The sequence below is a fragment of the Entelurus aequoreus genome, linkage group LG26 (genome assembly GCF_033978785.1).
Source record: "Entelurus aequoreus isolate RoL-2023_Sb linkage group LG26, RoL_Eaeq_v1.1, whole genome shotgun sequence".
Classification (NCBI taxonomy): Eukaryota; Metazoa; Chordata; class Actinopteri; order Syngnathiformes; family Syngnathidae; genus Entelurus; species Entelurus aequoreus.
In genome coordinates, this window is record NC_084756.1 from 3,893,750 (window position 1) to 3,961,454 (window position 67,705).

The 67,705-nt window shown below is 39.0% G+C and overlaps 2 protein-coding genes across 4 annotated transcripts; one reads left to right on the plus strand and one right to left on the minus strand.

The window, feature by feature from the left end:
* Positions 1-10,236: 10,236 nt before the first annotated feature.
* Positions 10,237-20,647, minus strand: snrpc (small nuclear ribonucleoprotein polypeptide C). The gene is made up of 6 exons (XM_062037532.1): positions 20,531-20,647; positions 19,938-19,980; positions 19,717-19,825; positions 17,406-17,465; positions 10,656-10,760; positions 10,237-10,563 (listed from the first exon to the last, which is right to left on the minus strand). Exons 1-6 carry the CDS (start codon positions 20,536-20,538, stop codon positions 10,445-10,447), a joined length of 444 nt encoding a protein of 147 aa, XP_061893516.1. The 5' UTR covers positions 20,539-20,647; the 3' UTR covers positions 10,237-10,444.
* A 9,325-nt stretch (positions 20,648-29,972) lies between these two features.
* On the plus strand, positions 29,973-46,648 carry ilrun (inflammation and lipid regulator with UBA-like and NBR1-like domains). Of its 3 annotated transcripts, XR_009824709.1 has the most exons (6): positions 29,974-30,309; positions 31,926-32,080; positions 32,162-32,359; positions 45,065-45,369; positions 45,432-45,669; positions 45,790-46,648. XR_009824709.1 is itself a non-coding variant. In XM_062038227.1 (5 exons), exons 1-4 carry the CDS (start codon positions 30,152-30,154, stop codon positions 45,337-45,339), a joined length of 786 nt encoding a protein of 261 aa, XP_061894211.1. In that variant the 5' UTR covers positions 29,973-30,151; the 3' UTR covers positions 45,340-45,345; positions 45,432-46,648. The 3 variants fall into 3 exon arrangements, 2 of the variants coding, with proteins under 2 accessions (XP_061894211.1, XP_061894210.1); XM_062038227.1 differs by having other exon boundaries at positions 29,973-30,309; positions 45,065-45,345; positions 45,432-46,648; XM_062038226.1 differs by having other exon boundaries at positions 45,432-46,646.
* Positions 46,649-67,705: the final 21,057 nt, after the last annotated feature.

The window sequence follows — 67,705 nt, forward strand, 5'->3', positions numbered from 1 at the left end:
TTTTTGACTCATAAGAAATACCGACATTTTGACACTTAGAAAAAGTCCAGACGTTTTGACACTAAGAAAAAAATCCAGATGTTTTGACACTGAAAAAATCACGACTTTTTAACATAAAAATTCCAGACTTTTTGACACTTAGAAAAAATCCTGATTTTTTTACTCATTAAAAATCCCAACATTTTGACACTAAGAAAAAAATCCCGACGTTTTGACACTAAGAAAAAAATCCAGACGTTTTGACACTAAGAAAAAAATCCCGACGTTTTCACACTTTGAAAAAATCACGACTTTTTAACATAAAAATTCCAGACTTTTTGACACTTAGAAAAAATCCTGATTTTTTTACTCATTAAAAATCCCGACATTTTGACACTAAGAAAAAAATCCAGACGTTTTGACACTGAAAAAATCACGACTTTTTAACATAAAAATTCCAGACTTTTTGACACTTAGAAAAAAATCCAGATTTTTTTACTCATTAAAAATCCCAACATTTTGACACTAAGAAAAAAATCCCGACGTTTTGACACTAAGAAAAAAATCCCGACGTTTTGACACTAAGAAAAAAATCCCGACGTTTTGACACTAAGAAAAAAATCCCGACGTTTTCACACTTTGAAAAAATCCCGACGTTTTGACACTAGAAAAAAAAACGACGTTTTGACACTAAGAAAAAAATTCAGACGTTTTCACACTTTGAAAAAATCCGGGCGTTTTGACGAACTTTGACAAAGTTTTGACACTTAGAAAAAATTACGACTTTTTAACAAAAAAATGTCTGACTTTTTGACACTTAGAAAAAATCCCGAATTTTTGACTCATAAAAAATCCAGACGTTTTGACACTAACAAAAAAATCCAAGGCAAGGCAATTTCATTTGTATAGCACTTTTCATACACAAGGCAGACTCAAAGTGCTTCACAGACAACAAAGTGAAATGAAAGAAAATAAAAGCAAAATTAAAATGCAGACAATAAAAATAATAACAGTGCGGACGTTAAAAGTTAAAAGATTAAAAGATTTAGCTGAAAGCTAAGGTGAACATAAAAGTTTTCAGTCTAGTTTTAGAATTAGTCAGAGTTGGGGAAAGTCTGACATCTTCAGGAAGTTTATTCCAGCTATTTGTTGCATAGTGACTGAATGATGCTCTCCCTTGATTTGAGTTTACTCTTGGAACCGCTAACAGATTGGTCTCAGAAGATCTTAGTGATCTAGAGGGCTTATATAGTGGGAGCATATCAGTAATATACTTGGGCCCTAGACCATGTAGTGATTTATATGTGAGCAGGAGGATTTTGAAATCAATTCTCTGATGTACAGGGAGCCAATGTAAGGATTTAAGAATTGGTGTAATGTGCTCACATTTTTTGGTCTTTGTTAGAACTCTAGCAGCAGCGTTCTGAACAAGCTGTCGCTGCCTGGGCAGACGTTTTCACACTTTGAAAAAATCCGGACGTTTTCACACTTAGAATAAATTCAGACTTTTTGACTCTTACATAATCCCGACGTTTTGACACTAAGAAAAAAATCCGGACGTTTTCACACTAAGAAAAAAAACCGGACGTTTTCACACTAAGACAAAAATCCATACGTTTTCACACTTTGAAAAAATCCGGACATTTTGACACTTAGAAAAAATCACGACTTTTTAACAAAAAAATGTCCGACTTTTTGACACAGAAAAAATCCCGACTTTTTGACACATAAAAAATCCCGACGTTTTGACACTAAGAAAAAAATCCTGACGTTTTCACACTAAGAAAAAAATCCCAACGTTTTGACACTTTGAAAATATCCGGAGGTTTTGACACTTTGAAAAAAATCCAGATTTTTATACAAAAGAATTCCAGACTTTTTGACACTAAGAAAAAAATCCTGACGTTTTGACACTAAGAAAAAAATCCCGACGTTTTCACACTTTGAAAAAATAATTCTCATACTTGCCAACCCTCCCGGGAGACTCCCAAATTTCAGTGCCCCTCCCGAAAATCGTCACGTCCGCTTTTCATCCAGTCCAACAAGGGCTGGCCCAGTCACATATGTGCGGCTTCTGCACGCACACACAAGTGAATGCAACGCATACCTGATCAACAACGATACAGGTCACACTGACGGTGGTCGTATAAACAACTTTAACACTGTTACAAATATTTGCACACTGTGAACCCACACCAAACAAGAATGACAAACATGACAAACCAGGAATTCTGAAAAAAACCTGGAATTTTTTTGAACTTCGAAAAATGATAGTTTGAATTTCCAGAATGGTGGAATAGGTTGAAGGTGGAATGCTTTGAATAGGATGAAAAATGTGGAAATGGTGGAAGTTGGAAAAATGGCCAATTCATTTTGAATGGGAAAAAATAAAAAATAAAAATAAAAAAAAAGGAATTATGGGAAATACTGGAATTTTTTTTTATTGTTTCAAGGAGAGCACACAATTCCTGAACAGGCTGAATATTTTGAAGGTGGAACAGTTTGAATCAGATGAAAAATGTGGGAGTTGCAGAACTTTAAAGAATGTCACAAACTTTGTTTTTGGTCCTGATTAAGAGGAATGTTTTGACGGTGGAACGGTTGAAGTGGGTTGAAAAATGTGGAAGGAGTAGTCGCCAAAAAAAAGGGTGGAAATAGGGCTTTGGAAAACCAGGAATTCTGGAAAATCGTGGAATTTTTTAAAACTTGGGAACAATGGTAGTTTGAATTTCCAGAATGGTGGAATGTGTTGAAGGTGGAATGCTTTGAATAGATTGAAAAATGTGGAAATGGTGGAAGTTTGAAAAATGGCCAATTCATTTTGAATGGGAAAAATGTCCCGGAAAACCTGGAATTCTGGGAATTTTTGGAATTTGACAAGGGAAAGCCCGCGATTCCCGAATAGCCTGAACAGTTTGAAGTTGGAACGCTTTGAACGGGATGAAAAATGTGGAAAGTAGAGTGTGCCGAAATCTGGAGAAGAAGAAGAAGTTGAAGAAGTTGAACTAGATGAGGCAATTCCTGAGGGAATTGCGTGTGAATGCTCCAATGCTGAAGTTGAACTGAAATCCTGGATTTTTTTTTAGAATTGTTGAAGTAGAGCACACAATTCCTGAACAGGCTGAATATTTTGAAATTGGAACAGTTTGAATCAGATGAAAAATGTGGGAGTTTTGGAACTTTGAAGAATGTCACAATGATTTCAATCGAAATGTCCAAAAATTTGGGAATTTTGAGAAAATCAGGAATTTTTCAAAAATGCTAAAAGACTTGAATGTTCTGAATGAGTTGAAATAGTTGGTGTTGGAATTTTTCAAAATCAGTGGAGAAATGTTGAAGTAGTAACATTCTTAATTGAGAAATGGTATTACGGAATTCCGGGAAAACCGGGAATTTTTCCAGTTCAAAAAACAACTTAGTTTTTTGTCCTGATTAAGAGGAATGTTTTGACGGTGGAACAGTTGAAGTGGGTTGAATAATGTGGAAGGAGTAGTGGCCAGAAAAAAGGGTGAAAATAGGGCTTTGGAAAACCAGGAATTCTGGAAAATCCTGGAATTTATTTTGACTTGGGAAAAAAGGTAGTTTGAATGTTCAGAATGGTGGAATGTGTTGAAGGTGGAATGGTGAGAATAGATTGAAAAATGTGGAAATGGTGGAAGTTTGAAAAATGGCCAATTCATTTTGAATGGGAAAAATGTCCAGGAAAACCTGGAATTCTGGGAAATCTGGGAATTTGTCAAGGGAAAGCCCGCGATTCCTGAATAGGCTAAACAGTTTGAAGTTGGAACGCTTTGAATCGGGTGAAAAATGTGGAAGGTAGAGCACGCCAAAATTTGGAGAAGTTTATTAAATAGATGAATGTTGGAGTAAAAAAGCATAGAAATAAAATCTAGTGAAGACAAAAACTTAGCACTCAAGCTGCCATCTTGGATGAGGTCTTTAGTGCTTGTAGTTTGCATTGAGAGTCTGACTTTCTAACATTTAGTCCTGCAGGCGGTGAGAGGAAAATGGACATTGATCTCATGCGTGACTAAATGGATTAAAATGGGCTCGGAAGCAAAGTAAACAACACAGAGGAGGTACGTTAGTCTCACCACCATCGTTAATAAATTGTATTATCTGTAATTTGATCCTCAAAATTCTACACACAATAATACACATAATGACAATGTGAAAGTTTTAGATTGTTTTCAAATGTATTCAAAATAAAAATGTACATAAGTAGTTCTGTCATATATTCATCCAGTCTGTGGAACCATTGGCGAGCAAGCCTGTATGCTGGACATTGAATATTCTTTATTTATTTTCATTCTATTTTTCTGCTTGTATTTCTTTTATTTGATTTTTATCATTGTATGTTTTTCTTCTGTAATATAGATCCCCCTGGGTCTGAAATAAATGACTATAGTAATAATAATAATAATACTCACATCCTTTGCCATGAAGCCATGGGAGACTAGTCAGGGTAGTGGGAAAGATGAATGCAACAATGTACAGAGACATCCTGGATGAAAACCTGCTCCTGAGCGCTCTTGAACTCAGACCGGGGCGATGGTGCAACGACCTGACAACACAGCCGAGATATCAAAGGAATGTCTTCAGGACAACTCTGTAAATGTCCTGGAGTGGCCCAGTCAGAGCCCAGACCTGAATCCCATTGAACAAATTTGGAGAGTTCTGAAAACGGCTGCCCACCCAACACTTACCATCTAATTTGATGGAGCGTGAGAGGTGCTGCAAAGAGGAATGGTTGAAAGTGCCCAAAGCTTATGGCATCGTACTCAAAGAAACTTGATGTGTAATTGCTGCCTCAACTAAGTATTGAGCAAAGGGTCTGAATACTTACATACCTGTCATTTTTTAAATTAAATTAGCAAACATTTCTAAAAATCAAAACGTTTTCACATTGTCATTGTGGGGTTTTGTGTGTAGAATTTTGAGGCCACAATGAATGTATTCCATTTTAGAATAAGGCTGTAACATAAAATGCGCTGGGAATACTTTCCTGATGCACTGTAGTAGTTTATTTTAAAGGCCTACTGAAATGAATTTTTTTAATTTAAACGGGGATAGCAGATCCATTCTATGTGTCGTACTTGATCATTTAGCGATATTGCCATATTTTTGCTGAAAGGATTTAGTAGAGAACATCGACGATAAAGTTCGCAACTTTTGGTCACTGATAAAAAAAGCCTTGCCTGTACCGGAAGTAGCGTGACGTCAACAGAGGAAGGACTCCTCATATTTCCCCATTGTTTTCAATGCAGCGAGAGAGATTCGGACCGAGAAAGCGACGATTACCCCATTAATTTGAGCCAGGATGAAAGATTCGTGGATGAGGAACGTGAGAGTGAAGGACTAGAGTGCAGTGCAGGACGTATCTTTTTTCGCTCTGACCGTAACTTAGGTACAAGCTGGCTCATTGGATTCCACACTCTCTCCTTTTTCTATTGTGGATCACAGATTTTTATTTTAAACCACCTCGGATACTATATCCTCTTGAAAATGAGAGTCGAGAACGCGAAATGGACATTCACAGTGACTTTTATCTCCACGACAATACATCGGTGAAGCTCTTTAGCTACGGAGCTAACGTGATAGCACATCGGGCTTAAATGCAGATAGAAACAAAAGAAATAAACCCCTGACTGGAAGGATAGACATAAAATCAACAATACTATTAAACCATGGACATGTAACTACACGGTTAATGCTTTCCAGGCTGGCGAAGATTAACAGTGCTGTTGCTAACGACGCCATTGAAGCTAACTTAGCAAGGGGACCTCACAGAGCTATGCTAAAAACATTAGCTATCCACCTACGCCAGCCAGCCCTCATCTGCTCATCAACACCCGTGCTTACCTGCGTTCCAGCGATCGACGGTGCGACAAAGGACTTCACCCGATCACAGATGCGTCAGATAGCGCGTCTGCTATCCACCTCAAAGTCTGCCTGTTTGTGTTGCTACAGCCAGCCGCTACTACACAGATCCCACCTACAACTTAATTGTTCATTAAACAAATTGCAAAAGATTCACCAACACAGATGTCCAGAATACTGTGGAATTTTGAGATGAAAACAGAGCTTTTTTGTATTGGATTCAATGGTGTCCTAATACTTCCGTTTAACTATTGACGTCACGCGCATACGTCATCATACATAGATGTTTTCAACCGGAAGTTTAGCGGGAAATTTAAAATTGCACTTTATAAGTTAACCCGGCCGTATTGGCATGTGTTGCAATGTTAAGATTTCATCATTGATATATAAACTATCAGACTACGTGGTCGGTAGTAGTGGGTTTCAGTAGGCCTTTAAACATGCTTATAAAGTTACATCAATATGTATATAAATGCTATAGTTTTACTTTTATTTCAAATAATTTAGTGCTCATTTTTTAGATGTTTTTGGGAAAACTAATTCTATATTTGTTTTTTTAGTATTTTCTATATGATATCTGTCAGAAAAATTGTATGTAAATTATCAAAAAACTTTCCGTTCTCTGAGTTCCCATTGAACAGATGAAAGCTGTCTTTGTTGCATCAAGCCAAAGGCTTGGAAAATTCCGCTGTGTACGATGGGAGGAGACGGGAGGGGTTATCTATTGTGATCCAAGACTTGCCCAAGTTCGATCCAGGACCAGCCCAAGCCCGAGGCATCTTTCTTTTGTGTTAATGTGACCAAAAACAATGGCTGTTTACATACCCCCCATTCCTTTAGAAACAGCTGTTGTGTAAACCGGGAATATCCAAATAAAAGAGGAGACGTAAACCTTTTTTCGTCAGAGCATGCTGGAAACTGTACAAGAGTACAGACCAGACGTTTCTCCTCAAATTGAGCCAAATTGAATTCTGTCTCTGTTTATTTCCTTGCTTCTTGTCTTGTTTAATAGATGTCATCGATGTTTGAACCTGACAATATCCACTATAACATATTGTAACTGTATTTTTCAAAAGTATCACTTGTTTTAGTGATAATGTCTAAAATAATCCACCTCTAATCCCAGTAAATGTTCATGTGAACATCTTTGTTTCTTTATGTCCCCTCTTGAACCATTTAAAAAAATAATAAAAAATGGTTCAAGAGGGGATAGAAAGAAACAAAGACGTTCACATGAACATTTACTGGGATTAGAGGTTGATGGGCTAACCCATTTTACAGTAAAAACTTTACATTTACAACATTACTGTAGAATTGTGTTTTTTAATTTTTTTTTACAACATATCACGGTAAGTACAACTGTTTTGGTTTGTTTTTTTTACGGTAGAAAAGCTGGCAGCTTAGTTGTCAAACTTTTTGTGTTAAATTTATATAGTTTTTTTCAAACATTATATTGTTAATGGAAAAACAGTACAAGTTCTTTTTTTATTCTGGCAACTTAGCTGCCAGTTTTTCTACCGTAAAAAAAAAGTACTGTCTGTAGATTTTACAGTCAAAAACTGGCAGCTCAGTCAACAGAATTTTAACGCAAAAAACTGTAGTCGTTTTTTTTTTCAATTTACAGTAATATGCTGTAAAGAACAATGCAAACTTTGTCAATTTTATTCATTTGATGGGTAGTTTGCTGTAAAGTTATGTATTTTTATTTAGACAAAAACATGTTTGGAAAGTATGATAATATACTGTAATATCTTTTGCAACATTGGATACTATTAATGTCAGGTTCAAACACTGATGACATCTATTAAAGGAGACAAGAAGCAAGGAATTAAACAGAGCCATAATTAAATGTGGCTCAATTTGAGGAGAAACGTCTGGGCTGTAGTGTTGAACAGTCTCCAGCACGCTCTGGCGAAAGATTGTACGCCCCCTCTTTTATTTGGACTTTCCCTGTTTACATAACAGCTGTTTCTAAAGGAATGGGCGGTATGTAAACAGCCATTGTTTTCGGTAACATTAACACAAAAGAAAAAGATGCCTCGGGTTTGGACTGGTCCTGGATCGAGCTTTGGCAGGTCTCGGATGAAAATAGATAACCCCTCCCGTCTCCTCCCATCGTACACAGCGGAATTTTCCAAGCCTTTGGCTTGGTGCAACAAAGACAGCTTCTTGTCTGTTCACTGGGAACTCAGAGAACGGATAGTTTTTTGATAATTTACATACAATTTTTCTGACAATTAAAGTATAAAAGGCATGCAATTTCAAACAGTACATATATTTTTTCTGTCAAAGTGAACAAAATGTATTACATTTAGTGAGAAAATATAAAGTACTTTGACACATATCATTTCCAGGTGTTTGGGGGCCAGATCTGGACCCGGGGCCTTGAAATTGACACCTGTGATGTACAGTTTGTAGCCAAAATATTTACAAGTTCAAAATGTTTAAAATAATGATTTTTTTGTAATTATTTACAAGTGCATGTATTAGAATTTGTACCTATTTTAGGGGTGTAAAAATAGAAAATAAATTTTCGAATTAATCACGATTCTTAATCGATTTAAAACAATCAAAGATCTATTTGTTTTCAACTTTGTGTCCAGTAACTCAGACAAATCATATTGATTTATATTCCCATATTTACTGTACACATTTGCTTTAGAAAAGACTAATGTGGGATACTTCAGTTACCTTTTTTGTATATGACTATTAAATGTTTGGGTAGCATTTTATTCAACTCAACCAGTTTTCTTTTTAGTAATATTAAAAAAATAGAGCTGTTTATTAAAAAAATATACATTTTAAAACAAAAATCATTCTGAATGGAATCGCACGGTGCCCAAAGATTCACAACCCTATTGATTACTGTTAGTAAAACTATTATTACAAAATACATTTTACTTTTTGTATGTATATTTTATTTACTGGTTATAAATCCCTTTCATTATTAATAAAAGAGAACTACATTTTTATTGTAATTTAATATATTAATATTGTGTTTAATGTATTTCACTTCAACACAGCGTGTTTGCACCTTTTAAGCTCTTTCAGGAAAAAATAGCTTCCCATGGAATATTTATAAAGACTTTTTTTTTTCCAATCACATGGAATATTCATAAAGATATATTTTTTAAATGACAAGAGTGGAGCATCTGTCATGAGCTCTGCGTGGAACCTACATGTGAGGAGAGGAGCTCATTTGGAGACCGTTTACCCTGAAGTCATTTAACCTGGTATGTGACACTTAACTGTTAGCATGCCAACATTAAAGTGATAATTTTTTAAGCTATTTTTACACTTTCTCTAATTCCCCAGCCATACACCTTAAATCATAACTTGGTATGTGACACAAGCTAATGTTAGCTTGCTAACATGCTAACTTTTTGAGCTAGTTTTGCAACCGTTTACACAAGTCAGAACTTGGTATGCGACATTTGTTAACAGTTAGCTTGCCAGTGTGCTATCGTTTGCATGCTAACGGTTAACAGATGTCACATACCAAGTTATATGACAAAGGTGTATGGCTGGGGAATTAGAGGAAAAAAAGTGTAAAAATAGCTAAAAAAGTTATCATTTTAATGTTAGCGTGCTAACATTTAGCATGTGTGCAGTAGTTGGCATGATAACAGTTAGCGTGTTTCATATATCAAGTTATATGACTCATAGGTGTATGCCTGCAAAAATAAACGAGTGTAAAATTAGATGAAAAACTTAACATGCTTAAATTAGCTTGGCAGCGTGCTATCGTTTGCATGCTAACGGTTAACAAATGTCACAGGGACGGCGTGGCGAAGTTGGTAGAGTGGCCGTGCTAATGTTAGCTTGATAACATGCTAACTTTTTGAGCTAGTTTTGCAACCGTTTACACCAGTCATATAACTTGGTATGTGACATTTGTTAACTGTTAGCATGCAAACGATAGCACGCTGAGAAGTTAACTTAAGCATGCTAAGTTTTTCATCTAATTTTACACTTGTTTCTCTATTTTTGCAGCCATACACCTTTGAGTCATATAACTTGGTATATGCAACATGCTAACTGTTATCATGCTAATGTTTACACACACATGCTAAATGTTAACATTTTAATGTAAGCTAGCTGTGTAGCTCATTTTGTACAGTTACACCTAAAACTCTTGTATTCAGACACTCGGCACCATCTTCAAAGTACGCCGGCTTCAGACGACCACCGGTCAGAGGTCCAGGGCACAGATAGCAGGCCCGTCAAAATTTCCACGGGAATTTTCTTGTTATACCGTAATAGGCAGCACAAGCAGTATGTTGTGCGGTCGGTCAGACGTGATCACTGATCTCCAGGTATTGTGACTCTCTGGCTCCCGCTGGTGGTACTTCTTATAATACTACACAAAGACTTAGCTGTAAATGATTGCTTTATTTCTCAAAGCAATGTCATGTGAAAAAAATCTAAGAAGGGTAAAAACACGGTCAGAAAACAAAGTCAAATATGCTGTGATGGGCGTGTCTGCAGAATGAGAGCAACTACATAGGATATAAATCATAAGTTGGTCACACTTCATTCTGCCGCACCCTCTTGTGGCGACAACAACAACTACTACACGTCAGCCTTATCTGTCTGGTCTCATCATGCCCGGCCTGACTGGCATCATCATGGGCCGGGGGTGCCGCATCATGTGAGGCGGTCCTGGCATCATCTGCATGGGCCCTCCCATTGGCGGACGCATTCCTGTTGAACACCACAAGGGCGGAAAATGACGTCCACGCCTCTGCGCATCGTATTGAACGCAGCTTCTCTCGCGGGAGTAGAACTGAACTTACCGGGGCCGCCTGGCATCATTCCGTGAGGCGGTGGTCCCATCATGGGCATCATAGGAGGGCCGGCCATGGGCGGAGTTGGCAGCATGCCTGGACGTGGAGGACCACCTGTGTGGAGGACATTGGTGGCTACATTTACACCCACATTACCAATCTACACATGTTGCACATGTACCAGAGAGAAATAGACTAGAATAGACTTTATTGTCATTATATTTGCATATAACGAGATTAAGAACTCCAATTTAAGGTGCGGTAGTGGAAACAAATATGGAATAAAAATAAATCACATAAGTAATAAAGATAAAAACTTCTTCAAGTATTCTCTGCTATAATTCCAACAGACATGTTGTACACTTTAAAAAGGTCCTTTATAATGCACAGGCACCGGAAATCCCGGACTATAAGCCGCTACTTCTTTCCTTATAAAATGGTGAAGCTAGTTTAAGGATTTTTCTTTGCTGACGGCCATAATACAAACAGTTTAAATCAGGGGTAGGGAACCTATGGCTCTAGAGCCAGATGTGGCTCTTTTGATAACTGCATCTGGCTCTCAGATAAATCTTAGCTGGCATTGCTTAACACGATAAGTAATTAATATATCAGCTGGTAATCACAGTGTTAAAAATAACGTTCAAAATATAAAACATTCTCATGCATTTTAATCCATCCATCCGTTTTCTACCGCACCTGTTCAAGAAGTCGCATTAATGGTAAGAAGTATTTTATTTATTATTGGTTAGCTTCAGAATAACAATATTATTAAAAAGAATAAGAGACTTATTATACTCTAAAAATGTTGGTCTTACTTAAAAATGCACGCATCTAGTTGTATTCAGTGTTAAAAAATATTAGATGGCTCTCACGGAAATACATTTTAAAATATTTGGCTTTCATGGCTCTGTCACGCCAAATTTCTTCCCCCTACAACCCCCCCCCATTTACTTCTGGGGTCATTTCTTCTTACGTCATTTCCTCTTACGATAGCACTTCGGATTTGACTGCCCGTCGCTGGAAGGATACTTGTTTTTTTTAATAATATAGCGTTAACAAAACGTCTGTATTAATCTGACAAGTATTAATCGGACAAATTAACTTGAGGACATTCCTGACTGCACATTTGACTCGTGGACATATGCGGAAATGAATAACAGTGTACAATAAGTTAATTCATTATCAATCAACATTATCAAACTTTATTCAAACTAAATGTATTCGTTTAATTCAGTTTTTTTTAGTTAAATGGGTTATACTTGTATAGCGCTTTTCTACCTTCAAGGTACTCAAAGCGCTTTGACAGTATTTCCACATTTACCCATTCACACACACATTCACACACTGATAGCGGGAGCTGCCATGCAAGGCGCTAACCAGCAGCCATCAGAGGCAAAGGGTGAAGTGTCTTGCCCAAGGACACAACGGACGTGACTAGGAAGGTAGAAGGTGGGAATTGAACCCCAGTAACCAGCAACACTTCGATTGCTGGCACAGCCACTCTACCAACTTCGCCACGCCGTCCCTAGTTCTCTGTGTAAGTGAACTAAATTAAAATGACATTTATGTGAACTTACATTTTTTTAGTTTCCTTCGTTGTTTTTACGTCAGCACTCATGTTTCCCATAAATCGTGTTACTTTGGGAATGCATATGTGAACAAATACTCATTGCACATTTGACTACCGTACAGGACGGAGAATTAAACGATTTTTGATTCGTTTTCCACGGGTCAACACTACTTCAGGGTTAATTTCGATCACTGTCAATGACGTAAGAGGAAATGACGTAAGTAAGAGGAAATTACCCCGGAAGTAAATGCGGAGGGGGAAGGTTTTTGTAGGGGGAAGAAATTTGGCGTGACAGCTCTCTCAGCCAAAAAGTTTCCCGACCCCTGGTTTAAATCAACAAAACAAAGCAAATACACTAAAAGATGTGGTATTGTTTGTGCTATGGCGCCATCTTTTGGATGAGTTTGCTCACTGCAGGTGCTGAAGTGCTTTGATTGCTTGATTGCAACTTTTATTAGTAGATTGCACAGTACAGTACATATTCCGTACAATTGACCACTAAATGGTAACACCCCAATAAGTTTTTCAACTTGTTTAAGTCCACGTTAATCAATTCACTCTTCTGTCAAGAGCAGGCCTGGCCAATTATTTTGACTCTGGGGGCCAAATTTAGAGAAAAAAGTGTGTCTGGGCCCGGTATATCTGATTTTTAGGAACATTAATACAAAACCTCACAATAATGTCTGATTGAATGCTAAAAACGTTATGACAGACCGCCTTAAAAAATGGAATGGGATTGTATTTGTTTTACTGCAGGAGACACCCAGAATGTACATGAAAATAAAGAATGTGGGATTTACAATATTAACTATGAAGGATAAAACACTGAATATTGACAACATATGAACGTCACACCCCCTCTCCATTGACATATTTTACAATCAAGCGAAACGCAACAAAAATGCAACAAACAGTGAAATATGAATGCGAAGGGTGAAAAAACCCCACCTACAATCTGATATATTTGATATATCACTAAGCTTTACAACTTTGTTGTAAAAATCTCCTTCCACGTCTGTCCGACACCCACATTTCAGGCTGTGGAAACGCTCCCCACCCACACTGCTTGGTGCCTCATCTGAGCTGCTGTGATTTAGATGACCATAGTAACTAATTAGATGACCTTAGTAACTAATTAGTAACTAATTAGATGACCATAATAACTAATTAGATGACCATAGTAACTACTTAGGTGACCATAGTAACTACCGTATTTTTCGGACTATAAGTCGCAGTTTTTTTCATAGTTTGGCCGGGGGTGCGACTTATACTCAGGAGCGACTTATGTGTGAAATTATTAACACATTAGCGTAAAATATCAAATAATATTATTGATCTCATTCACGTAAGAGACAAGACGTATAAGATTTCATGGGATTTAGCGATTAGGAGTGACAGAATGTTTGGTAAACGTATAGCATGTTCTATATGTTATAGTTATTTGAATGACTCTTACCATAATATGTTACGTTAACATACCAGGCACGTTCTCAGTTGGTTATTTATGCCTCATATAACGTACACTTATTCAGCCTGTTGTTCACTGTTCTTTATTTATTTTAAATTGCCTTTCAAATGTCTATTCTTGGTGTTGGCTTTTATGAAATACATTTCCCCAAAAAATGCGACTTATACTCCAGTGCGACTTATATGTTTTTCCCTTCTTTATTATGCATTTTCGGCCGGAGCGACTTATACTCCGGAGCGACTTATACTCCGGAGCGACTTATACTCCGGAGCGACTTACACTCCGAAAAATACGGTACTTAGTTGACCATAGTAACTAATTAGATGACCATAGTAACTAATTAGATGACCATAGTAACTAATGCAGATTCCAACCATTGAAAGACTTAGTATAGTTGAAGACTTACGGTCATTAGAAAACATCACTGCACATCATAATGGCAGCTACACTTTACATCTAAAATAATTATTTAGGAATGTCCCGCGGGCCAGATTGAAAAGCTTAATGTACCGCAATTTACCCAGGTCTGGTCTAGAGCCTATCTGTCAAAGTCTAGGCCCGCGGGATGATATTTGATTATTATTAGAAGCGGCCAGCAGGGCACAGCCACCTGCTGCTGCTGTTTTGCACGCACCAATACTCCATCAGTGTTGGCGCTAGGAATTTTCAAAACATCAAGTCATAACAATGGGGTCTCTCTGTAAAATTTTTGGGGTCCCACTTTTTTGTAAGCGTTTTGAAAAAAAAAGATAAATGTATGCATTATGCTGTTATATCTCACATTCAATTGTGTTCTGGAAAAAGGTTGTCATAAACATTACTTAATTCCATCCATCCATCTTCTTCCGCTTATCCAAGGTGGGATCGCGGGGGCAGCAGCCTAAGCAGAGAAGCCCAGACTTCACTCTCCCCAGCCACTTCGTCCAGCTCCTCCCGAGGGATCCCGAGGCGTTCCCAGGCCAGCTGGGAGACATAGTCTTCCCAACGTGTCCTGGGTCTTCCCCGTGGCCTCCTACCGGTTGGACGTACCCTAAACACCTCCCTAGGGAGGCGTTCGGGTGGCATCCTGACTAGATGCCCAAACCACCTCATCTGGCTCCTCTCCATGTGGAGGAGCAGCGGCTTTACTCTGAGCTCCTCCCCCTATCTCTAAGGGAGAGACCCACCAACTGGCGGAGGAAACTAATTTGGGCCGCTTGTACCCGTGATCTTGTCCTTTCAGTCATAACCCAAAGCTCATGACCATAGGTGAGGATGGGAACGTAGATCGACCGGTAAATTGAGAGCTTTGCCTTCCGGCTCAGCTCCTTCTTCACCACAACGGATCGATACAGAGTCCGCATTACTGAAGACGCCGCACAGATCCGCCTGTCGATCTCCCCATCCACTCTTCCCTCACTCGTGAACAAGACTCCTAGGTACTTGAACTCCTCTACTTGGGGCAGGGTCTCCTCCCCAACCTGGAGATGGCACTCCACCCTTTCCCGGGCGAGAACCATGGACTCGGGACTTACTTAATTTTTAATGAATTACTTAATTCATTACAAAAAATAATACAAAAAAAAACCAATTGTTATGCATAACTAAATGTATTCAGTTAAACATTCATTCACTTTCTTCTTTCCTTCATGGATCTAAACTTTACAGCTGCCGGTAGTTTTTGCTATATATTTATTGTAATATTTTCATAATGTGTTCTATTTTTGGCCAAAGTAAGACAAAGAAAACAATCTGAAGTTGTCTTATTTTTTAGTTTTATTGCCATGATTTTAATGTGCACAGATTTTCCTCCATGCTGCCCCTGAGTTAAAATTAGTTTGACACCATGTTGAACCGGAAGTACAAATTACCAATCCATTTTGTCAGTCGTCCATAGCATTTCTACTCGAAAAGATTCTTCATTCATCACTTCAAGAGAATTTGTAAGTTTTACAATATAACAAACAATTCTTACCTACTAATCATTCCATGTGTGATGTCGGTAGGATTGTTTTCATATTTGTATATGCTATTATAATATAATCAAGCTAGCATGGTTGGCTAATATGTTAACACGTTTACGAGTGTCCATGTTAGTAATATTAATTTACAACAGCATTATTTATGTATTGTTTCAGTTTCACAAATTCCTCAGTAAATTCACCAGAACGTCATTGTGGAGTTATTGAGTCAGTTTAGCTGATTGGAGAGCTAGCTTCCACGGCTAGTGGGTCCATGACCATGACTTATGTTTTGTTTGATCAGCCATTTTACTGCCGTGTTACAGACACTGTATGTTAAGTGCAGCTTCCCTTGGCATCATGAAGGTAGAGCCTTCCTTCTTCTTCATGACCATGATACCACCTCTGACCCACGTCTACGCTAGATGAGCACGCCACTTAATGGATAATAGCTGAAGAAGCTGGAAACATATTTATTTGCTCTACTTATTTATGGCACATTTTCTTTGCAAGAGTAGCCTTTGGTTAATCAGCCCAAAGCCAAGCATGCATGGGCTTGGCTTTGTCTCTGAATACATACATACTAGGGTTGTCCCCGTACCAAAATGTATTTCGATACTTTTGAGACTTTTCAAAATAAAAAAGGGACCACAAAAAATCTTAGGGTACATGAAACATATGTTTCTTATTGCAATTTAGTCCTTAAATAAAATAGTAAACATACTAGACAACTTGTCTTTTAGTAGTAAGTAAACAAACAAAGACTCTGCTGACGTATGCAATAACATATTGTGTCATTTATGTACCTATTATTTTGTCTACATTATGAGGGACAAACTGTAAAAATGTGTTATTAATCTACTTGTTCATTTACTGTTAATATCTGCTTATTTTCTGTTTTAACATGTTCTATCTACACTTCTGTTAAAATGTAATAATCACTTATTCTTCTCTTTTTTCATACTTTACATTAGTTTTGGATGATACCACACATTTAGGTATCGATCCAATACCAAGTAGTTACAGGATCATACATTGGTCATATTCAAAGTCCTCATGTGTCCAGGGACATATTTCCTGACTTTATGAACATAATATGAATTTTTTAAAAAGGAAAAAAGATATTGTGAGGGTAAAAAATATTGATGTAATCATAGTAGTATCGACTAGATACGCTATTGTACCTGGTGTCATTACAGTGGATGTCAGGTGTAGATCCACCCATGGCATTTGTGTACATTGTGACGCCGGTGAGCTATTGTATCCTCCTACGGTGTGTAGTGAAGCATGTTTAGCTATTCCACGTCTTCCAGTGATAATGCTATTTGTAAGAAACTCACTTTATTTGTCGCCATGGAGGCCAGGATTAGTGATTTAGAAGTAGCTAAAACACTGCAGACTGCAGATGGATGTTAGCTGGCATGTCTTAAAGCACCTCTTCCTGAGGGTGTTTCAGTGTTATAACTTCACCTTTATCTTTACTTTTTACACCAAAATGCATCCGTTCTCCCTTTTCTGTTTACACACTGTGTCTGCTTGTAAGTACTCTGTGTCTGTGCGCTGCTGAACATGCTCCTCTCCTCTTAAAAACCAGCAATGTCTCGACGTGCCGACGCGCCGTCATGCCCGGGAACCGGTACTTTTGAAACAGAGTATAGTACCGTTTTTGATTGAAATAGTACCGTACAACCCTAATACATACATAAATCCAAGAGATGCCTTTCTTGCTGCGTTTTACTAACAGCAGCAGAAAAAAGTACAGTCCAATAAAAAACACCTACCTGGTGGGGGGGCACCAACAAATGGCGTGGGGGGGATTTTTCCCTGTTGAAAAGCAGCCGCTGTTGAGAACAAAAAAAAAAGTCATTATCACACATGAAATACTACAAAACAGGGGTGTAACGGTTAATCGCTATCGATTTATATTCCTTAGATTCAACTCCATGGATCTGTGCTTGTCAAGTTTGCCTTCTGGACAATAGGTATCGATTGAATATCATTTTGAAAGGGAATCGATCGGAAAGGTGTTTTATTATTTATGCTACGGCGCCATCTTTTGGACGAGTTGGCTCAGTGCAGGTGATGAAGAAGCATTAGCCTTCCTCTGTAAACCCACATGGCTTTCTGCATTTCTGCTTGTCCGACATCATCACGGTATTTATTTATCATGTTTTCCTTCTGTTCACTACTTTTGTTTTACCTCTCTATTTGAAAGGGAGCCGTTTTGTGCTTTTTATGCTGCAATTATGTACGGGTTGCGACAAGTCTTCATGATACGACATATGTGTTTGAGACTAGCAGTTAGCACTTGGAGTAGCTGTAACGTTGTGAATAAAACAGCTCATTAAGACGACAACTGGATCCCTTCTTTTATCGTCACATGACACTCTAGACCAGTGTTTTTCAACCACTGTGCCACACCTATTTGGGTTAAAAATATTTTTTGCAAACCAGTACCGTATTTTTTGGACTATAAGTCGCAGTTTTTTTCATAGTTTGGCCGGGGGTGCGACTTATACTCAGGAGCGACTTGTGTGTGAAATTATTAACACATTACCGTAAAATATCAAATAATATTATTTAGCTCATTCACGTAAGAGACTAGACGTATAAGATTTCATGGGATTTAGCGATTAGGAGTGACAGATTGTTTGGTAAACGTATAGCATGTTCTATATGTTATAGTTATTTGAATGACTCTTACCATAATATGTTACGTTAACATACCAGGCACGTTCTCAGTTGTTTTTTTATGCCTCATATAACGTACTTATTCAGCCTGTTCACTATTCTTTATTTATTTTAAATTGCCTTTCAAATGTCTATTATTGGTGTTGGCTTGTATCAAATACATTTCCCCAAAAAATGCGACTTATACTCCAATGCGACTTATATATGTTTTTTTCCTTCTTTATAATGCATTTTCGGCCGGTGCGACTTATACTCCGAAAAATACGGTAATTAGTCTGCAAATGATGTGTTGTTGTTGAGTGTCGGTGCTGTTTAGAGCTCGGCAGAGTAACCGTGTAATACTCTTCCATATCAGTAGGTGGCAGCCGGTAGCTAATTGCTTTGTAGATGTCAGAAACAGCTGGAGGCAGTGTGCAGGTAAAAAGGTGTCTAACGCTTAAACCAAAAATAAACAAAAGGTGAGTGCCCCTAAGAAAAGGCGATGAAAGTTAGGGAAGGCTATGCAGAACAAAACTAAAACTGAACTGGCTACAAAGTAAACAAAAACAGAATGTTGGACGACACAAAGACTTACTGTGGAGCAAAGACATCCGAGCATGACATGACAATCAACAATGTCCCCACTAAGGATAAAAACAACTGAAATATTCTTGATTGCTAAAACAAAGTAGATGCGGGAAATAACGCTCAACGGAAGACATGAAACTGCTACAGGAAAACACCAAAAAAAGAGAAAAAGCCACCAAAATAGGAGCGCAAGACAAGAACTAAAACACTACACACAGGAAAACAGAAAAAAACTCAAAATAAGTCAGGGTGTGATGTGACAGGTGGTGACAGTACACTTACTTTGAGACAAGAGCTATATTGACGCATGCTTGGTTATGGTTTAAAGTCATATCCAACAATTGCGACAACGACTTTTTACTGTCAACTGAGTTTCATTTAGTGATTTCTGCTGGTGGTGTGCCTCCAGATTTTTTCAACGCAAAAATGGTTGAAAAACACTGCTCTAGACCATACTTTTGTTTTTGCTAGTCTCGTTTTAAAGCAACAAACCCAACAGTACGTAACGCTACGTCTGTACGTGTTGAATGAGGGAGACAGCAGCAAGACAATCACTTCATACCAAGACTATTAAATATAGTTCAAGTATATCTGACACCAAAGACATGTGCAGTAAGGATAATTCCAACCCGAATTTTGGAGGATGCGTTTTTATGCGCTACGATCCGAATGACTACCGGCATAAACCACCCGTCTCGATCTGAATTACATTTTGATCCAAACGTGTGATCGGGTCAAAATATTGCAAATGGCATGTTTACATCAAGGGTCGAATCGTTTAAACTAATCTCTCTACACGGTAAACTACAGTGCAACTATTTTTAAAATACTTACTTGTTTTATCGATCAGGCTCTGGGCCTGTTCCTCCATCCATTTCTGGTAGTAATCTTTCACATTTTCTTTGTGTTTTCTGCCACTGCAGTGGGTCTTCCTCACCGAAGGCTAAATAGTCAAGTGCAAGAACAAGGAGAGAAGTCATATATGTTGTTTAACTGAAGGATATTACAAGAAACGTGAGGAGCCAGGGTCATTTGGACTGCTGTAGAGAGCTTACCGAGTCATGTGTAAGGTAGGTGTCACAGTAGTCGCAGTAAAACCTGTGGATGGAGCACAAAAAGACAGTAATGATAAACAAGTGGTTGAAAAACACTGTTCTAGTAGACCTTCCTTCCATGATTCATTCAATGATATGATGTGCACAAGCAATGCTATTAGAAATCCATGATGCAAAAATAATAAAAGTGTGATATTGCATAAATAATCTCACTATTAGTATTTAGTGAGCTCGCTATGACCGTTTAACGAATAGTGGCTATTTTGTAACGAATTCATACATGATGTAATATTTCTGACACATAAATCTGTATGGATATTGACTGCACATACGTTGATAAAACATCAGAAAAATGGAAATAGCACGAAGTGAAAATATTCTAATCTAGAAACTTCCCCTCGCAGCGACTTGGCTCCAGCAAATAGACGCAGCCGGAACTAAGCTACCGACGCTTCAAAACAAAACAGGTCCATTATTTTCCTTATTTTCTCAACTCACTAGAGAATAAAAATAGATAAACGTTTTTTTCAATTGATTTCCATTCATGGCTTTACATATTTAACGCGACTAACAACGAATGATTCATTACTTACTTCGGCATGTCTGGGGAATGAGAGTCGGTCAACGGCCGACTCGCGTGTTCCTGATAAATGTTCCCACCAGAAATGTGTCCGAGTCACAATTTGTTCCGGGTGGAAGCCGAGCAACAACGTCATTATGTTCCGACTAAAATTTTACGTTTTATATATATATATATATATATATATATATATATATATATATATATATATATATATATATATATATATATATATATATATATATATATATATATATATATATATATATATATATATATATATATATATATATATATATATATAATATATTTATACATATATGTATGTATATGTATATATATATATATATATATATATATAATATTTATATATATATATATATATAATATTATATTTATACATATATATATATATATATATATATATATATATATATATATATATATATATATATATATATATATATATATATATATATATATATATATATATATATAAAAGTTCAATAAAAGTTCACCTCCAGGCAGCTACAACCCTAAACTAACACCCTCCCCAGATTGCTAATAATCAAATGTAAACAATCAAATGCAGATACTTTTTCTTATGCCTTCTGATCTATCTCTCTCTCTCTCTCTCTCTCTCTCTATATATATATATATATATATATATATATATAATATAATATATATATGCATATATAAATATATACATATACATATATATACTGTATATATGTATACAGTACCGTTCAAAAGTTTGGGGTCACCCAAACAATTTTGTGTTTGAGCCTTCATTTCTAAGAACAAGAATAGACTGTCGAGTTTCAGATGAAAGTTCTCTTTTTCTGGCCATTTTGAGCGTTTAATTGACCCCACAAATGTGATGCTCCAGAAACTCAATCTGATCAAAGGAAGGTCAGTTTTGAAGCTTCTGTAACAAGCTAAACTGTTTTCAGATGTGTGAACATGATTGCACAAGGGTTCTCTAATCATCAATTAGCCTTCTGAGCCAATGAGCAAACACATTGTACTATTAGAACACTGGAGTGATAGTTGCTGGAAATTGGCCTCTATACACCTATGTAGATATTGCACCAAAAACCAGACATTTGCAGCTAGAATAGTCATTTACCACATTAGCAATGTATAGAGTGTATTTCTTTAAAGTTAAGACTAGTTTAAAGTTATCTTCATTGAAAAGTATAGTGTATATATGTGTGAATGTGAGTGTGAATGTTGTCTGTCTATCTGTGTTGGCCCTGCGATGAGGTGGCGACTTGTCCAGGAATTATTATGTTTGACATGGCAGTGAAAATAAATATCATGGCTTTCTGAATGATCAACCCAAATTTGATGAGTTTTGCGTCCATACCAAAACGCTGATTTTGTCCAATGGCATAATCACTTTATGCTCGGGTGGAATTTACACCTCAAATATGGTGTCTGGCCTATATTCGACTATATTCAGTTTTGCGAAATAAAGAAAAAAAAATTAAAGAGAGAAAAGTCGCATTTAAAGGGTCTGTTTGCAAATTGCTCAAAGTTACATTTTTCAAAACAAACATATTTGAAAATGTCAACATTTTTCTTATTACTAACTATATTCAGTAAAAATGACTCATCGGTCCAATAAATCTTGTGCACATACAAAAAAGCAGTCCAAGAGAAGCAAACTAACAATTTGTAGTCAAGTTGTTGTTATGGTAAAATATACCATTGTTTCTCAATTATTATCTGTCATCACCCCCATGGGGAAATAAATTACTGCGACACCTCTGAATTTAATTATCATTGAACTTGATTATGAGATAGGCTCCAGCACCCCTGCGACCCCGTAAGGGACAAGCGGTAGAAAATGGATGGATGAATGGATGAACTTGGTAATATAGATTTATTTATTTATCTGTACCTCACACCGTACACTCTTTCTCCCACTCCCGGAAGAAAATGATCATGTTTGATTCAGTTGTTTACATTTGCAGAACAAAAAGCAGAAAACAGACGAGACACAAAAATAAAATCATTTCAAAAAGCAACTTTCTGGCTTTAAGAAACACTAAAATACAAACCCCAAAAGCAGTGAAGTTGTCACGTTGTGTAAATTGTAAATAAAAAGAGAATACAATGATTTGCAAATTCAATTGAATAGACTGCAAAGACAAGATACTTAAAGTTCAAACAGGAAAATGTTGTTATTTTTTGTAAATATTAGCTCATTTGGAATTTGATGCCTGCAACGTGTTTCAAAAAAGCTGGCACAAGTGGCAAAAAAGACTGAGAAAGTTAAGGAATGCTCATCAAACACTTATTTGGAACATCCCACAGGTGAACAGGCTAATTGGGAACAGGTGGGTGCCATGATTGGGTATAAAAGCAGTTTCCATTAAATGCTCACTCATTCACAAACAAGGATGGGGCGAGGGTCACCACTTTGTCAACAAATGCGTGAGCAAATTGTCCAACAGTTTGAGAACAACATTTCTCAACCAGCTATTGCAAGGAATTTAGGGATTTCACCATCTAAGGTCCGTGATATCATCAAAAGGTTCAGAGAATCTGGAGAAATCACTGCACGTAAGCGATGATATTACGGACCTTCAATCCCCCAGGCGGTACTGCATCAAAAAGCGACATCAGTGTGTAAAGGATATCACCACATGGGCTCAGGAACACTTCAGAAAACCACTGTCAGTAACTACTAAAACTCTACTATGCAAAGCCATAGCCATTTATCAACAACACCCAGAAACGCTGCCGGTTTGACAAGGACAATACTCCCAGAGATGAGTGCCATGTACACAGCTCGCTGCCTAAAGCGAGTACACAACATCCTGAAGGACATATACCACCCAGCACATGGCCTCTTCAACCTGCTACCCTCTGGAAGAAGGTATAGATCGACTCGCGCCAGGACCACCAGAATGTCTCACAGTCTGTATCCACAGGCTGTGAGACTGCTAAATGAACAGCCTGCCCCGTTATTCCCCCTGACCATCTTACTACCTCACTCTTCATCGCCTCAATAATTGTGCTCTGGACATTGCATTGCTGCAACATCAACGTAACACCCATCAGACATCTGACTCTTCCCACCCCCACACCCCTCTATTCGCCATCTTCTTGACAATGCTAAAATGTAAACCATTGTCAACCTGCACTTCAATGCAGTTTCTATGCCGCTAGACGAAGCCCAAACAAAATCTCGTTGACATGTATGACTTAAGTGTTATTATGACAATGACAATAAAAGGAATTGATTGATTGATTGATTGATGGAGCAGTAACTAGGATGGCGGAAGTGGGAATCGAACCTGGAACCCTCAAGTTGCTGGCACAGCTAGAGTATTAAATATTCCATCCATCCATCCATCCATTTTCTTTCGCTTATCCGAGGTCGGGTCGCGAGGGCAGCAGCCTAAGCAGAGAAGCCCAGATTTACCTCTCCCCAGCCACTTCGTCCAGCTCCTCCCGGGGGATCCCGAGGCGTTCCCAGGCCAGCCGGGAGACATAGTCTTCCCAACGTGTCCTGGGTCTTCCCCGTGGCCTCCTGCCGGTCGGACGTGCCCCAAACAACTCCCCAGGGAGGCGTTCGGGTGGCATCCTGAGCAGATGCCCGAATCACCTCATCTGGCTCCTCTCCATGTGGAGGAGCAGTGGCTTTACTTTGAGTTCCTCCCGGATGACCGAGCTTCTCACCCTATCTCCAAGGGAGAGACCCGCCACCCGGGGGAGGAAACTCATTTGGGCCGCTTGTACCCGTGATCTTGTCCTTTCGGTCATAACCCAAAGCTCATGACCATAGGTGAAGATGGGAACGTAGATCGACTGGTAAATTGAGAGCTTTGCCTTCCGGCTCAGCTCCTTCTTCACAACGGATCGATACAGCGTCCGCTTTACTGAAGACGCCGCACCGATCTGCCTGTCGATCTCGCAATCCACTCTTCCCCCACTCGTGAACAAGACTCCAAGGTACTTAAACTCCTCCACTTGGGGCAGGGTCTTTTCCCCAACCCGGAGATGGCACTCCACCCTTTTCCGGGCGAGAACCATGGACTCGGACTTGGAGGTGCTGATTCCCAACCCAGTCGCTTCACACTCGGCTGGGAACCGATCCAGTGACAGCTGAAGACCCTGGCCAGATGAAGCCATCAGGACCACATGCAGCCACCAAACCACATCCCCTCAACGCCTTGACTGCGCTTAGAAATTCTGTACATAAAAGTTATGAACAGAATGGGTGACAAAGGGCAGCCTTGGCGGAGTCCAACCCTCACTGGAAACGTGTCCGACTTACTGCTATGCGGACCAAGCCCTGACACTGATCATACAGGGAGCGGACTGCCACAATCAGACAGTCAGATACTCTCTGAGCACTCCCCACAGGACTTCCCGAGGGACACGGTCGAATGCCTTCTCCAAGTCCACAAAGCACATGTAGACTGGTTGGGCAAACTCCCATGCACCCTCAAGGACCCTGCCGAGCGTATAGAGCTGGTCCACGGTTCCACGACCAGGACCAAAATCACACTGTTCCTCCTGAATTCGAGGTTGGACTGTCCGGCGTAGCCTCCTCTCCAGTACACCTGAATAGGAGTGTGTTCCCACGATAGTTGGAACGCACCCTGCGGTTCCCCTTCTTAAAGAGAGGAACCACCAACCCGGTCTGCCCTGATTATTATGACAATGACAACAAAAGGAATTGATTGATTGATTGATTGATTGAGCAGCAACTAGGATGGCGGAAGTGGGAATCGAACCTGGAACCCTCAAGTTGCTGGCACAGCTAAAGTATTAAATATTAATAATAAAAAAATAGGGCAGCACGGTGGAACAGGGGTTAGTGCATGTGCCTCACAATACAAAGGTCCAGAGTAGTCCTGGGTTTGATCTTGCGCTCAGGATCTTTCTGTGTGGAGTTTGCATGTTCTCCGCGTGACTGCGTGGGTTCCCTCCGGGTACTCCGGCTTCCTCCCACCTCCAAAGACATGCACCTGGGGATAGGCCCCTCCTACCTCCAAAGACATGCACCTGGGGATAGGCCCCTCCCACCTCCAAAGACATGCAGGTTGATTGGCAACACTAAATGGTCCCTAGTGTGTGAACGTGAGTGTCAATGTTGTTTGTCTATCTGTGTTGGCCCTGCGATGAGGTGGCGACTTGTCCAGGGTGTACCCGCCTTCCGCCTGAATGCAGCTGAGATAGGCTCCAGTACCCCCTGCGACCCCGAACGGGACAAGTGATAGAAAATGGATGGATGGATGGATATACAGTATATGATATATACTGATATATTATATGTTTATATCATATATACAATATATAACAATTACCATGTACAATATTACAGTATATAAGAGGTGGAGGGGTTGCTGCTATATTTAAAAACATGTTTCAGGGGAAACAGATGTCACTTGGTGATTTTACATCATTTGAATACCTATGTGCTGTGTTGAAATGCTCTCCCAAAATTCTCTTGTTAATTATCTACAGGCCACCTAAATATTCTGCAAATTTTTTCGATGATTTTACTGAATTATTGTCTAGCATCTCCACTGACTTTGACTGCCTGGTTATAACTGGTGATTTTAATTTTCATATTGACGATTTAAATGTGAACATTTAAATCACCAGTTATAACCAGGCAGTCAAAGTCAGTGGAGATGCTAGACAATAATAAATGGCCCTGCGATGAGGTGGCGACTTGTCCAGGGTGTACCCCGCCTACCGCCCGATTGTAGCTGAGATAGGCTCCAGCGCCCCCCGCGACCCCAAAGGGAATAAGCGGTAGAAAATGGATGGATGGATGGATTTAAATGACAAGGGCGCAAAATAACTTTTTACTTTATTACACACATTTGAACTGTCTCAACATGTGAAAGAGGCTACTCATTGTAAGGGAAACACTCTGGACCAGATTATCACAAAAGGTCTCAATGTTTCTGATGTTCTTGTGATTGATCCTTCATTGTCTGATAATTTTTCTGTGTTTTCTTTAATATTTCTGTAATTCCGGACACACAAACAGAATCAAAGAATGTCAAAAAGCGGTACATAAATGAACATGCTAATGTCCTCTTTAAAAACGCCATCTCCTCACTACCACCTCTAAACCCATGTCATGCTGATGATCTTGTAAGCAACTTTAATTCCAAAATTGTGAATATCATAGATATCATTGCACCTGTTACAGTTAAAACGATTTCTGGCAAGCAAAAGGCACCCTGGAGAAAATCTGCTGCTGTAACAGCCCAGAGAAGAGAGTGCAGGAAGGCTGAACGAATCTGGCGGAATACAAAACTTCATATTCACCATGACATCTATAAGGAGAGCCTCCAGGCCTACTATTTAGTCTTAAAAAGTGCTAGAGAAACATTCTTCTCCAATATCATAAACAGCAACACAAATAAGGCCAAAACCCTATTCGCAACCGTTGACAGACTGACTAAACCCCCAACACAAATACCAGCCGAACTCCATTCCACGCAGAAATGCAATGAGTTTGCATTCTTTTATACTGATAAAATTGAAGGCATCAGACGCACCATCAATATCTCAAGTAAAAAAGTTGGATCACCAACCCATTTAGGCAAAAGTAACACAGCAATGATGGCAAGCTTTAATGCCATAGACTCTAAAACTCTAGTGGAAACGGTGACAGCTCTAAAGTCATCCACCTGCTGCCTTGATGTTTTACCTACCAACTTCTTTAAGAATGTTTTTGACTGCCTATCAACAGACGTCTTGCAAATAGTTAATAATTCTATTCAATCGGGCAATTTCCCGAAGGCTTTCAAAACTGCAGTCATTAAACCTCTTCTAAAAAAGCGGAGCCTAGATGCCTCTGTTATCAACAACTAAAGACCAATTTCAAATCTACCATTCATAAGTAAAATAATTGAGAAAGTTGTCCTCCAACAACTAAATCACTTCTTGGCTTCTACTGGCTGCCACAACAACTTCCAGTCAGGATTTCGACCTCTTCATAGCACAGAGACGGCCCTTCTTAAAGTTATAAATGACATCCGTCTAAACACAGACTCTGGCAAAACTTCAGTATTAATGCTTTTGGACCTCAGTGCTGCATTTGACACTGTCGACCACTCAATACTTTTGGACAGGTTGGAAAACTGGGTGGGGATCTCAGGCACAGTTTTAAGCTGGTTCAAGTCATATCTACAAGATAGGAACTATTTTGTTTCCATTGGTGACTTTGTATCAGAACCAACCAACCGTGTGGAGTCCCCCAAGGTTCAATCTTGGGGCCGACTTTATTTAACATCTATATGCTCCCACTAGGACAAATCATGCAAAATAATAACATTGACCATCATTGCTATGCCGATGACACCCAAATCTATGTAGCGCTATCACCAAATGACTATCGCCCCATAGATCTTCTGTGCCAGTGCATTGAGCAAGTCAAACACTGAATGTGCCAAAATTTCCTACAACTAAATGAAGATAAAACTGAGATAATTGTTTTTGGTGCTAAAAAAGAAAGGTTTAAAGTCGTCCAACACCTTTAATCACTGTCCCTGAAAACCTCAAATAAAGCCAGAAATCTTGGGGTTATTTTAGATTCTGATTTACATTTTGACAGTCACATCAAATCAGTAACAAAATCGGCCTACTATCACCTCAAAAATGTAAAAAGACTTAGAGGGCTCATGTCAGCTCAAGGCTTTGAAAAACTTGTACATGCCTTTATTACCAGTAGGCTAGACTATTGTAATGGTCTCCTTGCAGGTCTTCCCAAAAAAAACTGTCAGGCAGCTACAGCTTGTTCAGAACGCTGCTGCTAGAGTTCTAACAAAGACCAAAAAATGTGAGCACATTACACCAATTCTTAAATCCTTACATTGGCTCCCTGTACATCAGAGAATTGATTTCAAAATATTCCTGCTCACATATAAATCACTACATGGTCTAGGGCCCAAGTATATTACTGATATGCTCCCACTATATAAGCCCTCTAGATCACTAAGATCTTCTGAGACCAATCTGTTAGCGGTTCCAAGAGTAAACTCAAATCAAGGGAGAGCATCATTCAGTCTCTATGCAACAAATAGCTGGAATAAACTTCCTGAAGATGTCAGACTTTCCCCAACTCTGACTACTTTTAAAACTAGACTGAAGACTTTTATGTTCACCTTAGCTTTCAGCTAAATCTTTGAATCTTTTAATCTTTTAACTTTTAACGTCTGCACTGTTTTTATTTTTATTGTCTGCATTTTAATTTTGCTTTTATTTTCTTTCATTTCACTTTGTTGTCTGTGAAGCACTTTGATTCTGCCTTGTGTATGAAAAGCGCTATACAAATGAAGTTGCCTTGCCTTGCCTTGCCTTGCCTATATGTAACAGCTGCAGCATAAAATAGAGAGTAAATCCAGCAGAAAATAGACATTATAAATAGGGATGTCCGATAATGGCTTTTTTCCCGATATCCGATATTCCGATATTGTCCAACTCTTATTTACCGATACCGATATCAACCTATACCGATATATACAGTCGTGGAATTAACACATTATTATGCCTAATTTGGACAACCAGGTATGGTGAAGATAAGGTCCTTTTAAAAAAAATTAATACAATAAAATAAGATAAATCAATTAAAAACATTTTCTTGAATAAAAAAAAGAAAGTAAAACAATATAAAAACAGTTACATAGAAACTAGTAATTAATGAAAATGAGTAAAATTAACTGTTAAAGGTTAGTTCTATTAGTGGACAAGCAGCATGCACAATCATGTGTGCTTAGGGACTGTATCCCTTGCAGACTGTATTGATATATATTGATAGATAATGTAGGAACCAGAATATTAATAACAGAAAGAAACAACCCTTTTGTGTGAATGAGTGTGAATGAGTGTAAATGGGGGAGGGAGGTTTTTTGGGTTGGTGCACTAATTGTAAGTGTATCTTGTGTTTTTTATGTTGATTTAATAAAAAAACCAAAACAAAAAAATACAAAAATAAAAACCGATATCGATAATAAAAAACCGATACCGATCATTTCCAATATTACATTTTAAAGCATTTATCGGCCGATAATATCGGCAGGCCGATATTGTCGGAAATTCCTAATTATAAACAAAGAGAAGTAGGTAACATAGAAGGTAAATATTAATAAATAATAACAATAAAAAATATGAAAAACAAAAACAAAAGATAAAAGACAAAAATGGATACCTAAATCACTTTAAATGTTTTTTTTTTTTTTTAACAAAGATTTTTACCCGGCTTTTGAACTCTTCATCATCCTCCAAGATCTGATTGATAATTGTGAACCATTAAGCCAATCAGGAAATTTAGTCCTTACTTTTCATAAATCGACATTTATGTAGAAAACGTTGTTTTATTTTGATTTACTAGGTGTTGCGCTGCAAAATGCGGAAGTTGAAGCGGAGCAAGAGCCAATGAGAGGAGGGGCTCCAAATAGCAACAGATGACGTCATCGCCTACGCCGTGATTGGCGCAGGTGACGCGCTGTGCTGTGGTCACGTCAAACTTCGTCCCCCTTGTGGAGCCATGCGCATTGACGCTTGTTGTCGTGCTGGCGGAGCGGCTCGCCATGGCTAGACCGGGCCCGGGACCCCGCTGAGACCGAGAAGCTCCCCCCCTGTCCTCCGCATGGAGGGCACCGACATGGACGTGGACGCGGAGCTCATGCAGAAGTTCAGCTGCATGGGCACCACGGACAAGGACGTCCTCATCACGGAGTTCCAGAGGCTGCTGGGCTTCCAGCTCAACCCCGCCGGCTGCGCCTTCTTCCTGGACATGACCAACTGGTGAGTGCGGGGCTGGGGAGGAGGAAGAGGAGGAGGAGGAGGAAGTGGAGGAGGGCGAGCTAACTCCAGCTAGCATGATTAGCTTGTTAGCATGCATGTTTTTAAAATGGAGGCAAACACAGCGCCTGCACACATTTAGACGCCGAGCGAAGCCTCCGGTGAACAATTTGTGACGCCGCAGCGACGCACGTCGTAGTTACACGCCGGACTTTGAAAGGTAAACACTGGCCCCAGCTAGCATAAGAGGGGGTTAATTAAAGCCCAGTGAGGCTTCCGGGTAGCTAGCCGCGCAACACTACGTCAGCTAGCTGGCGCTCGCTTGGTGACGTAATCGGTCGTGACGCGTTGGCGGATGTCAACATGCGAATGATTATTATATATTTTTTACCCGACCTGTCTTTTGTGCCTTTAAAAAAGAATTAGAACTCTACATTAAGACACTCGCTACCTCTAACAACCAAAAAGCTGTGAAAACGACGATGCTGTGTTCCAAATTTAAGTTATTTACTGAAATTGAGTGAGCCTATGGCTTTGCACTTTGTTTATTTTATACAGTATATATGTTTTTTTTGCATTCTATTTTAGTTACTTTGAATTTATAACCCCCTGGCGCTGCTTTGTACTGTTTTGTACTATTTTTGTACTTATTTTGATTGTTTCTTGTCTGTTTGTAAATGTTGAAATGTATAAATAAATAAAAAATAAAAAAAAACTATTTTTTTTTTACTGAACAACAAACATACATTTAATAATTCACACAAAAGTCAAGGCACTTTCAACATCGAAAAAGCAAATACAGAGAGTATTAATACTAAAAAATATGGAAAAAAAAAAAGACAAAAAGGGCTACCTAAATCACTTTAAATCATACTTGCCAACCTTGAGACCTCAGAATTAGGGAGATATTCAAAAGGCCCGCAGGGTGGGAGTGTATATATATATATATATATATATATATATATATATATATATATATATATATATATATATATATATATATATATATATATATATATATATATATATTATATATATATATATATAGCTGTCTATCTGTGTTGGCCCTGCGATGAGGTGGCGACTTGTCCAGGGTGTACCCCGCCTTCCGCCCGAATGCAGCTGAGATAGGCTCCAGCACCCTCCGCGACCCCAAAAAGGGACAAGCGGTAGAAAATGGATGAATGGATAGCTGTAATTCACTGAAATTCAAGTATTTCTTGTATATATATACATATATATATATATATACAGTAATATAATTTGTCCAGGCGATCATTTTGCCAACTATAGCTGTCAAAACATGTTCCTGTTACTCCTTGACCATGTCAGGTAGACAGCAGCAGCGGGTGGGTGGCACACTGGAGCCCGAGGAGGCTCTCCTGCGTTGTAATAATAAATTGAGTCATCAAACAAGAGTCAGTCTTACGTAGCCTTTGTGATAGGCTGGCTTGTTTACGTTTAAAGGATTGCAAGATTACATAAGGAAGGTGACTATCTTTTTAAACACTCGCCTTTTTTGACATCCATCTTCTTCCTTGCCTTCTTCCTACTACCCGACCAGATATAGGAATAAATATAGCGAGCTCTAACATGGTTCTCCTACTGTCGTGCACCAGGAACCTCCAGGCGGCCATCGGCGCATACTACGACTTTGAGAGCCCCGGTATCAACACGCCCTCCATGTCTTTCGTTGAGGACGTGACGATCGGCGAAGGCGAGTCGGTCCCTCCAGACACACCCTTCACAAAAACCTGGAGGATACAGAACTTAGGTGTGACTCACTCGGGCGTGTCGTATGCTTTTTTTGCATACTCATTGCGAGTTCACAGTTTGTTTTTTGTTTGCGTGGCAGGGGCAGAGTCGTGGCCGCCCGGCGTGTGTCTGAAGTACATCGGCGGGGACCAGTTTGGCCACGTGAACACGGTCATGGTGAAGTCTTTGGAGCCACAGGAGGTCGCAGATGTGAGCGTGCAGATGAGAAGTCCCGCCTCTCCTGGCATGTACCAGGGCCAGTGGAGGATGTGCACGGCCACCGGATTGTTCTACGGAGGTAGGAGCACCAGGAGTTTAGGAATACAAACGTTGTCTTGACCTGTCATCAGAAAAGTTAGGTAGATAGGGATGTAACCATAGACATCTTATAAGGATACGCAGCATGGAGCGCTACTGCCTACTGGCACAGACGAGACGCGGGGCCGCCATCTTGGAGTGGTGATCCGCTCCACTCAGTGCAATTCATTTGGCAGGAGCAATGAACTGTCAGTGCATTTAATTCATCTTACCTCACTGAATACCACTGAATTTCACACGCTTTTTGTGTCATACGTGTAGCTATAATAAAGGACACATGTTTTATTATTCATAGTTTGCTTAACAGTAATATAATATTTATAGATGTCCGATAATGGCTTTTTTGCCGATATCCAATATTCCGATATTGTCCAACTCTTAATTACCGATTCCGATATCAAGCCATACCGATATATACAGTCGTGGAATTAACACATTATTATGCCTAATTTTGTTGTGATGCCCCGCTGGATGCAATAAACAATGTAACAAGGTTTTCCAAAATAAATCAAATCAAGTTATGGAAAAAAAATGCCAACATGGCACTGCCATATTTATTATTGAAGTCACAAAGTGCATTATTTTTTTTAACATGCCTCAAAACAGCAGGTTGGAATTTGGGACATGCTCTCCCTGAGAGAGCATGAAGAGGTTGAAGGGGCGGGTTGAGGTGGTGGGGGGGGGGGGGGGGGTTAGGGGGTAGCGGGGGGTGTATATTGTAGCGTCCCGGAAGAGTTAGTGCTGTAAGGGGTTCTGGGTATTTGTTCTGTTGTGTTTATGTTGTGTTACGGTGCGGATGTTCTCCCGAAATGTGTTTGTCATATTTGTTTGGTGTGGGTTCACAGTGTGGCGCATATTTGTAACAGTGTTAAAGTTGTTTATACGGCCACCCTCAATGTGACCTGTATGACTGTTGACCAAGTATGCCTCGTATATATATATATATTATGTGACTGGGCCGGCACGCAAAGGCAGTGCCTTTAAGGTTTATTGGCGCTCTGTACTTCTCCCTACGTCTGTGTACCACTCCGTACAGCTGCGTTTTAAAAAGTCATAAATTTTACTTTTTGAAACCGATACAGATAATTTCCGATATCACATTTGAAAGCATTTATCAGCCGATAATATCGGCAGTCCGATATTATCGGACATCTCTATAAATAATGCATGTATGCCCTGGCACATCATTATCATCTTTTCATGACCCAAGCAAACTATTTTTTACACTCTTATACTGAAATAAATACACCTACAACTTATTAAATGACAATATAGAAAAAACTCCCGGCAGCGGTAAAGTTTAGATCCATGAAGGAAAGAAGAAAGTGAATGAATGTTTATAAGTGAATACATTTACATATGCATAAAAATGTGTTTTCTTTTGTGTTATTTTTTTTTAATGAATGAAGTAACGTTTATGACAACTTTTTTCCAAAACACAATATAGAATGTGAGATATAACAGGATAATGCATACATTTATCATTTGTTTTCAAAACGCTTACAAAAAAGTGGGACCCCAAAAATTGACTGTGGGACCCCATTTTTATGACTTGATGGGGTCCCTGGGACAACACTGTAGACAACTTGTCTTTTAGTAATAAGTAAACAAATTAGTCTGCTGACGTATGCAGTAACATATTGTGTCATTTATCTACCTATTATTTTGTCAAAATGATAAAGGACGAGCTGTAAAAATTGATTATTATCTACTTGTTCATTTACTGTTAATATCTTCTGTTAAAATGTACTAATCACTTATTCTTCTCTTCTTTGATACTTGACATTAGTTTTGGATGATACCACACATTTAGGTATCTATCCGATACCAAGTAGTTACAGGATTATACATTGGTCATATTCAAAGTCCTCATGTGTCCAGGGACGTATTTACTGACTTTATAAACATAATATGAATTTAAAAAGAAAAAAGATTTTGTGCCGATAAAAAAATATCGATGTAATCATAGTAGTATCGACTAGATAGGCTCTTGTACTTGGTATCATTACAGTGGATGTCAGGTGTAGATCCACACATGGCATTTGTTTACATTGTGACGCCGGTGAGCTATTGTATCCTCCTACGGTGTGTAGTGAAGCATGTTTAGCTATTCCTCGTCCTCCAGTGATAATGCTACTTGTAAGACACTTACTTTATTAGTTGCTAGCTAACTAGCCATGTCTTAAAGCAGCTCTTCCTGAGGGTGTTTCAGTGTTATAACTTCACCTTTATCTTTACTTTTTACACCAAAATGCGTCCGTTCTCCCTTTTCTGTCTACACACTGTGTCTGCTTGTAAGTACTTTGTGTGTGTGCGCTGCCGAACATGCTCCCCTGCTCGTAAAACCAGATGCGCCGTCATGCCTGTAAAAAAAATAAAATATGGCAAACTGGTACTTTTCAAACAGAGTAAGGTACCGTTTTTGATTCATTAGTACCGTGATACTATACTAGTACCGGTATACCGTACAACCCTACCACGCACAAAATCAAATAAAAAAAATAAGTGCATAACAATTTTCAATGTAAGTAACGACACGCATCCACAACAGAGAAAACTGTTTTTGTCATCACTGTTCAATTATTGTAACGTCTGTTGAGACGCTTTAAGGAGCACATGAATTCCATCGATTATTACGGCGTGGCGCGGTTGGGAGAGTGGACGTGCCAGCAACCTGAGGGTTCCTGATTCAATCCCCACCTTCTACCAACCTAGTCACGTCTGTTGTGTCCTTGACCAAGACACTTCACCCTTGCTCCTGATGGGTGGTGGTTAGGGCCTTGCATGGCAGCTCCCGCCATCAGTGTGTGAATGTGTGTGTGAATGGGTGAATTTGGAAATAGTGTCAAAGCGCTTTGAGTACCTTGAAGGTAGAAAAGCGCTATACAAATATAAGCCATTTACTTTATTGAGCAAAACTCTTTTGTGACGACCATAAACACAAGACCAAAACATTGGTAAAAAACTTCTATGTAGCAAAACTACCGTAATTTCCGGACTATAAGCCGCTACTTTTTCCCCTCGTTCTGGTCCCTGCGGCTTATACAAGGGTGCGGCTTATATACGGCCCGTTCTTCTCCGACACCGACGAAGAGGATTTCGGTGGTTTTAGTACACAGGAGGAAGACGATGACACAATGATTAAAGACTGACTTTTCATATACCGGTAGGCTGGTTATTTTGATAACGTACAGGCGAGCGCTTTGTATTACTTTGCACCGTTGTATTATTTGTACTCTGCACGAATGCTGTTCGCCATGTCAAAGATGTGAAAGTTTGATTGAATGATTGAAAGATTTATTGTTAATAAATGGGACGCTTTGCGTTCCCAAACAGTCATCTCTGTCCCGACAATCCCCTCCGTGGTAGCAGGAACCCCTATATACTACGGTAATTACACATCAAAACCCTGCGGCTTATAGTCGGGTGCGGCTTATATATGGAGCAATCTGTATTTTCCCCTAAATTTAGCTGGTGCGGCTTATAGTCAGGTGCGGCTTATAGTCCGGAAATTACGGTAGTTATTTTCTGCCATACAAACCAGACCAAAACCAACTTTGTCATCGGTAGGGTTGGGTATCGAGTATCGATTGGAACCGGGACTAACTTTCCGATTCTCCCGGAATAGTTCAAAAGTTTAAATTTCAATTCCTATTTTCGATGCTGTCACGCCAATTTAGTCCGCCGACACGGAAAAAAATATGTCCGCCGAACCGGAAGAAGAAGCCGCTGAACACCAACGAAGGAGCGCCCACCCCCGGAAGTGTTAGCATAGCCGATCGAGTCAGTCAAGCTCAAGCATGGATAGCGGGAGTCGGCGGTCGAAAGTGTGGCTTCACTTTACAAAAAAAATTGAAATAACCACGAAATAACAGAGCTCCATGTCCATCAAGAAACGAGTGGAGAGAGAGCTGCAGATGTACCAGGACGTTCCACCGATACTTATGTCTGACGACCTTGCTACATGGTGGTGGTCTGGTGGAACCAACAAAAGACTTATCCTTTGCTGTCAGATCTCGCTTTCTCCTATTTATGCGTTCAAGCTTCTTCCACACCCAGCGGACGTGTTTTTTCCACAGCAGGAGACACTATCTGTCCAGAACGCTCACGCATCCTGCCTGAGAAGGCGGATATGGTCATTTTCCTAAACAAGAACTGTCTCTGATTTTATACTGTACCTGCTGCTAATCTGGACTGGGTTTTGCAAGTTGTTTCTTATTGTTTATTTGCTTTTCTGCACCAGGTTAGCCCATCAGTGGGAGCACAGTAACATGTTTAAGTACCTGCAGCATCATACACTTGTGTGTGTAAATGTGTTTTCATGAGGTTTTCAAAAATAAAGCTCTCTTGAGGAAAGTGTACCCCTGGGAAAATGTATTCATAATTTATAATATTTATATTCAAGTTCATAGATTTGATATTTATATTCTAGTTGAAAACAGCCCTGTAAGGAATTTATAGTAAAGTTCATAAAAAGTTAATAGAATTAAAATTGATGGAGAATGTCAGACTATTTCATTCAGAAAGACTGTAGGTTAGCTAGCTCATTTAAAATATCCTAAACTTTTTTTTGACCCTGCCTCTTAAAAGAATCGGAACCGAGAATCGCCAGGAATCGGAACCGAAACAAAGAATCAGAATCGGAATCGGAATCAGAATCGTTCGAATTCAAACGATACCCAACCCTAGTCATCGGTCAAATCAACAGCTTGCTCTTTCTGACTTGCACTCATGGTACTTAGCCAGTGATGCGTTTACAGCCACACAAAAAGTCAGACAACTCCAACACCACACACAATGTGTAATTCCAGGTCGTTACACTACGATCTACCAATCAAATGTGTGCTTATTCTGCTGTCATTATTTAATAATCTCCATTTATAAATATTGATAATGAAATACTGTTATTATATTAAAGAAATATTAATAAAAAATATATATTTTGCAAACAGAAAGTTACAGGAATGTCCACATGATCCCACGCTTACCGTACATCTCATTGTGCAACATGTGAATGTTTTATTGGGAACTAAACGGGTGTGAATTATGTCATCGTGCACAACACCCAAGTGGCTCAAATGCTCGAGAGTTACATTTCCTGAGGAAGGATGACAACAGGGCAACTTGCAATACTGTCAGTCTACCCCAGGGCAGCTGTGGCTACAAATGTAGCTTACCACCACCAGGTGTGAATGAATGATGGGTTCCCACTTCTCTGTGAGCGCTTTGAGTATCTAACAATAGAAAAGCACAATATAAAATGTAATCCATTATTATTATTATTATTATTGAAATACTGTTATTATATTAAACAAATATTAATAAAAAATATATATTTTACAAACAGAAAGTTACAGGAATGTCATCATGATCCCACGCTTACATCTCATTGTGCAACATGTGAATGTTTTAATGGGAACTAAACGTCACGTGACGAGTGGGTGTGAATTATGTCATCACGCACAACACCCAAGTGGCTCAAATGCTTGAGAGTTACATTTCCCGAGAAAGGATGACAACTTGCAATACCTGTAACGTGTTTTTTTTCATCAATGGGAGGAAATAATGCCAATTTGCCCAACCATTTAAAGTTAAAGTACCAATGATTGTCACACACACACTAGGTGTGGTGAAATTTGTCCTCTGCATTTGACCCATCCCCTTGTTCACCCCCTGGGAGGTGAGGGGAGCATTGGGCAGCAGCGGTGCCGCGCCAGGGAATCCTTTTTGGTGATTTAACCCCCAATTCCAACCCTTGATGCTGAGTGCCAAGCAGGTAGGTAATGGGTCCCATTTTTATAGTCTTTGGTATGACTCGGTCGGGGTTTGAACTCACAACCTACCCATCTCAGGGCGGACACTCTAACCACTAGGCCACTGAGTTTGCACATGTAAAATGCCATAACTTGGAATGAATATCGTGTTTTTGGTCTCAATCACAAACCAACCATCAGAAATGTTTGCATGGTAATACTGTAGGTCGGTGTTTTTCAACCACTGTGCCTGGTGTGCCGTGGGAATTTATACAACCTAATTGGTCCCAAAAAAATGTTTTGCAAATCCATACCCATCCATCCATTTTCTACCGCTTGTCCCTTTTGGGGTGGCGGGGGGTGCTGGAGCCTATCTCAATAATTATAATCTGCAAATAATGTGCTGTTACTTGGTGTCTTTGCTGTGTAGAGCTCGGCAGGGTAACCACGTAACACTCCATACCAGTAGGTGGCAGCAGGTAGTTAATTGCTTTGTAAAAGTCGGAATGTGTCGGGTGGGACGAGGATGGTTTGTTGTGATCCCAATACAGTGTTTCCCATAAACTGCCAAGATACCTGTGGCGGTGGGGGCGTGGCTATGGGCGTGGTCACCATGACATCATCAAGTGATTTGCATAATTTACTACTATGATATGATTTTCTCTAAAAGGCTCAAAAAATGTATACTTACTAATTAATAATAACAGTTTTGTTTTAAATGTCCATCCATCCATCCATTTTACAATATAATTACAACACTTTATGTACATATTTATATACAGATTTGAACAATAAGTTATTCACTGAAATATATTTATTAATTGTGGTTCTTACAAAAAATATATCTTATAAAATATAAAACTAAAATGTCTCTTAAAGCTCTGCCCCTTTAATTAGTGCATACTAAATAATTTAACTTTAGCCTACTACTACAACCATATTATTTACCAGCAACATAAAGTGAAACAGAGGCAGAGGTGTCCTGCCACAGTCAGTAACAAATAAACAGAAAACAGTAGTGGTCAAATACAAATAAGGCAACAAGAGAAGTATCCTACACTTCTCTTTTGTAAAGTAAATCTGAACAGCCTATATGGGCATCTACATCAACTATATGATTTGCCTGAGACGCTGGACAGGACAAAAAACAAAAACAAAAAATAAATAAATAATTTTTTTTAAATTTGTGGCGGACGTAATTCTTTCGTGGCGGGCCGCAACAAATAAAGGAATGTGTGGGAAACACTGCAATATGCAGAGCACAGCGGGAGGCAGTGTTCAGGTAAAAAGGTATGTAATGTGTAAACCAAAAATAAACAAAAGGAAAAGGCAATGAAGCATAGTGGATGGCTTTGCAAAACAAAAGTAAAACTGAACTGGCTACAAAGTAAACGGAAACAGAATGCTGGACGACAGCAAAGACTTACGGCGACACGACAATCAACAATGTCCACACAAAGAAGGATAGCAACAACTTAAATTGCTGACACAAAGCAGGTGCGGGGAATAGCGCTCAAATGGAGACTGAATGAAACTGCTACAGGAAAACGCCAACAAAACAGGAAGGGCCACCAAAATAACAGCGCAGGACAAGAACTAAAGCACTACACAGGAAAACACCAACAAACTCCAAATAAGGCACGACGACCTGGTGGAGTTTAATTTTTTAACGTTTTCTGCTGGTGGCGTGCTTCCGGGATTTTTTTATGAAAAAAAAACGTGCCTTGCCTCAAAAAAAGTTGAAAAACACAGCTGTAGGTAACTTGCTAACACTGCTGGTCATGTTTGCCTGGTAATCTGTTATTGCTAACTGTGAATGTCAAATTTAAATCATTATGCATGATGAGTCAGGATTGGCATCTCTGGTCTATACCCGATACAGTATGCATCAAGCAATGATCCAACACATTTAATGTTGCGTTATCTAGTTCAGTGTTGCCGCGGCACACTAGTGTGCCGTGAGATACAGTCTGGTGTGCCGTGGGAGATTAAGTAATTTCACCTAATTGGGTTAAAAATATTTTTTGCACACAAGTAATTATAATCCGTAAATAATGTGCCGTTGTTGAGTGTCAGTGCTGTCTAGAGCTCGGCAGAGTAACCATGTAATACTCTTCCATATCAGTAGGTGGCAGCCGGTAGCTAATTGCTTTGTAGATGTCGGGAACACGTTGTGTTGTGATCAGAATATGCGGACGACAGCGGGAAACAGCGTGCAGGTAATAAGGTTTCTTATGCTTAAACCAAAAAGAAAAGGCATTGAAGCTTAGGCATGGCTATGCAAAACGAAACTAAGACTGAACTGGCTGCAAAGTAAACAAATCACAAAATGCTGGACGACAGCAAAGACTTACAGTGTGTGGAGCAGAGATGGCGTCCACAAAGTACATCCGTACATGACATGACAATCAACAATGTCCCCACAAAGAAGGATAGCGTCCGCACAACTTAAATAGTCTGGATTGCGAAAACAAAGCAGGTGTGGAGAATAGCGCTCAAGGAAGACATGAAATTGTAACAGGAAAATACCAAAAAAACAGGAAAAGCCACCAAAATAGAAGCGCAAGAGAAGGACTAAAACACTACCCACAGAAAAACAGAAAAAAAGTCCAAATAAGTCAGGGTGTGATGTGACAGGTGGTGACAGTACACCTACTTTGAGACAAGAGCTATAGTGATGCATGCTTGGTTATGCTTTAAAGTCATATCCAACAATTGCGACAACAACTTTTTATACTGAGTTTCGTTTTTTAATGATTTCTGCTGGTGGTGTGCCCCAGGATTTTTTCAATGAAAAAAATGTGCTTTGGCTCAAAAAAGGTTGAAAAACACTGATCTAGTTTACATTTATCACATAATGGGTTAATTTGGGGAAATATTTTAGCTAATTTTGCTTTTGAGAAGTGCACCCGGTGTATCACTTTAAATTGGACCAGTGAGTGTCGTGCGCACATTGAAGACGAGTGAACCCTTTTCACAATTTTTGCCCATGTTCCGTCATCTATTGATGTTTGGAGGTCTTGTTCCCATGCTGTTCTATTTCTTAGCATGGAAGTGCATTCTAGTCCTGAGAGTAAATTAAGTATATGTGAGATTGCCCTCTTCTTTGTTGTATTGAAAGACATAATTTCATCTGTGGTTGATTTAGAGGGTTTGTTGGGGAACTGCGGAAGAACTGTCTTAACATAATCCCTTATCTGGAAATATCTAAATATATGGGAACTGGGTAGATTACATTTCTTGGACAACTCCATAAAAGAGGCGAATATATTGTCTATAAAGAGATCATTGAAGCATTTCAAACCCCTTTGATGCCACATATTAAAAGCTGTGTCAAGTGTTGAATCTCGCCTTCCTGTCGGTCAGTTTTTCTTAATAATGATCTGGCAGCAGCCAGCGTCATCTCACAAGACCCTCAGGTCAATCAAGTGACGGAAGTGACGTCTTGGTGAAGATTGATGATCGCTAATTTTTAGGTCTATTTTTTGAACGCCTGGCTGGCGATCGACTGACACACCCTCTGCCATGCACCGCTACCTCGCCATCGATGTAATGAGCACCCCTGATCGCACTAATTAAAACCTCTATGTCGATTTGTCGTGCAGTCCACTTTAAAGGCCTACTGAAATGATTTTTTTTTATTCAAACGGGGATAGCAGATCCATTCTATGTGTCATACTTGATCATTTCGCGATATTGCCATATTTTTGCTGAAAGGATTTAGTAGAGAACAACGACGATAAAGTTCGCAACTTTTGGTCGCTGATAAAAAAAAGCCTTGCCTCTACCGGAAGTAGCGTGACGTCACAGGAGGAAGGATTCCTCACAATTCCCCGTTGTTTACAATGGAGCGAGAGAGATTCGGACAGAGAAAGCGACGATTACCCCATTAATTTGAGCGAGGATGAAAGATTCGTGGATGAGGAACGTTAGAGTGAAGGACTAGAGAGGCAGTGCAGGGTGTATCTTTTTTCGCTCTGACCGTAACTTAGTTTACAAGGTCTCATTGGATTCCACACACTCTCCTTTTTCTATTGTGGATCACGGATTTGTATTTTAAACCACCTCGGATACTATATCCTCTTGAAAATGAGAGTCGAGAACGCGAAATGGACATTCACAGTGACTTTTATCCCCACGACAATACATCGTTAGCTACGGAGCTAACGTGATAGCATCAGGCTCAAATGCAGATAGAAACAAAATTAAAAAAAACCCTGACTGGAAGGATAGACAGTAGATCAACAATACTATTAAACCATGAACATATAAATACACGGTTAATAATTTCCAGCTTGGCGAAGCTCAACAATTGAAGCTAACTTAGCTACGGAGCTAACGTGATAGCATCAGGCTCAAATGCAGATAGAAACAAAATTTTAAAAACCCTGACTGGAAGGATAGACAGAAGATCAACAATACTATTAAACCATGAACATGTAAATACACGGTTAATAATTTCCAGCTTGGCGAAGCTTAACAATTGAAGCTAACTTAGCTACGGAGCGGCGGCGGGCATTGTAGCTTTCGACGACACCCCGGCCGCCATCAGAGTCGGCAAGAAACATATATTTCCCCAAAGTTACGTACGTGACATGCACGTAGCGACATGCACGTACGGGCAAGCGATCAAATGTTTGGAAGCCAAAGCTGTACTCACGGTAGTGCGTCTGCTATCCAGCTCAAACACAACACAACCTCTTGATTGTGTTGCTGTAGTCCGCCGCTAATACACCAATTGCACCTACAACTTTCTTATTTGCAGTCTCCATTGTCCATTAAACAAATTGCAAAAGATTCACCAACACAGATGTCCAGAATACTGTGGAATTATGCAATGAAAACAGAGCAGTTTGTATGGTGACACATTGGGTACCAATACTTCCGTTGCCGTCGTGACGTCACACGCATACGTCATCATACATAGACGTTTCCAACCGGAAGTTTAGCGGGAAATTTAAAATTGCACTTTATAAGTTAACCCGGCCGTATTGGCATGTGTTGCAATGTTAAGATTTCATCATTGATATATAAACTATCAGACTGCGTGGTCGGTAGTAGTGGCTTTCAGTAGGCCTTTAAACGACTGAAACTCCTGTTTTTTCCTGCCAATGTTTTAATTTTGCTGCTATTTTAACTGTTGTTAGCGTCAATCTAAAAATATCAGCATAAGAGCTGTGGCCGTGGTATCTGCATTAGAATTATCATACCTCTGCATGCGCTTTCAAATGTTGCTCCTCCACTCAGCTCTCGATGTTTCCTTTCACTTTGATTAGTGTTGTCCCGATACCTACTCAGTGGCCTAGTGGTTAGAGTGTCCGCCCTGAGATTGGGTAGGTTGTGAGTTCAAACCCCGGCCGAGTCATACCAAAGACTATTAAAATGGGAGCCATTACCTCCCTGCTTGGCACTCAGCATTAAGAGTTGGAATTGGGGTTTAAATCACCAAAAATGATTCCCGGGTGCGGCCACCGCTGCTGCTCACTGCTCCCCTCACCTCCCAGGGGGTGATCAAGGGGATGGGTCAAATGCAGAGGACAAATTTCACCACACCTGGTGTGTGTGTGTGTGTGTGTGTGTGTGTGTGTGTGTGTGTGTGTGTGTGTGTGTGTGTGTGTGTGTGTGTGTGTGTGTGTGTGTGTGTGTGTGTGTGTGTGTGTGTGTGTGTGTGTGTGTGTGTGTGTGTGTGTGTGTGTGTGTGTGTGTGTGACTATCATTGGAACTTTAACTTAACTTAACTTAACATTTGGTACAGGTACCAAAATTATTTTTATACTTTTCGGTACTTTTCTAAATAAAGGGGGACCACAAAAAAATTTCATTATTGTCTTTATTTTAACAAAAAATCTTAGTGTACATGAAACATATGTTTATTATTGTCATTTAGTCCTTAAATAAAATAGTGAACATACTAGACAACTTGTCTTTTAATAGTAAGTAAACAAACAAAGGCTCCTAATTAGTCTGCTGACGTATGCAGTCAAAGGCTCCTAATTAGTCTGCTGACGTATGCAGTAACATATTGTGTCTTTTATACACCTATTATTTTGTCTACATTATGAGGGACAAACTGTAAAAATTGATTATTAATCCACTTGTTCATTTACTGTTAATATCTTCTTATTTTCTCTTTTAACATGTTCTATCTACACTTCTGTTAAAATGTAATAATCACTTATTCTTCTCTTCTTTGATACTTGACATTAGTTTTGGATGATACCACACATTAAGGTATCGATCCGATACCAAGTAGTTACAGGATCATACATTGGTCATATTAAAAAATGTCCTCATATGTCCAGGGACGTATTTCCTGAGTTTATAAACATAATATGAATTTTTTTTAAACGAAAGATGTTGTGATGCCAAAAAATATCGACATAATCATAGTAGTATTGACTAGACACGCTATTGTACTTGGTATCATTACAGTGGATGTCAGGTGTAGATCCACCAATGGCGTTTGTTTACATTTTGACGCCGGTGAGCTAGGGTGTGTAGTGAAGCATGTTTAGCTATTCCTTGTCCTCCAGTGATAATGGTACTTGTAAGAAACATACTTTATTTGTCGCCATGGAGGCCAGGATTAGTGATTTAGAAACTTGGGTGGGTGTTTCAGTGTTATAACTTCACCTTTATCTGTAGTTTTTATGCCAAAATGCGTCCGTTCTCCCTTTTCTGTCTACACACTGTGTCTGCTTGTAAGTACTCTGTGTGTGTGCACTGCCGAACGTGCTCCTCTGCTCGTAAAACCAGCAATGACACGACGTGACGACGACGGGGGGGCAGCAGACCGGTACTTTTTAGAGGCGTATAGTACCGAATATGATTCATTAGTATTAGTATACTAATACCGGTATACCGTAATTTTGATGCACATTTAAAAGTCTCTGGTCTGTTCTGACACATCCATTCCTCTCACCCCCTTGCAGACGTGATCTGGGTGATCCTCAGCGTGGAGGTGGGTGGCCTCCTGGGCGTCACCCAGCAGCTGTCCTCCTTTGAGACGGAGTTCAACACGCAGCCGCAGCGCGACATGCAGGAGGACTTCAACCCTTTCGCCTCGCCGCAGAAGAACAAGCGCGAGACGGGGGACCGCAGCATCGGCGGCGGCGGCGGCGCCTGCGAGCGCTCGCCGGAGTCGGCGCCGCGGGACGAGAACGGGCCGTCTCACAACGCCGTCAACAGGACGTCGAACGGCCTCTAAGCTAAGGTGTCGGCAGGGACCCGTGACCAGGTTGTAGTCACAGTCGTCTTTTTCTTACGCCGCAGCTCTTTCAACATGGTCTTCTTCTCCAGGGTGACCCTTTCCTGTCGGACTGAGCGAGAGACACAAACGGACCTCAAAGGGGGCGGGGACAAACTGTTTTCTAACGACTCTTACCACACCCCTCGCTTTCCGCCCTCTTTCGCCGACCAGCCGATGCACGCGGGAACGTTTCTTTCACGTAGATTCCTTTTTTTTATTTTTTATTTCCACCATCACCAACCATGACGGGTTGTTTGTGAGGGTCCGGGACATCTCGTCGGGGTTCAGGTTAGTCATCGCACGGGCGTCTTTTTTTTTGTTTTTTTGAAGACGTCGGCCTTAAAAGTCAAAGTACACATCACAGCAGCACCCGACCGAGTGTTAATCACCTTCTTTGTTTCCACGCAGACCATTGAGTCTTCTTTCTAGGAGGTGTTCCACCTTAAAGACCCAGTCGTCATTTCAAATCCTCCTTGCAGGTCACAGGAATTAGTCAAGAAATTGCTACGTAGGAACTCCCAAAGACTGATACTAAAACCCCCCGAGGTCATCCGACCACAAGGGGGCCCTCTTCAGACTCCATAGGACGATGTGTTGTTTTTTTTAAAGGCGGGCTTTGGAAAAGTGTGTAAAGACATGAGTTACTGAGGTGTGAGAAAGGGTTTTTTAAAAAGCCATCAAAAAGTCTATTTTGCCTGGTGAGTGAGTGTGTTTTCCACGTCTGTGTTTTGGATTTAAAAAGTGACGATAAAAGGGCGTGTGTGTGTGTGTGTGTGTGTGTGTGTGTGTGTGTGCGTGTGCGTGTGTGTGCGTGTGCGTGTGCGTGTGCGGTCTTCTCCACGTTATTTATTTGTACACCGCGGGTTCTGCGGCTCCTCTCTTTGCCAGCAGGCGGTGCTAGAGCTCGATTAAATCTGCATATTCAAACGGAAAGGCTGACTTACTGTTTGCACAAACACTTCTCATGACTCCTGGTCCGCAAAGGAGATAATTTGATTTTGGCTCTGTTGTGAAAACACCACGCATTCCTCGGTGCTCCGCTTTCTGTTATTCACAGCTTTAAAGATTTTTTAAAAAACCACCAAATTGTCCTCACGGAAAGTGACTTTTTATCATCACGACGTGTATTTTTTTTTTTTGGAATGGAAAATAAAATGGTTGAAGTTGTTTGAAAAGCGTTTCTAAACATGACTATCTCTATGCTTCAAATCAGATGAGGATCTGACGTCTTAGCGTGGAAGGTGTGCCCGCCCGCATGGACAGCACACATCTGTGCATGAACAGCGCAAATATTGACTTTTATTTGGACACAAAAGATCCGGTGAGTGTCCTCTATCACGCTTTCATTGGTGCGTGTGAGTCAACAGCATTGTTGTCTTTGATAGCTGCTGTCAACTGCAGCTTGCCAAGTGCTACAAAGATTAATACTGTAAAATCCCATAATAAAACAAGAAAAAAGAAAGACAAAAGAACTACTTCTGGCTCTACCAGGACATGATTACCTAGATGGGTATGGAAGCAAACTGAAAAAATAGGGTTAGGTAAGGTTTGGGATTGGAGTTTCAAACTAGGATCAATTTTAGAAAGTAGTTGTAGTTTGAAACACCAACAAGGATTCAGGTTTCTATTGTTTCTAATTTGGGTGAGGATTTGGTATCAAACTTGGATTAGGGTTGCAAACTAGAGTTGGATTGGAGTTTTTAACTTGGGAGTCAAACTAGGTTTAGGGTTTGTAACGAGGAATCGGGTTTCAAACTAGGTTTAGGGTTTCCTAAAGGGGATTCAGTTTTCAAACTAGGGTCGAAGTTTCAAACTAGGTTTAGGGTTTTTAACAAGGAATCGGTTTTCAAACTAGGGTTGGGGTTTCAAACTAGGGTCGAAGTTTCAAACTAGGTTTAGGGTTTTTAACAAGGAATCGGTTTTCAAACTAGGGTTGGGGTTTCAAACTAGGGTTAGGGTTTCTAACAAGGATTCAGGTTTCAAACTAGCGTTGGGGTTTTAAACTAGGGTTAGGGTGTCAAACTAGGTTTAGGGTTTCTAATGAGGAATCAGGTTTCAAACTAGGTTTAGGGTGTCAAACTAGGTTTAGGGTGTTAAACTAGGTTTAGGGTTTCTAACAAGGATTCAGGTTTCAAACTAGGGTTAGGGTGTCAAACTAGGTTTAGGGTTTCTAACGAGGAATCGGGTTTCAAACGGATTAGGGTGTCAAACTAGGTTTAGGGTTTATAACAAGAAATCAGGTTTCAAACTAGGTTTAGGGTGTCAAACTAGGTTTAGGGTTTTTAACAAGGATTCAGGTTTCAAACTAGGGTTGGGGTTTTAAACTAGGTTTAGGGTTTCTTAACAAGGATTCAGGTGTCAAACTAGGGTTGGGGTTTTAAACTAGGTTTAGGGTTTCTAACGAGAAATCTGGGTTTCAAACCAGGGTTGGGATTTTAAACCAGGTTTAGGGTTTCTAACAAGGATTCAGGTTTCAAACTAGGGTCGGAGTTTCAAACTAGGTTTAGGGTTTTTAACGAGGAATAGGGTTTCAAACTAGGGTTGGGGTTTCAAACTGGGGTTAGGGTGTCAAACTAGGTTTAGGGTTTCTAACGAGGAATCAGGTTTCAAACTAGGGTTAGGGTGTCAAACTAGGTTTAGGGTTTCTAACAAGAAATCAGGTTTCAAACTAGGTTTAGGGTGTCAAACTAGGTTTAGGGTTTCTAACAAAGATTCAGGTTTCAAACTAGGGTTGGGGTTTTAAACTAGGTTTAGGGTTTCTATCGAGAAATCTGGGTTTCAAACCAGGTTTGGGATTTTAAACCAGGTTTAGGGTTTCTAACAAGGATTCAGGTTTCGAACTAGGGTCGGAGTTTCAAACTAGGTTTAGGGTTTTTAACGAAGAATCGTGTTTCAAACTAAGGTTGGGGTTTCAAGCTAGGGTTAGGGTGTCAAACTAGGTTTAGGGTTTCTAACGAGAAATCGGGTTTCAAACTAGGGTTAGGGTGTCAAACTAGGTTTAGGGTGTCAAACTAGGTTTAGGGTGTCAAACTAGATTTAGGGTTTCTAACAAGGATTCAGGTTTCAAACTAGGGTTGGGGTTTTAAACTAGGTTTAGGGTTTCTAACGAGAAATCTGGGTTTCAAACTAGGGTTGGGATTTTAAACCAGGTTCAGGGTTTCTAACAAGGATTCAGGTTTCAAACTAGGATTAGGGTTTTTAACGAGGAATCAGGTTTCAAACTAAGGTTGGGGTTTCAAGCTAGGGTTAGGGTGTCAAACTAGGTTTAGGGTTTCTAACGAGAAATCGGGTTTCAAACTAGGGTTAGGGTGTCAAACTCGGTTTAGGGTGTCAAACTAGATTTAGGGTTTCTAACAAGGATTCAGGTTTCAAACTAGGGTTGGGGTTTTAAACTAGGTTTAGGGTTTCTAACGAGAAATCTGGGTTTCAAACTAGGGTTGTGATTTTAAACCAGGTTTAGGGTTTCTAACAAGGATTCAGGTTTCAAACTAGGTTTAGGGTTTTTAACTAGGAATCGGGTTTCAAACTAAGGTTGGGGTTTCAAACTAGGGTTAGGGTGTCAATCTAGGTTTAGGGTTTCTAACGAGAAATCGGGTTTCAAACTAGGGTTAGGGTGTCAAACCAGGTTTAGGGTTTTTTTCAACGAGAAATCGGGTTTCAAACTAGGGTTAGGGTGTCAAACTAGGTTTAGGGTGTCAAACTAGATTTAGGGTTTCTAACAAGGATTCAGGTTTCAAACTAGGGTTGGGGTTTTAAACTAGGTTTAGGGTTTCTAAGGAGAAATCGGGGTTTCAAACTAGGGTTGGGATTTTAAACTAGGTTTAGGGTTTCTAACAAAGATTCATGTTACAAACTAAGATCAGTTTTAGAAACTCTAGTTGTAGTTTGAAACTAACAATGATTCAGGTTTCTATTGTTTCTAATTTGGGTTAGGATTTGGTATCAAACTGGGATTAAGGGTTGCAAACTAGAGTTGGATTTGAGTTTTTAACTAGGGAGTCAAACTGGGTTTAGGGTTTCTAAGGAGAAATCGGGGTTTCAAACGAGGGTTGGGATTTTAAACTAGGTTTAGGGTTTCTAACAAGGATTCAGGTTTCAAACTAGGATCAGTTTTAGAAACTCTAGTTGTAGTTTGAAACACCAACAAGGATTCAAGTTTCTATTGTTTCAAACTAGGGTTGGGGTTTTAAACGAGGTTTAGGGTTTCTAAGGAGAAATCGGGGTTTCAAACTAAGGTTTGGATTTTAAACTAAGTTTAGGGTTTCTAAGGACAAATCGGGGTTTCAAACTAGGGCTGGGGTTTCTAACAAGGATTCAGGTTTCAAACTACGATTGGAGTTTCAAACTAGGGTTAGGGTGTCAAACGAGGAATCAGATTTCATACTAGGGTTAGGGTGTCAAACTAGGTTTAGGGTTTCTAAAGGGGAATCATGTTTCAAACTAGGGTTGGGGTTTTAAACTAGGTTTAGGGTTTTTAACAATGATTCAGGTTTCAAACTAAGGTTGGGGTTTTAATCTAGGTTTAGGGTTTCTAACAAGGATTCAGGTTTCAAACTAGGGTCGGGGTTTTAAACTAGGTTTAGGGTTTTTAACTAGGGTTGGGGTTTCAAACAAGGGTGAGGGTGTCAAACTAGGTTTAAGGTTTCTAACGAGGAATCAGGTTTCAAACTAGGGTTAGGGTGTCAAACTAGGTTTAAGGTTTCTAACAAGGATTCAGGTTTCAAACTAGGGTTGGGGTTTTAAACTAGGTTTAGGGTTTCTAAGGAGAAATCAGGGTTTCAAACTAGGTTTGGGATTTTAAACTAGGTTTAGGGTTTCTAACAAGGATTCAGGTTTCAAACTAGGGTCGGAGTTTCAAACTAAGATTAAGGTTTTTAATGAGGAATCAGATTTCAAACTAGGGTAGGGATTTTAAATTAGGTTTAGGGTTTTTAACAAGGAATCGGGTTTCAAACTAGGTTCAGGGTTTCAAACGAGGAATCAGGTTTCAAACTAGGGTTAGCGTGTCAAACGAGGAATCAGATTTCAAACTAGGGTTAGGGTGTCAAACTATTTTTAGGGTTTCTAACGAGGAATCAGGTTTCAAACTAGGTTTAGGGTTTCCAAAGGGGAATCGGGTTTCAAACTAGGGTTGGGGTTTTAAACTAGGTTTAGGGTTTCTAACAAGGATTCCGGTTTCAAACTAAGGTTGGGGTTTTAAACTAGGTTTAGGGTTTCTAACAAGGATTCCGGTTTCAAACTAGGGTTGGGATTTTAAACTAGGTTTAGGGTTTCTAACGAGTAATCTGGGTTTAAACTAGGGTTGGGATTTTAAACTAGGTTTAGGGTTTCTAACGAGAAATCGAGTTTCAAACTAGGGTTGGAGTTTCTAGCGAGAAATCGGGGTTTCAAACTAGGGTTGGCGTTTCAAACTAGGGTTGGGGTTTCAAACTATTGTTAGGGTGTCAAATTAGGATTAGGCTTTCTAACGAGGAATCAGGTTTCAAACTAGGGTTAGGGTGTCAAACTAGGGTTAGGGTTTCTAACGAGAAATCAGGTTTCAAACTAGGGTTAGCGTTTCTAACGAGAAATCGGGTTTCAAACTAGGGTTAGGGTGTCAAACTAGGTTTAGGGTGTCAAACTAGGTTTAGGGTTTTTAACAAGGATTCAGGTTTCAAACTAAGGTTAGGGTTTTAATCTAGGTTTAGGGTTTCTAACAAGGATTCAGGTTTCAAACTAGGGTCGGGGTTTTAAACTAGGTTTAGGGTTTTTAACTAGGGTTGGGGTTTCAAACTAGGGTTGGGGTTTCAAACTAGGGTGAGGGTGTCAAACTAGGTTTAAGGTTTCTAACGAGGAATCAGGTTTCAAACTAGGGTTAGGGTGTCAAACTAGGTTTAGGGTTTCTAACAAGGATTCAGGTTTCAAACTAGGGTTGGGGTTTTAAACTAGGTTTAGGGTTTCTAAGGAGAAATCAGGGTTTCAAACTAGGTTTGGGATTTTAAACTAGGTTTAGGGTTTCTAACAAGGATTCAGGTTTCAAACTAGGATTAGGGTTTTTAACGAGGAATCGGGTTTCAAACTAAGGTTGGGGTTTCAAGCTAGGGTTAGGGTGTCAAACTAGGTTTAGGGTTTCTAACGAGAAATCGGGTTTCAAACTAGGGTTAGGGTGTCAAACTCGGTTTAGGGTGTCAAACTAGATTTAGGGTTTCTAACAAGGATTCAGGTTTCAAACTAGGGTTGGGGTTTTAAACTAGGTTTAGGGTTTCTAACGAGAAATCTGGGTTTCAAACTAGGGTTGTGATTTTAAACCAGGTTTAGGGTTTCTAACAAGGATTCAGGTTTCAAACTAGGTTTAGGGTTTTTAACTAGGAATCGGGTTTCAAACTAAGGGTGGGGTTTCAAACTAGGGTTAGGGTGTCAATCTAGGTTTAGGGTTTCTAACGAGAAATCGGGTTTCAAACTAGGGTTAGGGTGTCAAACCAGGTTTAGGGTTTTTTTCAACGAGAAATCGGGTTTCAAACTAGGGTTAGGGTGTCAAACTAGGTTTAGGGTGTCAAACTAGATTTAGGGTTTCTAACAAGGATTCAGGTTTCAAACTAGGGTTGGGGTTTTAAACTAGGTTTAGGGTTTCTAAGGAGAAATCGGGGTTTCAAACTAGGGTTGGGATTTTAAACTAGGTTTAGGGTTTCTAACAAAGATTCATGTTACAAACTAAGATCAGTTTTAGAAACTCTAGTTGTAGTTTGAAACTAACAATGATTCAGGTTTCTATTGTTTCTAATTTGGGTTAGGATTTGGTATCAAACTGGGATTAAGGGTTGCAAACTAGAGTTGGATTTGAGTTTTTAACTAGGGAGTCAAACTGGGTTTAGGGTTTCTAAGGAGAAATCGGGGTTTCAAACGAGGGTTGGGATTTTAAACTAGGTTTAGGGTTTCTAACAAGGATTCAGGTTTCAAACTAGGATCAGTTTTAGAAACTCTAGTTGTAGTTTGAAACACCAACAAGGATTCAAGTTTCTATTGTTTCAAACTAGGGTTGGGGTTTTAAACGAGGTTTAGGGTTTCTAAGGAGAAATCGGGGTTTCAAACTAAGGTTTGGATTTTAAACTAAGTTTAGGGTTTCTAAGGACAAATCGGGGTTTCAAACTAGGGCTGGGGTTTCTAACAAGGATTCAGGTTTCAAACTACGATTGGAGTTTCAAACTAGGGTTAGGGTGTCAAACGAGGAATCAGATTTCATACTAGGGTTAGGGTGTCAAACTAGGTTTAGGGTTTCTAAAGGGGAATCATGTTTCAAACTAGGGTTGGGGTTTTAAACTAGGTTTAGGGTTTTTAACAATGATTCAGGTTTCAAACTAAGGTTGGGGTTTTAATCTAGGTTTAGGGTTTCTAACAAGGATTCAGGTTTCAAACTAGGGTCGGGGTTTTAAACTAGGTTTAGGGTTTTTAACTAGGGTTGGGGTTTCAAACAAGGGTGAGGGTGTCAAACTAGGTTTAAGGTTTCTAACGAGGAATCAGGTTTCAAACTAGGGTTAGGGTGTCAAACTAGGTTTAGGGTTTCTAACAAGGATTCAGGTTTCAAACTAGGGTTGGGGTTTTAAACTAGGTTTAGGGTTTCTAAGGAGAAATCAGGGTTTCAAACTAGGTTTGGGATTTTAAACTAGGTTTAGGGTTTCTAACAAGGATTCAGGTTTCAAACTAGGGTCGGAGTTTCAAACTAAGATTAAGGTTTTTAATGAGGAATCAGATTTCAAACTAGGGTAGGGATTTTAAAGTAGGTTTAGGGTTTTTAACAAGGAATCGGGTTTCAAACTAGGTTCAGGGTTTCAAACGAGGAATCAGGTTTCAAACTAGGGTTAGCGTGTCAAACGAGGAATCAGATTTCAAACTAGGGTTAGGGTGTCAAACTATTTTTAGGGTTTTTAACGAGGAATCAGGTTTCAAACTAGGTTTAGGGTTTCCAAAGGGGAATCGGGTTTCAAACTAGGGTTGGGGTTTTAAACTAGGTTTAGGGTTTCTAACAAGGATTCCGGTTTCAAACTAAGGTTGGGGTTTTAAACTAGGTTTAGGGTTTCTAACAAGGATTCCGGTTTCAAACTAGGGTTGGGATTTTAAACTAGGTTTAGGGTTTCTAACGAGTAATCTGGGTTTAAACTAGGGTTGGGATTTTAAACTAGGTTTAGGGTTTCTAACGAGAAATCGAGTTTCAAACTAGGGTTGGAGTTTCTAGCGAGAAATCGGGGTTTCAAACTAGGGTTGGCGTTTCAAACTAGGGTTGGGGTTTCAAACTATTGTTAGGGTGTCAAATTAGGATTAGGCTTTCTAACGAGGAATCAGGTTTCAAACTAGGGTTAGGGTGTCAAACTAGGGTTAGGGTTTCTAATGAGAAATCAGGTTTCAAACTAGGGTTAGGGTTTCTAACGAGAAATCGGGTTTCAAACTAGGGTTAGGGTGTCAAACTAGGTTTAGGGTGTCAAACTAGGTTTAGGGTTTTTAACAAGGATTCAGGTTTCAAACTAAGGTTAGGGTTTTAATCTAGGTTTAGGGTTTCTAACAAGGATTCAGGTTTCAAACTAAGGTTTGGATTTTAAACTAAGTTTAGGGTTTCTAAGGACAAATCGGGGTTTCAAACTAGGGCTGGGGTTTCTAACAAGGATTCAGGTTTCAAACTACGATTGGAGTTTCAAACTAGGGTTAGGGTGTCAAACGAGGAATCAGATTTCATACTAGGGTTAGGGTGTCAAACTAGGTTTAGGGTTTCTAAAGGGGAATCATGTTTCAAACTAGGGTTGGGGTTTTAAACTAGGTTTAGGGTTTTTAACAATGATTCAGGTTTCAAACTAAGGTTGGGGTTTTAATCTAGGTTTAGGGTTTCTAACAAGGATTCAGGTTTCAAACTAGGGTCGGGGTTTTAAACTAGGTTTAGGGTTTTTAACTAGGGTTGGGGTTTCAAACAAGGGTGAGGGTGTCAAACTAGGTTTAAGGTTTCTAACGAGGAATCAGGTTTCAAACTAGGGTTAGGGTGTCAAACTAGGTTTAGGGTTTCTAACAAGGATTCAGGTTTCAAACTAGGGTTGGGGTTTTAAACTAGGTTTAGGGTTTCTAAGGAGAAATCAGGGTTTCAAACTAGGTTTGGGATTTTAAACTAGGTTTAGGGTTTCTAACAAGGATTCAGGTTTCAAACTAGGGTCGGAGTTTCAAACTAAGATTAAGGTTTTTAATGAGGAATCAGATTTCAAACTAGGGTAGGGATTTTAAAGTAGGTTTAGGGTTTTTAACAAGGAATCGGGTTTCAAACTAGGTTCAGGGTTTCAAACGAGGAATCAGGTTTCAAACTAGGGTTAGCGTGTCAAACGAGGAATCAGATTTCAAACTAGGGTTAGGGTGTCAAACTATTTTTAGGGTTTTTAACGAGGAATCAGGTTTCAAACTAGGTTTAGGGTTTCCAAAGGGGAATCGGGTTTCAAACTAGGGTTGGGGTTTTAAACTAGGTTTAGGGTTTCTAACAAGGATTCCGGTTTCAAACTAAGGTTGGGGTTTTAAACTAGGTTTAGGGTTTCTAACAAGGATTCCGGTTTCAAACTAGGGTTGGGATTTTAAACTAGGTTTAGGGTTTCTAACGAGTAATCTGGGTTTAAACTAGGGTTGGGATTTTAAACTAGGTTTAGGGTTTCTAACGAGAAATCGAGTTTCAAACTAGGGTTGGAGTTTCTAGCGAGAAATCGGGGTTTCAAACTAGGGTTGGCGTTTCAAACTAGGGTTGGGGTTTCAAACTATTGTTAGGGTGTCAAATTAGGATTAGGCTTTCTAACGAGGAATCAGGTTTCAAACTAGGGTTAGGGTGTCAAACTAGGGTTAGGGTTTCTAATGAGAAATCAGGTTTCAAACTAGGGTTAGGGTTTCTAACGAGAAATCGGGTTTCAAACTAGGGTTAGGGTGTCAAACTAGGTTTAGGGTGTCAAACTAGGTTTAGGGTTTTTAACAAGGATTCAGGTTTCAAACTAAGGTTAGGGTTTTAATCTAGGTTTAGGGTTTCTAACAAGGATTCAGGTTTCAAACTAGGGTCGGGGTTTTAAACTAGGTTTAGGGTTTTTAACTAGGGTTGGGGTTTCAAACTAGGGTTGGGGTTTCAAACTAGGGTGAGGGTGTCAAACTAGGTTTAAGGTTTCTAACGAGGAATCAGGTTTCAAACTAGGGTTAGGGTGTCAAACTAGGTTTAGGGTTTCTAACAAGGATTCAGGTTTCAAACTAGGGTTGGGGTTTTAAACTAGGTTTAGGGTTTCTAAGGAGAAATCAGGGTTTCAAACTAGGTTTGGGATTTTAAACTAGGTTTAGGGTTTCTAACAAGGATTCAGGTTTCAAACTAGGGTCGGAGTTTCAAACTAAGATTAAGGTTTTTAATGAGGAATCAGATTTCAAACTAGGGTAGGGATTTTAAATTAGGTTTAGGGTTTTTAACAAGGAATCAGGTTTCAAACTAGGTTTAGGGTTTCAAACGAGGAATCAGGTTTCAAACTAGGGTTAGCGTGTCAAACGAGGAATCAGATTTCAAACTAGGGTTAGGGTGTCAAACTATTTTTAGGGTTTCTAACGAGGAATCAGGTTTCAAACTAGGTTTAGGGTTTCCAAAGGGGAATCGGGTTTCAAACTAGGGTTGGGGTTTTAAACTAGGTTTAGGGTTTCTAACAAGGATTCCGGTTTCAAACTAAGGTTGGGGTTTTAAACTAGGTTTAGGGTTTCTAACAAGGATTCCGGTTTCAAACTAGGGTTGGGATTTTAAACTAGGTTTAGGGTTTCTAACGAGAAATCGTGGTTTCAAACTAGGGTTGGAGTTTCAAACTAGGTTTAGGGTTTCAAAGTAGGGTTGGGGTTTCAAACTAGGGTTGGGGTTTCAAACTAGGGTTGGGGTTTCTAACGAGGAATCAGGTTTCAAACTAGGGTTAGGGTGTCAAACTAGGTTTAGGGTTTCTAAAAGGGAATCGGGTTTCAAACTAGGGTTGGGGTTTTAAACTAGGTTTAGGGTTTCTAACAAGGATTCGGGTTTCAAACTAGGGTTGTGGTTTTAAACTAGGTTTAGGGTTTCTAACGAGTAATCGGGGTTTAAACTAGGGTTGGGATTTTAAACTAGGTTTAGGGTTTCTAACGAGAAATCGAGTTTCAAACTAGGGTTGGAGTTTGTAGCGAGAAATCGTGGTTTCAAACTAGGGTTGGCGTTTCAAACTAGGGTTGGGGTTTCAAACTATTGTTAGGGTGTCAAATTAGGATTAGGCTTTCTAATGAGGAATCAGGTTTCAAACTAGGGTTAGGGTGTCAAACTAGGGTTAGGGTTTCTAACGAGAAATCAGGTTTTAAACTAGGGTTAGGGTTTCTAACGAGAAATCGGGTTTCAAACTAGGGTTAGGGTGTCAAACTAGGTTTAGGGTGTCAAACTAGGTTTAGGGTTTCTAACGAGGAATCTGGGTTCAAACTAGGGTCTGGGTTTTAAACTAGGTTTAGGGTTTCTAACGAGGAATCGGGTTTCAAACTAGGGTGGTTTTTTTAAAAAAATGTTTTAAATTTGGGTAAGGATTTGCATTTCAAACTAGATGAGGAATTCTAACGAGGGTTAGGATTCAAGTTTGAAACTAGGATCGGTATTAAGAACCCCAATCGTAGTTTGATACAAGGATTCAAATTTATAATGTTTTAATTTTGGGTCAGGATTTGGTATCAAACTTGGATTAGGGTTTCAAACTAGAGTTTCTAAATAGGGTTAGGGTTTTAAACTAGGTTTAGGGTTTCTAAAGAGAAATCGGGGTTTCAAACTAGGGTTGGGATTTTAAATTAGGTTTAGGGTTTCTAACACGGATTCAGGTTTCAAACTAGGGTTGGAGTTTCAAACTAGGTTTAGGGTTTTTAACGAGGAATCGGGTTTCAAACTAGGGTTGGGCTTTCAAACTAGGGTTAGGGTGTCAAACGAGGTTTAGGGTTTCTAACGAGGAATCAGGTTTCAAACTAGGTTTAGGGTTTTTAATGAGGAATCGGGTTTCAAACTAGGGTTGGGCTTTCAAACTAGGGTTAGGGTGTCAAACGAGGTTTAGGGTTTCTAATGAGGAATCAGGTTTCAAACTAGGGTTAGGGTGTCAAACTAGGTTTTGGGTTTCTAACGAGAAATCAGGTTTCAAACTAGGTTTAGGGTGTCAAACTAGGTTTAGGGTTTCTAACGAGGAGTCAGGTTTCTAACGAGGAGTCAGGTTTCTAACGAGGAATCAGGTTTTAAACTAGGGTTAGGGTGTCAAACTATGTTTAGGGTTTCTAAAGAGAAATCGGGTTTCAAACTAGGGTTAGGGTGTCAAACTAGGTTTAGGGTGTCAAACTAGGTTCAGGGTTTCTAACGATGAATCGGGTTTCAAACTAGGGTGGGTTTTTTTTTATGTTTTAAAATTGGGTAAGGATTTGCGTTTCAAACTAAAATGAGGAATTCTAACGAGGGTTGGGATTCAAGTTTCAAACTAGGATCAGTATTAAGAACCCTAATCATAGTTTGAAACAAGGATTCAAGTTTCTAATGAATGTTTTTTAATTTTGGGTTAGGATTTGGTATCAAACTTGGATAAGGGTTTCAAATTAGAGTTCCTAACTTGGGTTAGGTTTCAAACTATATGTTTCAAATTTTTTTCTAAATTTGGTTAGGATTACAGTTTCAAACTAGTATTGAGGTTTTAAACTAGGTTTAGGAATTTTAACAAGGAATCGGGTTTCAAACAAAGGTAGGGGTTTTTAAAAACATGTTTTAAACTTCGGTAAGGAATTGCGTTTCAAACTTAAGATGAGGAATGTTAAGATTTGAGTTTCAAGCTAGGATCAGTATTAAAAATCCTAACCATAGTTTGAAACAATAAATAGGATTCAAGTTTCCAATGAATGTTTTAATTTTGGGTTAGGATTTGGTATCAAACTTGGATTATGGTTTCAAATTACACTTTTTAACTATGGTTAGGGTTTCTAACAAGGATTCAAGCTTCAACCTAGGTGTAGTGTTTCTATGTTTCAAACTTGGGTTAAATTTAGGGTTACAAACTAGGATTAGGGTTTTTGATGAGGAATCAGGTTTCAAACTAGGGTTAGGGTTTTTAATGTTTTAAACTTGGGTAAAGATTTGCGTTTCATACTAAAATGAGGAATTCTAACAAGGGTTAGGATTTGAGTTTTAAACCACTATGAGAATTAGGGTTTATACTAGAGTTAGAGTTTCTAACAAAGATCCAGGTTTCATTTAAGATTAGGGTTGCAAACTAGGATTATGATTACAGTTTCCAACTAGGATTGGGATTACGGTTTCAAACTATGGTTTGGGTTCTTTGTTTCAAATGTGGGTTACGATTAGGGTTTCAGTTTCTAACGAAGATTCAGATTTCAAACAAGGATTCAGGTTTCAAACTAGGTTTAAAGTTCCTATGCTTCAAACATTGTTTAGGATTAGGGTTTCAAACTATAGTTAGGATTCTATGTTTGAAATTTGGGTTAGGATTAGAGTTAAGATTAGGGTCTCAAACTAGGATTAAGGTTTTAAACCAGGTTTATGGTTTCTGATGAGGAATCAGGTTTCAAACTAGGGTTAGGGTTTTATACTTGGGTAAAGATTTGCTTTTCAGACGAAAATGAGGAATTCTAACGAGGGTTAGGATTTAAACTTCAAACCAGGATCATAATTAGGTTTTATACTTAGGTTAGGGTTTCTAACAAAGATCCAGGTTTCATTTAGGGTTAGGGGTTCAAACTAGAATTAGGGTTGCAAACTAGGATTATGATTACAGTTTCCAACTAGGATCAGGATTAGGGTTTCAAACTATGGTTTGGGTTTCTTTGTTTCAAATGTGGTTTAGGATTAGGGTTTCAAACTAGGGTTGCGGTTTCTAACGAGGATTCAGGTTTCAAATTAGGGTCAAAGTTCCTATTCTTCAAATTTGGTCTGGGATTAGGGTTTCAAACTAGAATCAGGATTTCAATGTTTCAAATTTGGGTTAGGATTAGAGTTCCAAATAAGGATTTGGGTGCCGATGTTTCAAACTTGGGTTTGGGTTTCTTTGTTTTAAATTTGGGGAAAGATTAGGGTTTCCAGATAGGGTTGCGGTTTCTAATGAGGGTTTCAATCTACCGGTAATGATTTAAATTAGAATTAAGGGAAATTATTTTTTTCTAAACTAGACCAAGAATCTTAACACCAACCCTAAGGTTTCAAACAAGGATTCAGGTTTCAAACTAGAATTAGGATTCTTATATTTCAAATTTGAGTCAAGATTATGGTTTCAAACTAGGATTTGGGTTTTAAACAAGGTGTAGGGCTTCTGACAAGGAATCAGGTTTCAAATGAGGGTTAAGGTTTTTAATGTTTTAAATTTGGGTAAAGATTTAAGGAATAAGGAATTCTAACAAGAGTTAGGATTTGAGTTCCATACCAGGATCACAATTAGGGTTTACACTAAGATTAGGGTTTCTAACAAAGATCCAGCTTTCATTTAGGGTTAGGGTATGGGTTTTAAACTAGGGTTATGATTACAGTTTCCAACTAGGATCAGGATTAGGTTTTCAAATAATGGTTTGGGTTTCTTTGTTTCAAATGTGGGTTAGGATTAGGGTCTCAAACCAGGGTTACAGTTTCTAACGAGGATTCAGGTTTCAAGCTTTGGTTTGAAGTTCCTATGCTCCACATTTGGTGTATGATTAGGGTTTCAAACTAGAATTGGGATTTCTAGGTTTCAAATTTGGGTTAGGATTAGAGTTCCAAATAAGCATTTGGGTTCTGATGTTTCAAACTACGGTTTGGGTTTCTTTGTTTCAAATCTGGGTAAAGATTATGGTTTCAAGATAGGGTTGCGGTTTCTAATGATGGTTTCAATCTACGGTTTGGGATTTAAACTAGAATTAAGGGAATTAAAATAGACCAAGAAGCTTAACACCAACCCTAAAGTTTCAAACAAGGATTCAGGTTTCAAACTAGGGTTAGGATTCCTATATTTCAAATTTGAGTTAAGATAAAGGTTTCAAACCATGGCTAGGGTTTTAAACTAGGGTTAGGGTTTCTAGGAAAGATCCAGGTTATTTAGGGTTAGAGTTTGGGGTTCGAACAAGGATTACGGTTGCAAACTCAGATTATGATTACAGTTTTCAACTAGGATCAGGATTAGGGTTTCAAACTATGGTTTGGGTTTCTTTGTTTCAAATTGGGGTTAGGATTAGAGTTCCAAATAAGGATTCGGGTTCATATGTTTCAAACTTGGGTTTGGGTTTCTTTGTTTCAAATTTGGGTAAAGATTAGGGTTTCACACGAGGATTGCAGTTCCTAATGAGGGTTTCAATCTACGTTTGGGGATTTAAACTAGAATTAAGGGAACTAAAATGGTTCTAAACTAGACCAAGCAGCTTAACACCGACCCTAATAATTTCAAACAAGGATTCAGGTTTCAAACTAGGGTTAGGATTCTTTTATTTCAAATTTGGGTAAATATTAGGGTTTTAAACAAGGTGTAGGGGTTCTGACGAGGAATCAGGTTTCAAACTAGGGTTAGGGTTTTTAATGTTTTAAACTTGGGTAAAGATTTGCTTTTCAGACGAAAATTAGGAATTCTAACGAGGGTTAGGATTTGAGTTTCACACCAGGATCAGAATTAGGGTTTATACTAAGGTTAGGGTTTCTAACAAAGATCCTGGTTTCATTTAGGGTTAGAGTTTGGGATTCAAACTAGAATTAGTGTTGCAAACTCGGATTATGATTACAGTTTCCAACTAAGATCAGGACTAGGGTTTCAAACTATGGTTTGGGTTTCTTTGTTTCAAATGTGGGTTAGGATTAGAGTTTAAATTTAGGGTTGAAGTATTTAACGAGGATTCAGGTTTCAAATTAGGGTTAAAGTTCCTATGCTCCAAACTTGGTGTATGATTAGGGTTTCAAACTAGAATTAGATTTCTGGGTTTCAAACTAGAATTAGGATTTCTACGTTTCAAATTGGGGTTAGGATTAGAGTTCCAAATAAGGATTTGGGTTTCTGTGTTTCAAATTTGGGTAAAGATTAGGGTTTCAAACTAGGGTTGCAGTTTGTAATGATGGTTTCAATCTACGGTTGGGGATTTAAACTAGAATTAAGGGAATTAAAATGGTTCTAAACTAGACCAAGAAGTTTAACACCGACCGTAAGGTTTCAAACAAGGATTCACGTTTCAAACTAGGGTTAAGATTAGGGTTTCAAACTAGGATTAGGGTTTTAAACAAGGTGTAGGCTTTCTGACGAGGAATCAGGTTTCAAACTAGGGTTAGGGTTTTTAATGTTTTAAACTTGGGTAAAGATTTGCTTTTCAGACTAACATGAGGAATTCTAACGAGGGTTAGGACTTGAGTTTCAAACCAGGATCAGAATTAGGGTTTATACTAGCGTTGGGTTTTCTAACTAAGATCCAGGTTCCATTTAGGGTTAGGGTATGGGTTTCAAACTCTGGTTATGTTTACAGTTTCCAGCTAGGATCAGTGTTTCTTTGTTTCAAATGTGGGTTAGGATTAGGGTTTCAAACCAGGCTTACAGTTTTAAACGAGCATTCAGGTTTCAAATTAGGGTTAAAGTTCACATGCTCCAAATTTGGTGTATGATTAGGGTTTCAAACTAGAATTAGGATTTCTACGTTTCAAATTGGGGTTAGGATCCAAATAAGGATTTGGGTTCCGATGTTTCAAACTATGGTTTGGGTTTTTGTGTTTTAAATTTAGGTAAAGATTAGGGTTTCAAACTAGGGTTGCGGTTTCTAACGAGGGTTTCAATCTACGGTTTGGGATTTAAACTACAATTAAGGGAATTAAAAGGGTTCTAAACTAGACCAAGAAGCTTAACACCAACCCTAAAGTTTCAATCAAGGATTCGGGTTTCAAACTAGAATTAGGATTTCTACGTTTCAAATTGGGGTTAGGATCCAAATAAGGATTTGGGCTCCGATGTTTCTAACTATGGTTTGGGTTTCTGTGTTCTAAATTTGGGTAAAGATTAGGGTTTCTAACTAGGGTTTCAATCCACGGTTTGGGATTTAAACTAGAATTAAGGGAATTAAAAGGGTTCTAAACTAGACCAAGAAGCTTAACACCAACCCTAAAGTTTCAATCAAGGATTCGGGTTTTAAACCAGGATTAAGATTATTTTATTTCAAATTTGGGTAAAGATTGGGGTTGCAAACTCGGATTATGATTACAGTTTCCACCTAAAATCAGGATTAGGGTTTCAAACTATGGTTGGGTTTCTTTGTTTCGAATGTGGGGTAGGATTAGGGTTTAAAACTCAAGTTGCAGTTTCTAATGAGGGTTTAAATCTTCGGGACTTAAACTGGAGTTAAGGGAATGAAAATGGTTCTAAACCAGACCAAAAAAGCTAAACACCAGCCCTAAGGTTTCAAACAAGGATTCAGGTTTCACACCAGGGTTTGGATTCTTATATTTCAAACTTGGATGAAGATTAGGGTTTTAAACCAGGGTTGCAGTTTCTAAGGAGGGTTTCAAATTACAGTTTGGGACTTAAAACTAGAATTAAGGGAGTTAAAATGGTTCTATACTAGACCCAAAACCCAAATCCTAACCTTGACTACAACCCAATCCTAATTTCAATATATAATTAATATAATGAGTATGTTAAAGTTTGACTTCTACCTTGTTTACTTCCTGGATGACCTTCTTAAAGTTGTGTGATCAATCAGAAATATCAAGCTGCTAAAATGCTTCAAACACGTGTTTAACATTTTACCCATCATGCACTTTCACGGATTTAAACGAAGTGTAATAGAATAACATCTTAGATCCAGGTTTCATTTAGGGTTAGGCTATGGGTTTTAAACACCTTAACACCTTAGATCCAGGTTTCATTTAGGGTTAGGCTATGGGTTTTGAACTCGGGTTATGATTACAGTTTCCAACTAAGATCAGAATTAGGGTTTCAAACAATGGTTTGGGTTTCTTTGTTTCAAATGTGGGTTAGGAGTAGGGTTTCAAACCAGGGTTACAGTTTCTAACGAGCATTCAGGTTTCAAACTAGGGCTAAAGTTCCTATGCTCCAAAGTTGGTGTATGATTAGGGTTTCAAACTAGAATTAGGATTTCTATGTTTCAAATTTGGGTAATGATTAGAGTTCCAAATAAGGATTTGGGTTCTGATGTTTCAAACTACGGTTTGGGTTTCTTTGTTTCAAATGTGGGTTAGGAGTAGGGTTTCAAACCAGGGTTACAGTTTCTAATGAGCATTCAGGTTTCAAACTAGGGTTAAAGTTCCTATGCTCCAATGTTGGTGTATGATTAGGGTTTCAAACTAGAATTAGGATTTGGGGCGGCGTGGCGAAGTTGGTAGAGTGGCCTGGTCAGCAATTGGAGTGTTGCTGGTTACTGGGGTTCAATCCCCACCTTCTACCTTCCTAGTCACGTCCGTTGTGTCCTTGGGCAAGACACTTCACCCTTGCTCCTGATGGCTGCTGGTTAGCGCCTTGCATGGCAGCTCCCGCCATCAGTGTGTGAATGTGTGTGTGAATGGGTGAATGTGGAAATACTGTCAAAGCGCTTTGAGTACCTTGAAGGTAGAAAAGCGCTATACAAGTATAACCCATTTATCATTTATAATTTCTATGTTTCAAATTTGGGTTAGGATTAGAGTTCCAAATAAGGATTTGGGTTCTGATGTTTCAAACTACGGTTTGGGTTTCTTTGTTTCAAATTTGGGTAAAGATTAGGGTTCAAACTAGGGTTGCGGTTTCTAATGATGGTTTCAATCTACGGTTCGGGATTTAAACTAGAATTAAGGGAATTAAAATAACACCAACCCTAAGGTTTCAAACAAGGATTCCGGTTTCAAACTGATCCTAGTTGGAAACACTGATCACAGTTGGAAACTGTAAACATAACCCGAGTTTGAAACCCATACCTTGACCCTAAATGGAACCTGGATCTTAGTTAGAAAACCTAACCCTAGTATAAACCCTAATTCTGATCCTGGTTTGAAACCCTAATCCTAACCCACATTTGAAACAAAGAAACACTGATCCTAGCTGGAAACTGTAAACATAACCCGAGTTTGAAACCCATACCCTAACCCTAAATGGAACCTGGATCTTAGTTAGAAAACCTAATCCTAGTATAAACCCTAATTCTGATCCTGGTTTGAAACTCAAATCCTAGCCTTCGTTAGAATTCCTCATTTAGTCTGAAAAGCAAAACTTTACCCAAGTTTAAAACATTAAAAACCCTAATTCTAGTTTGAAACCTGATTCCTCGTCAGAAAGCCTACACCTTGTTCAAAACCCACATCCTAGTTTGAAACCCTAATCTTTACCCAAATTTCAAATAAAATAATCTTAACCCTAGTTTGAAACCTGAATCCTTGTTTGAAACCTTAGAGTCGGTGTTGGCCTTTGCTGGGTTTTTTGTTTTTGCACCATGACTAGGGAAGGTTGTTTTGGATTATGTCATATAAGTAAATGCCGTGCCGTGAATTTTAAGTATTTTCAAGGGTCATTGAGCTGATTTTAATCTCTTCGTCCACAAGAGGGCACCAACTATTATGCAGTCAGAGACCACCTGGTGTTAAAGATGAATTAGAGCGCACCACACGGTGTGCAAACACTTTGTCTCGTGGGCTAAATTGACGAGGCTGTAGTTTGGACGCCTCTGCTATATGCATATCTTGGTGTATAGTAGTTTTGAAACTTGTAATATCTCATTAGCCACATGAAAAGACACAAGTGGAAAGTACATCATAATGTCCGATCAAAACGGAGTATTGCTGTCATAAAGTCACATGACCAGAAGGTCTTCATGCGCCATCTGCTCGGCTACAGGAAAGTAGTAATAATAATAGGATTGTATTTGCCAGGAGGGAGGGAACGCCTGCAGGCGTCATAAACAAGGAGACATGTCAGCCAAGGTTCTGTCACTGAAGTGCACCAGAGCAACCTTTTTGGGAGGGTGCCATGACACATGATGCTTTCACGGCACCAACAAACGCTTGACTTTACAAACAATTAGTAAAAGCTCTTGTGGCAATATACTGTACTTCAATGAAAAAACACTACAGTTATTTATTCAATCAGGGTCGCTACTATTTATTTTTACATAGTCTATATCCCTGTAACATGGGGCCGTGCATTATCATGAGGAAAAAGACCTCAATGAAATGTCCATAACACACGCCTGCCACTGGCCACGCCCCTTCACAACGCTGACATCAGACGCCCTCCTATCAGCATCTTGACGCCTAGGAAGTGCTCATTAACACATTCTACAGCGACTAGTCAACGTCTGACTTGGCCTTTGTGTGCACGTAAGATTTTGAAGATCTTTCAATTTTGTCCTAAACATTCTACACACAATACCCTATGTCAATGTGAAATGGAATAAATCAATTTTGTCCTCAAAATTCTACACACAATACCCTATAATGACAATGTGAAATGGAATAAATCAATTTTGTCCTCAAAATTCTACACACAATACCCTATAATGACAATGTGAAATGGAATAAATCAATTGGGTCCTCAAAATTCTACACACAATACCCTATAATGACAATGTGAAATGGAATAAATAATTTTTGGTTCTCTAAATTCTACACACAATACCCTATAATGACAATGTGAAATGGAATAAATCAATTTTGTCCTCAAAATTCTACACACAATACCCTATAATGACAATGTGAAATGGAATAAATCAATTTTGTCCTCAAAATTCTACACACAATACCCTATAATGACAATGTGAAATGGAATAAATAATTTTTGGTTCTCTAAATTCTACACACAATACCCTATAATGACAATGTGAAATGGAATAAATCAATTTTGTCCTCAAAATTCTACACACAATACCCTATAATGACAATGTGAAATGGAATAAATCAATTTTGTCCTCAAAATTCTACACACAATACCCTATAATGACAATGTGAAATGGAATAAATCAATGTTGTCCTCAAAATTCTACACACAATACCCTATAATGACAATGTGAAATGGAATAAATCAATTTTGTCCTCAAAATTCTGCACACAATACCCTATAATGACAATGTGAAATGGAATAAATCAATTTTGTCCTCAAAATTCTACACACAATACCCTATAATGACAATGTGAAATGGAATAAATCAATTTTGTCATCAAAATTCTACACACAATACCCTATAATGACAATGTGAAATGGAATAAATCAATTTTGTCCTCAAAATTCTACACACAATACCCTATAATGACAATGTGAAATGGAATAAATCAATTTTGTCCTCAAAATTCTACACACAATACCCTATAATGACAATGTGAAATGGAATAAATAATTTTTGGTTCTCTAAATTCTACACACAATACCCTATAATGACAATGTGAAATATAATAAATAATTTTTGGTTCTCTAAATTCTACACACAATACCCTATAATGACAATGTGAAATGGAATACATTATTTTTGGTCCTCTAAATTCTACAAACAATACCCAATGAGAATGTGAAATGGAATAAGTCATTTTTTGTCACCCACATATGCGGTCCTCTCCAAGGTTTCTCATAGTCATTCACATCGACGTCCCACTGGGGTTGTGAGTTTTTCCTTGCCCTTATGTGGGCTCTGCACCGCGGATGTCGTTGTGGCTTGTGCAGCCCTTTGAGACACTTGTGATTTAGGGCTATATAAATAAACATTGATTGATTGATTGATCCTCAAAATTCTACACACAATACCCTATAATGACAATGTGAAATAGAATAAATTACTTTTTGTCCTTAAAATTCTACACCCAATTCCCTATAATGACAATGTGAAATTGAATAAATTAGTTTTTAACCTCAAAATTCTACACAAACTATTCTATAATGACAATGTGAAATGGAATGAATTCATTTTTGTCCTCAAAATTCTTCACACAATACCTTTATAATGACAATGTGAAATGGAATAAATTCATTTTTGACCTCGAAATTTTACACACAATACCTTTATAATGACAATGTGAAATGGAATACATTTTTGACCTCAAAATTCTACACACAATACCCTATAACGACAATGTGAAATGGAATAAATTCATTTTTGTCCTCAACTTTATACACACAATACCTTATAATGACATTATGAAATGGAATACATTCATTTTTGTCCTCAAAATTCTACACACAATACCCTATGACAATGTAAAATGGAATACATTCATTTTTTCCCCTCAAAATTCTACACACAATACCTTATAATGACAATGTGAAATGGAATAAATTCATTTTTGACCTCAAAATTGTCACACAAAATATACTATAATGACAATGTGAAATGGAATAAATAAATAAAAAATCCTCAAAATTCT

What these genes read in the sequence shown, in the direction of transcription:
- snrpc (XM_062037532.1), bottom strand. An exon ending in CCTACCTTACACATGACTCG is followed by an intron (nt 19,826 to 19,937) that starts GTAAGCTCTCTA and finishes TTGACTATTTAG; the next exon opens with CCTTCGGTGAGGAAGACCCA. An exon ending in TGTTGGTGCCCCCCCACCAG is followed by an intron (nt 10,761 to 17,405) that starts GTAGGTGTTTTT and finishes TCCTCCACACAG; the next exon opens with GTGGTCCTCCACGTCCAGGC.
- ilrun (XM_062038227.1), top strand. Translation starts at nt 30,152, where the DNA reads ATGGAGGGCACCGACATGGACGTGGACGCGGAGCTCATGCAGAAGTTC. An exon ending in TTCCTGGACATGACCAACTG is followed by an intron (nt 30,310 to 31,925) that starts GTGAGTGCGGGG and finishes GTCGTGCACCAG; the next exon opens with GAACCTCCAGGCGGCCATCG. An exon ending in CTGGAGGATACAGAACTTAG is followed by an intron (nt 32,081 to 32,161) that starts GTGTGACTCACT and finishes TTTGCGTGGCAG; the next exon opens with GGGCAGAGTCGTGGCCGCCC.